At 47.5% G+C, this 70,026-nt stretch overlaps 3 protein-coding genes across 7 annotated transcripts; 2 read left to right on the top strand and 1 right to left on the bottom strand.

Moving 5' to 3' along the window:
* The first annotated feature begins 17,529 nt into the window (after window positions 1-17,529).
* KMT5A (lysine methyltransferase 5A) lies at window positions 17,530-32,974 on the top strand. Of its 2 annotated transcripts, none has more exons than XM_075898548.1 (8): window positions 17,530-17,795; window positions 18,384-18,478; window positions 21,513-21,669; window positions 25,890-26,109; window positions 28,248-28,335; window positions 29,315-29,374; window positions 30,235-30,425; window positions 31,238-31,464. In XM_075898548.1, the coding sequence occupies exons 1-8, from the start codon at window positions 17,756-17,758 to the stop codon at window positions 31,269-31,271; spliced, it is 885 nt and encodes a 294-aa protein (XP_075754663.1). In that variant the 5' UTR covers window positions 17,530-17,755; the 3' UTR covers window positions 31,272-31,464. The 2 variants fall into 2 exon arrangements, with proteins under 2 accessions (XP_075754663.1, XP_075754662.1); XM_075898547.1 differs by having other exon boundaries at window positions 17,532-17,795; window positions 31,321-32,974.
* Window positions 32,975-39,556: 6,582 nt separating this feature from the next.
* Window positions 39,557-52,855, bottom strand: RILPL2 (Rab interacting lysosomal protein like 2). Of its 2 annotated transcripts, XM_006113717.4 has the most exons (4): window positions 51,197-52,853; window positions 49,999-50,150; window positions 41,518-41,631; window positions 39,557-39,845 (listed from the first exon to the last, which is right to left on the bottom strand). In XM_006113717.4, the coding sequence occupies exons 1-4, from the start codon at window positions 51,518-51,520 to the stop codon at window positions 39,821-39,823; spliced, it is 615 nt and encodes a 204-aa protein (XP_006113779.2). In that variant the 5' UTR covers window positions 51,521-52,853; the 3' UTR covers window positions 39,557-39,820. The 2 variants fall into 2 exon arrangements, with proteins under 2 accessions (XP_006113779.2, XP_014424338.2); XM_014568852.2 differs by lacking the exon at window positions 39,557-39,845 and having other exon boundaries at window positions 41,514-41,631; window positions 51,197-52,855.
* Window positions 52,856-52,954: 99 nt separating this feature from the next.
* Window positions 52,955-65,190, top strand: SNRNP35 (small nuclear ribonucleoprotein U11/U12 subunit 35). Of its 3 annotated transcripts, none has more exons than XM_075898544.1 (2): window positions 52,955-53,084; window positions 54,018-65,190. In XM_075898544.1, the coding sequence occupies exon 2, from the start codon at window positions 54,021-54,023 to the stop codon at window positions 54,828-54,830; it is 810 nt and encodes a 269-aa protein (XP_075754659.1). In that variant the 5' UTR covers window positions 52,955-53,084; window positions 54,018-54,020; the 3' UTR covers window positions 54,831-65,190. The 3 variants fall into 3 exon arrangements, with proteins under 3 accessions (XP_075754659.1, XP_075754658.1, XP_075754660.1); XM_075898543.1 differs by having other exon boundaries at window positions 52,974-53,127; XM_075898545.1 differs by lacking the exon at window positions 52,955-53,084 and adding an exon at window positions 53,188-53,691.
* The last annotated feature ends 4,836 nt before the right edge of the window (window positions 65,191-70,026 follow it).

The raw sequence follows: 70,026 nt of genomic DNA, 5'->3' as shown, positions 1-70,026 counted from the left end.
TAAAGTAACTTCACATTTGTGAGTAATCAGTTAGAACTGACCACATGGATTAAATTACTCTAGTGTGAATTTGTAGAATTGGGACCTCACTGTTTAAATTTGGATCATGATCCTAATTCTCTTGGATCTGCACAGGAGACCCTTGCTGCCACATGAAGTTGTATTATAGTCAGTGGTCCCCACAAGGGTGCATGTGCCCTGCATGGATGCAATTGTTAAACAGGAGGGCTACGTCTAGACTGGCATGATTTTCCGCAAATGCTTTTAACAGAAAAGATTTCCGTTAAAAGCATTTGCGGAAAAGAGTGTCTAGATTGGCACGGACGCTTTTCCGCAAAAGCACTTTTTGCGAAAAAGTGTCCGTGCCAATCTAGACGCGCTTTTGCGCAAAAAAGCCCCGATCGCCATTTTCGCAATCGGGGCTTTTTTGTGCAGAACAAATCTGAGCTATCTACAGTGGCCCTTTTGCACAAAAGCTTTGCGCAAAAGGGACTTTTGCCTGAACGGGAGCAGCATAGTATTTCCGGAAGAAGCACTGATTTCAGACAGTAGGAAGTCAGTGTTCTTGCGGAAATTCAAGCGACCAGTGTAGACAGCTGGCAAGTTTTTCCGCAAAAGCATGTGCTTTTGCGGAAAAACTTGCCAGTCTAGACACAGCCGAGGTGTTTTTCTAACTTTCATTTTCATTTTTTTAGAGGTTTGGCTTGAGGAGGGGAAGTTAATTTGACAATAAAAGCAGAACTCAGAGCAGCATCAAGAGCAGTCAAGCTCAGGTACTGACCCAGCCTGTAAAATGTCTACCTTATAGATTTTTGCATTGGCATACCACATCAGTACAACCCCCTTGAATAGAAAAATCCCTGAAATAGACAAAGCCTTCAGACTCCTTACAAATGTTAAAAGCTGTTTACAATGTTTTCATGCAGATGTGTAGAACCCAATCTATTTATGGTGCTGTTCTGTTGACATTCTATTACTTTTTTGTTTCATATTTTATAGGTGAAAAATAATACTGATAATTTACTATTATATTTGAAGAGTCAGTGCTGTGTCCCAGGTTGGTTAGTGAAATTGTAGAAGGTGCTTCAAAACACAGTGTGATCTTTCTCCAGTCAACTTACTCTTGTGTCTTTGTCCCACTGATTTGTTATAATTAGGTTTTCTATTTTGTTAAGTGTAGATGAAAAATGGATGAAACAGTGCAATAAAAATTGGAGACGGGAGGTTAAAATAGTTTTAATTATAGAGTTATCCTTTGGGGTTTTTCTGTAAAAGGCTGTAATTTGATGTGAGTTTTGATATTTCTCTGATGAGCACAAAATAAAATATATTTCTAACTCATGAAATGACATACATTGTCAATCACATCTTCCATGGATGGCTGCATCATATTGCTTTGTACAAAGTCTGAGCAAAAATATATATAAACAATATTTACATCCAGTGTAAGGAATGGTCATCTCAGCTTTAATTATGGAATCTAAGAGATACAAAATAGTATCTGTAGGTGCACAAGATATTATGCTATGGTAATGGTAGTTTGAGAGCCATCATTTGAAGACGGTTTATCTTTTGTATTCTGTGTACTTTGCTACCATAGCAATCAGAACTGTATTTTAATAACATCAGATAAATATAAGATCACCTCAACTGTAAATGCTTTGAGACAAAGACTTTCTTCCTTTGTGTGTGGGGACAATGCTTAACACATGATAATAAAAATAAATTATTATTATTATTCCGATGTTACTTTTAAGACTAAAAATTGTATTATGAAAAAAATTAAAAAACAATAGTTTGGTAGCACTTTAAAGACTTTAAAGTACTATCAGACTATTTGTTATTTTTTTAAGTTTTTCCTGTTAAAGACTAACTTGGCTACCCCTCAGAACAAGGTAAGCCATAAAAACATCAGTGTAGTGAGGAACTATACAGCAGTGCTGAAATTTGAAATGGAACAACACTTCCTCAGCTCTCATCCCCAAGTGCCCATTTCTACTTGCACTACATTGATTACATCTTCATTATCTGGACCCACAAGAAGGAAGCCCTTGAAGAATTTTACTGGGATTTCAACAATTTCCACCCTACTATCAGTCTCAATCTGGACTACTCCACACAAGAGATCCACTTCCTGAACACTACAGTGCAAATAAGTGATGGTCACATAAACATACCCTATACGGGAAACCTAGCAACCACTATACTTACCTACATGTGTCTAGCTTCCATTTAGAATATATCACACAATCTATTGTCTTCAGCAGACCCTCATCCACAAGGACATTATCCCCAACCTTGATGGGGAGCACCGCCTCCAGTACATTCACAGAGACATAAAGACCTACTCTCGGACAAGGGTGCCACTTATCATAAATGGGATAACTGAGTAAATGGTAGGAGGAGTGACCCAATACTAGCCTACCCAGTCATCCTTGTCCAGGACTGGCCTGGATTTACATACCTCTGTGAAGCCAGTCTTGGGACACCTTCTACCCAGGTTGAAGCAAGGAGGATCCGGTTAATCATAGCCAGTCTGAAGCTGGGGGAAGAGGGCTCAGAAAAAAACAAAGAGATCAGGTGGGGACTGAAGGACCCGAGGGTTTGAGCCAATCTGTTTGATCCACCGGGAAGAACCTGATGACCACACGCCTGGCTGGCTTCCTCCAAGATCAGTATGAGGATTGGTCTTTGAGATTTGCCTATGAATGAGTGGCCCAGGTCAACGGGGCTGTTATTGCACAGAAAACTGAGTAGTGGCCACATTTCAGAATGCCATCAGACCACCTCTATCACGTGGACCAGAACCTTCAGACCGGAGAAGTCCGGTCCCAGCTAGTGGTTCCTTAATGCCTTTGGAAAGCTGTTCTAAGATTTGCACATAACTTCCGCGCAGTTGGCCTTCTGGGACAAGACAAGACCCTGGTACATGTCCTGTCTGCTTTTACTGGCCAGGAGTTTACCAAGAGGTAAAAGACTGTTGCTGCTTATACCCTGAATGCCACTTAGCAGCTGACCTATGGCTTCCAAAGGCCCCACTGGTGCCCATGCCAGTGGTTGGTACTCCCTTTGAGCACGTTGCTCTGGATCTGGTGGGACCGCTCCAGAAAAGCAAAGCAGAGTTCAGCTATATCCTGGTTCTGCTAGACTATGCCTCCCTCTTTCTGGAGGCCATCCCACTATGGAATACTAGCGCCCATACCGTTGCCTCCAACCTAGAGAAGGTCTTTGCTAGAGTAGGCCTTTCCTGAGAATTGCTCACCAGTCAAGGAACTAATTTCACTGTCCAGCTTGTCCAGCAGGTCTGTGTTCTTCTTCACATTCACAAACTCCAAACCTGTGTGTATAACCTCCTGACTGATGGCTTAGTCAAGTACTTTAACCAGATGCTGAAGCGGATGTTGAGGAAATTCCCTTCATCTGAACTGCAGTAGTGGGACCAACTACTACCACCCTTGTTGCTAGTCGTCCAGGAGGTGCCTTAAACTTCAACCCAGTTCTCCTTATTTGGGATCCCCTATGGTCAACAGCCTCATGGGGTTTTGGACCTAATGAGGGAGGCCTGGGAGAGCATCCCCTCAACCTCCCAAAACCTTCTACAACATGTCTTGCAGTTGTAAGAGTGGCTCACCTTGGCTGGGACTTCTGCTCAAAAAAACCTCCAAACAGCTCCAGGGATCTAGGAGCGATACTACAACCAGGGAGCCTGAGAGAGAACTTTTGAGTCCAGAGATGGGGTACTCCTACTTCTCCGTTTAGAAGAATCAAAGCTTCTCATTCAGTGGCAGGGCCTGTATGAGGGGGAGTGTACAGTTCTGTTTCGATTTCAGGAAGGTAGATGACATATCCATATTTGATGCCTATCCAATACCCCAAACTGAAGAACTCCTGGATCACCTTGGAACTGCTAGCTATGTTACAACCATTGATTTGACAGAAGGGTACTGGCAAATCCCCTTGGATCCAGATTCCCAGGAGAAGACCACATTCACCACCCCATCTGGATTGTTCCATTTTGTATGGATGCCCTTCACCCTTCATGGCACCCTTGCTACATTCCAGCATATGATGGACTACCTCCTGAGTCCTCATATGGACTATGCTGCTGCCTGCCTTGATGACGTTGTCATTTATAGCTGACATTGGGAAGAACATCTCCTCTAAGTGGCAGCAGTCCTTCAAACCTTTCGGGATTCTGGCCTCACCGCCAACCCAAAGAAATGCTGGATCAGGTGGCAAGAGACCACCTACCTCGAGTACCAGTTGGGACATGGCCTTGTACACTCCCTCGTAGGGAAAGGCCAGGCCATCCAAAGTTACTGCACGCCCACTATGAAACAAAAGGTCTGGCAGTTCCTTGGTCTAGCCGAATATTCCCATTGCTTTGTTCCACAGTTTGCCGCCATTGCAGTGCCCCTCACCACCCTCTTAACCAAGGACAGCCCACAGAGTGTATGGTGGTTGATGGAATGTGAAGCAGCATTCCAGACACTTAAAGACAGCCTGTGCCAGGAGCCTGTGCTGTTCAACCTTGACTTTAACCACCCCTTTATAGTGCCAACTGACACCTCAGAAGTTGGGCTAAGGGCTATGCTCTCCCAATATCAGTCATAAGATCTTTCCCAGGGAGCATAATTATTCCAGTATTGAAAAAGAGGCTTTGGCCCTTAAATGGGCAGTTGAGGCCTTGAGGTACTACCTGCTTGGGAGTCCTTTTGATCTAGTAACAGATCATGTGCCGCTTAAGTGGTTGCATACAATGAGAAACACGAACACCCCATTAATGAAGTGGTACCTCATTTTACAACAGTATGCATTCATGAACCATCCAACACCATACAGGGAAGGAGAATGCCAACACAGTCAGTTTGTCCTGCATGGGCAAGGTCAAAAGGCCAGCTCCGAGAACCAGGAGCTGGAGTTGAGGGGGGGATGTGTGTAGTAGGGCAGAGTGGCTGCCCACTGACCCAGAAGGAGAGGAGCCCCTCCTAGAGCTCTGATGGGCAGCACCCGGGCCCCAGCACATCACCTGATCAGAAGCCAGGAGGCTGGGCCAGAACTATAAAAAAACAGTCTGAGAAGCTAGTCACGCCCCAGCCGTCGGAGGAACCATAAGTCTCTCCTGCATTTGTCAACATTGGGAGTGCTGACCAGCACCAGGTGACTAAGGGGTTAACGTGGTACCTAGCTAGGTATCAGGTGGTCAGCCAATAACAATGCAGGTAGGAATTTCAAATTGGAAAAGAGGGGTTTTTCTCTCTCTTCTGTGTTTGAGATGCAGAGCAGTTTCTTCCAAGTACTGAGGGAGATGGGAGACACTCCTCTCTCCAAGAATGTACTTCTTACAATGCGTGAGTAGGGAAAAGTTTAGCTAGTCCATCAGGATTTGTTGTTTTCCTTGTTTTGGGGATGTGGAAATAATGTCTGAGCTGTTAATTGTGTTTTTTTTTTCTTTTGTAACTAAGGCTTTTAAACCCCAGGGACTTTCCCTGAGTATTTATATCAATTGGTGGCTCTTTCAATCTAGCCACTGTACTATGCTTGCAACTGTAGTTTTGTTTTGATAATAAATCATTGTTTCTTTGTTCTAATTAACCAGTATTGGTTGATTTTTTTTTTTTGTCCTGGAAGGTCTGTCTGTGTATCTGCATGCCTGACTGAAGGCTCAACTACCCCAGACTGCAGCTTGTTTTTCTCTTTTATTTTTCAAGCTCTTTTGGGGTACAAGAGCTTGGGGTACCCTGGGGGTTGGTTTCAAGTGTCCACCGCTGTTTGTGGGTTCAGAAGCACTTGATGGTGGCAGTGGACTCCCTAAAATCTGGGTATTAGAATTTTGGGTGGAAGTTTTTGTACCAGAGCCTGTAGAGGCAAGGTTTTGGAGTGCTCTTGTGGGCCCCCAACTCCTGTATTCGTTGTGCCAGAGTGGGGAACAGCCTTGACAGTGTTCCCCAGCTGGGAGTTGGACCTGAGCTAAGCTGAGGACTGGCCCAAACTGCTGGGCCTATAAGAGGACTATGGCCTAGAGGGACTGCTCATCTGGACAAAGTTTCTAGCCCTGCAAAGCACAGCAGACCAGCACTGGAGCCAGGTATGTAGCGAGGGGGATAATGGAACAAGCCCAGGGACAGCCGACACTAATTTGGCTGGGTAAGAGTCAGACTCAGCATGTTGAGGTCAGTATCCCCGCTGACCCAGCAGCACCCGTTCCTGGGTGACAGTTTTCCCCCTCCCCCTCGGCTGTTCCCAATCACCAGCCTGCATTTGCTGGACCCCACTTGAGCAAGAGGATCCGAGTGTGTTTGTTTGTCTGCCCCACACTGCACTAGGGCGTGGGCTTACTTCGAGATTATTGAACTGCTGTGTTTGTCTGTCTACCCCGCTCAGCACTAGGGCCTGGATTTACTCAGAGATTATTGAATTGTTGGTGTGTTGCCATGTGTGGAACCAGTATACCTATTAACTGCTGATACTGCCCTGGCCTGAGCCCTGGGCCAGATCCCAGTGACGGTGGGCCCAGCCTGATCATAGGCTGGAGCTCAGGGTTTATTGAATGTGGCTGGGGAGTGACCAGAGACAGAAACCCCAGCACCACTAATTCCCCAGAGAAAACTGAGCTAGGAAGTAGTGGGGCTGAGTGGCCACTCACTGACCCAGAGCAGGGGAAGAGCCCCTCATAGAGCCTTACCGGTTTTACTGCTTTATTTTATTTTGCAGGGTTGTAAATCTGCCCACTCCCCCTGCGACTATGTTTTTTGCCGCTGTTTAGGGTATTCTGCACCATCTCCAATAGGTGTCATATATAGTCAACTTGGAAGTTGAACCCCATACACAGTGTCTAGATTGAACCCAAAGCTATTGTCAAAGGATCTAGAACTTCTCACCCAAGCATGCAAAGTGCCTCCGTTTCACTTTATGGATTAACAAGAAACCACATTCTCTTTGAAGTAAATGGGAGCTTGGTGCCTAACCCATTGGGCCCCACAGCTGAAGTGGTCTGCATGGGGATGGGAGATTGACCAATGGGAAGGGGCACCCTGGGAAGAGGAAGTCCTGGGAGGTGAGTCCTGTCTATTAATGAATCAGGAGAATTCACTTCCTGGAGCATTTACAGCCAAGAAGGAGGAGGAGCCAGGAGTGGCCTTTGATTGTTTCCCTTTAAGGATCCTCACTCCCAACCCACAGCCCCTAGCAGCCCAGTTCTGCCAGTGCCCCTCATGCCTGAACAGCAGCCCCTGCCAGCCCAGCCCTGAGCTTCCCCCAACCCTGCCGGACCCCTCACACATGCAGCCCCTCCCAGTCAGATTCTTCCTCTTCAGCAAGTTGGCTGAGGCCCAGCAGACTCATTTGTTTCCTTACAGCTTGGAGTATTGGAGCCCATTCAGCAAGATGGAGCCCGAGGTAGGGGAGCAGGTGCTGGCCTATAATGGTTTCCTGGAAATTTCCCTCTACCTCATGGAGAATCCTCTAATGGAGTCAATTGTGTGACTCAGTGATGTGCAAAGCTCCTTTTCTCCATTTAACCTCAGAGGATGTCTTTGCTCAGCTGGGCCCTGGCTCCTACCAGGCCACTGAGCTGGGTGCCCCAGCTGGCCAGGCAAACTGGGTGGTCCCATACTGATTCTTCCCCCTGGTGCTGGTTAGCATAGTGTGGCATGCTGGCTGAGCAGGTCAGAGTGGGGGTGCTGGAAGCCAGGACTTGTGGGCTCTCTCGCAGACTTGGGGAGAGGAGTGGGGTCTAGTGGTTAGAGTGGGGGGGTTGTGTGGGAGCCAGGATTCTTGGGTTCTCCCTGACACTGTGAGGGGAGTGGGATCTAGTGGTTAGAGCAAGGTCTGGGATCCAGGACTATTGGGTTCTCCCCCTGACTCTGGGAGGGGAATGATGTCTAGTGATTAAGAGCAGGGTTGGGGAACCCATTGGTGACCCGGGTGCCTGGTTCAGAGGTCAAATGAGGAGGGTTGGGGAGATGGCTGATCAGGGGTTGAAAAGCTGGTAAAGCTGGTTGGGACAGTTTCCTGTAGCTCAGTGTCTTGGGTTGTGCTGCTTCTTTTCTCACCACACAACAGAGGCCCTGCCTTCTCTCCCAATGCTTCCCTGCATCCCCTTTCTCAGAGAATCTCTTCCCCCAATACTCTTCCTGGCCCTCTTCTACTGCACCCACTCCTGCTCCAGAGAATCACAGCCAGTGACTAACAAACTGCTGGGTCTGGTAACGACGGGGCTGTGGGGTGGGAGTGAGGGGCAATGGCAGCGGGGCTGCAGGTTGGGAGTGAGGGGCACTGGCATGGGTATCTGATTTGTAAGGGAGAGAGAGGCTCTGTCTACCAATGCAGGGGCAGTGCTAACGCCACCTTCCTCCCCTTCCTGACTTCAACTTGCACATGGGGCTCCTGTGGAATGTAGTTAGTATGGTGCCTGCATGTTCCAGGATGTCTGGGAAGGCAGAGTAGCAGGGAAGACAGAAACAGGAAGCAGTCTGCCCCTGAACATGCACAAGGCTCTGACTACAGTCATGTAGGCTCTCCCTGCTCCTGCAGCATTCTCCAGCCCACCGTCTCCAAGAGGTGTGCCAGCCCTGCTCTGCAGAGACCACCTAACCCAGCGTGCTGTGTTGCTGCTGCTTGCCGGTCTTCCCCTTTTCAGACCCCTCCCTGCTTGGACCCTCACCCCACCCAGTCCCTCTCCCTGCATCTTGTCCCAAGGTGGGCAAAATGGGCTTCCTCCTTTCTGCCTCCCTTCTCCTCCTTTGCACTCTCCCTACTCCCTCTTACTAGTGGGTGGAGTGGTGATGGATTTGGTTTCACTTTCTCAGCCCAGTTGCTACTGAGCCTGCTTCTAGGGGCTCTTCTGCCCTTTCCTCTTCCCCACACATGCTCCCCATAGTTGCCTCCCCCTTGCTAGTATATGGAGTGGTGGTGGGAGTTGCCTAGCCCAAGGAGCTCTGCAGAGATAGCTGCCCAATCCCCTCCCCTTTTTGTCCTCTCCCCACAGGCTTCCAGTTTTCTGTGCCCTACAGACTACAGTGGAGTTTGGTGAGGGGGTGGACAAAGAGAAAATGACCGAAAGGTGGGGGGAAGAGGCAGTGGGGAAGGGTTGGGGAGTGAGGGGGAGAGGTGGAGAAGAGGATGAGGAATCAGGACGGGCCCGGGAGGGGGGGCAGAAGTCCTATATGCAGTATCCCCTCAGCAGCAGCTGGGGCTCCCTGGTTAAGAGGACCATCTAACCCTCACCCTGACAAGCCCTGCTCCCCTAAACCTGGACTCATCCAACAAGCTCCCCACATCCAGACCCCCACCAAGCTGCACCTGGATCCCCTCCCGTATCATTTCCCCAGCACTTGGACCCCACACCAAGCCCCAGCTCCACTGAGCTCAACCAGAGTCCCATTGCCCCTACACCTGAACCCCCAATGAGCCCTTGTGCATCCAGATCTCCCACAGAGCTACCCACACCCAGATCCCCCCCACAATAACTTCCTTCACACTTGGCTCATGCTGAGCTGAGCCTGCCCAGCCACACCTGGTACACCTGGCACAGAGGGGGTTGGCCAGCCCTTACACCAGGGCTGTGTCTAGACTGGCCACTTAGTTGCTTTTCCGGAAAAACTTGCCAGCTGTCTACACTGGCCGCTTGAATTTCTGCAAAAGCACTGACGATCTCATGTAAGATTGTCAGTGCTTTTCTGGAAATACTATGCTGCTCCCGTTCAGGCAAAAGTCTTTTTCCGAAAAACTTTTGCGCAAAAGGGCCAGTGTAGACAGCTCAGATTTGTTTTCCGCAAAAAAGCCCCGATTGCGAAAATGGCAATTGGGGCTTTTTTTGCGGAAAAGCGTGTCTAGATTGGCCACGGACGCTTTTCCACAAAAAGTGCTTTTGCGGAAAAGCGTCCTGCCAATCTAGACATGCTTTTCTGAAAATGCTTTTAACGGAAAACTTTTCCATTAAAAGCATTTCCGGAAAATCATGCCAGTGTAGACGTAGCCCAGTGGTATCCAACTTTTTTATGCCCAAGATCACTTTTTAAATGTCAGAACAAGCCAAGATCTACCGCCCCATCCTTCCCCCAAGATCCCACCCCTTCCTTGAAGCTCCGCCCTCTCTGTTCTCCTCATCTCCATCACTTCCTATCCCCAGCCCTTACACACTCTCAGGGTACAACTACACTGCCACTTTTTTTCCCTATTCTTCTGTAGGAAGAGGTTTTCCAACATTTGGACTGTCTACACTGGGCCAAATGTCAGAAAAAACCCTTCTTTCAGAAGCCCCCTCATTCCTCGTGGAATGAGGAACACAGGGGTTGCCGAAAGAGCATGTTTGCTCTTCCGCTAAAAAAAGCAGAAGAACAAACGCGTCCCTGAATGCAGAAGAGTTATTCTGGGATACCTCTGGAATCCCAGAAAAACTGCAGTCTAGTCATACCCTCAGTGGGTTGGGACAGGAGGTGCAGGCTCTGGAGTGGGAATGAGGGCTTTGGATGTGGGAAGGGTGAGAAGTGAAAGCTCTGGGATGGAATTTGGATGCAAGAGGAGGTGGAGAAGGGGATGCTGGCTCAGGGAGGTGGCTCCAGGCTGGAGAGTGTTGGGGTCAGGTGGAGATTGGGGTACTGAGCAAGCCACAGGCTTGTGGATGTGAGGGTGCAGGAGTTTGGGTTGGGAGTGTGATGGGCTCAGGACACAGATTTGCGGTGTGTGGATGGAGTATTGTGGCAGAAGATGAAGGATGTGAGTGTTCAGGAATTTAGGGATGTGAGAGGCTCAGGACAGGCTGTTCCAGTGCATAATAGGCTCAGATCTAGGGTCTGGGGATGTATGTGCAGGAGTGTTATGACGCTGTGGCCAGATGGGTGCTTGCCCTAACTGGGGGTTTGTTGGCCAGGCTTCATTTTTAAATAAAATACTATGTTAAACACAAAGGCTGTGTCTACACTGGCCACTTATTCCGGAAAATCAGCCGCTTTTCCGAATAACTTGCCAGCTGTCTACACTAGCCCCTTGAATTTCTGGAAAAGCACTGACGATCTACTGTAAAATTGTCAGTGTTTTTCCGGAAAAACTATGCTGCTCCCATTTGGGCAAAAGTCCTTTTCTGGAAAACTGTTCCGGAAAAGGGCCAGTGTAGACAGCACAGTAGTGTTTTCTGCAAAAAAGCCCCAATCGCGAAAATTACGATTGGGGCTTTTTTGCGGAAAAGCACGTCTACATTGGCACGAAAAATTTTCCAGAAAAGCATCCTGCCAATGTAGATGCGCTTTTTCCGGAAATACTTATAACGGAAAACTGTTCCATTTTAAGCATTTCCGGAAAAGGGTGCCAGTGTAGACATAGCCAAAAAAGTTTCTGCATTGTCTTTATTTATGAGACAAGTGGGGAACCTGTTTTGAGTCAGGGGTCACTGACCCACAGAAAAATCAGTTGGGGCCACACAAGTGAGATGCAAAAAAATAACTCCTCCAAAACCCTCCCCAAACCTCACTAATGTGGCCCCAACAGTGTTGGTGGGAGATAGGGACATGGTACTGGAGAAGGGTGCTAGTGGGTGCTGAGGTAGGGGACAGAGTGCCAGTGGGGGCAGGAGGCAGGGTATTGGTAGGGGACAGGAGACAGGTAGCCTCCTCTGGGGACTCCTAACATCCCCCCCCATGAGGGAAACCCTGGTGCATGCCTCCTCTGGGGAGTCCTAACCCCCCGCAGAGAAGGGAAGCCTCGGCATGCGCCTCCTCCCGGGACTCCACCCCCCCTCCAACCATACGCCCCCCCCAGAGGAGGGAAGTCCCGGTGTGCGCCTCCTCTGGGGACTCCCTCCCGCCCATGAGGGAAACCCTGGTTCGCGATTCCTCCCGGGACTCCTCCCCCCTCTAGCACCACTGCTCCCCCCATCCCACCCCCCGCGCAGAGGGAAGTCCCGGGACGGGCCTCCTGCCTCCTCCACCACCACCCCCGCAGCAAGTCCCTGGCATGCCACAGGCCTGGGTTATGGTGCCACACTGGCTGTTTGGGGGAGGGAGAGCAGCCAGTGCACTTCCTGAAACCTCAGAAGTGATGTGCAGCTGCCGGACTTCCTTCCACCCCATGGGAAGCTGGTGCTACCTCCATTGTTGCTGGAGGTAGGTATTGGGGCTTCTTGGGGGTGGGGGAGATCCCAAATGCCTCGCAATTGACTGGTCGAGCCCTAACGATTGACCAGTCGATCACGATCGATTGGTTGGTGACCATGGCCTTACGCTGTGTCAAGGTTAGGTGCAGCAGCTCCATGGAGTTCCTATATTAGGAAGGCTGGGGTTTCAGGTGATCTCCCCACCTCAGTGCAGCCAGTGGTCTGTTCTTCCCTCTGCTAGGAATGTGAAGATCAGGGGTTTTCCAATGGCCTTCCTGTCACAGATTTCCAGTATGACATTGGACCCATAATTTAAGGCTTGGCCTCAATGGATTTTTTTTCCACTGATTAAAAAAACAACAGATAAGGAACGTAATTATCCTGTGCCTCAGTTTCTCTATCTGAAAAAGGAAGAATAATAATACTTTCCTGCCTCTCAGGAATTTGTGGTTTTAGTTCATTGGTTTTAGTTAGGTGTTTTGATGTCATCAAATGGAAAGTGCTAAGAAGAGCACTTTTGCAACGTGTTTTTTACAATTTCAAAATCTTTCTGCTTTATTTATGCAGTAGCCACAGCTCCTGGATTATAGAATTTCAATTTGGGAATGTATTGGATTATTCCTACTACCTTATGTGATGCTGGAGCAATTTATCAGAAGAGGCAGGGACAGTGAGAGCAGGGCTTCACCCAGCCTCCCCCAGCATCACTTATCAGAGGGCTAGTCAAAGATGTAGGTAGGCCAGCCACTTTATGCTGCATGTATGCTACAGCATTTGTAACAGCAGGTACCCTGTGCTCACCTGTCCTCATGTCCAGGTCCAGCTAGGTGGGACCAGGAAGAACAATAGGTGGCCAGAAGGAATGGATCTCCCTCCACCTGGGCCAGAGGAGCTCTTTGGAGCTTTCCCACAGCTAAGTGGCAACCTGTTCAAATTCTGTGCTGGTGTCAATGGGCCTCAACAGTCAGGAAACCCCAAAGTCAGGGTCAATGTCTGTTTTTCACAAGGCAAATGCAGCCCTCGAGGCCTAGTCCCAAAGTACAGTTCTCTCTACCCAGGGTAAATACAGTCCTGTAGGCCTAGTCCCAAACACACTCGTCTCTGAGTTACTGTGGCCTAGAGGCCTAGTCCACAGGTCAGTCTCCCCAGAGTGCCAGGGAATGGAATGGGGAGATAGGTCCCAGCCTCCAGAGCCCTGTTAGCAGTACAGGCTTTCACTGCCTTCTCAGTGTGGATGCCAGCCAAAGTGCACTGAGCTCCCAGAGGACAATCCTCTGCTCTTGGCCACTTCCTACCATCCTGGCACACTGCTCAGCTCTCCAGGTGTTGTTCAGCACGTCTCTCTCTCCCATGGCTGGAAAGAGAACAGGGCCTGGGCTGGGAAGCTACTGCTTCTCCAAGTAGAAGCTTCAATAACTGCCCATGGTGGAGGCTGCTGTTCCAAGGCACACAATAAGAGGGTTGTGGGGCTGATACTAGCACACGTGCAGTGAAAATCCTCCTGCAGAGTGTCTAATATGTGGCAGCCACATCACCCAGAAAGTGGCCAGGGGACACCATTTGCCACCACTCCAGGTAAGTTGTTCCCCTTGCCTCAAATCCTTTGTCCTCTCCCCCCAGGGAGGCTGCAGGAAAAGGAGTGGGGACTGCTGGAGGCTGGAGCCTGCACCTGGGGCCCTCTTTCCTATCCTGCTGACTGCCTGCAGGCCGCACTGGCCCCTGAAGGGCTGGATCAGTCCCCAGAACCTGTCCTCTTGCACAGAGAGCCTGCAGGCTGCAAGGGGAGAAGGTTCTGGAGGCTGGGACTGGCCTGCAAAGTGTTGCCTCCCAATTGGACAGGTTGCAGGGCAGGGCCACCCATGCAGCTCCGGTCTCCTACCAATCAGGAATTGCAGTCCCAGGCTGGCACCACAAAAGGAATGGCTGGCTGGAGAGTGCAGCCCTTCCCCCCCGGGTAAGTTGCCACCACAACAACACCACCCTCACAGTCCCAGTAAGCTTTCCCCCTTCCCCCTCCCCCAGCTTTCCAGCCCCCTGCTCTGAGTCCTGCAACTGTCACTCCCTGGCTTCAATCCTGCACCTCCACCCCATGCCAAAGCCCCACCCCCACATACTAGGGTTGCCAGATGGTTTCAACAAAAATACCGGACATACTTGACATGACATCACAATCGACATTCCATCTTATTTAGAAAATACCGGAAATTTCTATTTTCTCAATTTATTTCCCGGACAGAAAGCTCAAATACTGGACTGTCCGATTCAAAACTGAACACCTGGCAACCCTACCACATACCCAGCCCTCTGTCCTAGACAATCATGGAAATAACGCATGTACATCTCTCTATATAAACAAGTTTTTCCTGCTGCACAACAGAATGATATCATCAGCATATATCCCTCGTATAGCTGGATACCTGTGGTGATGTCTACCGGTTAAGGAAGTACTGTAACATGTACTACGTGATCAATAGACCAATTAACATTTTTTTCTATGTGGCTTCATTTGTTCACTTTTCTATATTATCAATGCAAGATTAACTGGCTCTCTGACCACAAAAGAGGCCAGAGAGAGGGGGCTTGGCAAGCATAGTGAGCAGAGTGTTTCCTTTTGATTTAAAAATAACCCGAACGTTACTAGAGTTAAAGACCCAAGCAACACCGGATACATCTGCCAGTTTATATTCCTGAATTAAACTTCCTAAAGCATGGAGAGGGGAATCATCACAGGTACCTTTTAGTGCCTTGTGAGGATTTGTGCATCCACTTTAGTGTCCCCATGTGGGTGCAGAAAGGGGGTGCAAGGGTTAGCAGTGAAGGGTGCAGGGATTAGGGCCCCAGGAGGGGAATGCAGGGGTTAGCGCTGCTGCTTTGCACACAGGAATGAGTGGGGACAGAAGCTGGGTCAGTGGGACTGGGAGAAGGAGTGAAGCTGTTGGCAACAAGGAGACAGAAGAACAGCCTGAATTTCTCCCTGCAAAGTGGAGACGCGAAGGAGGAATTGTGTGTGTGGAGGGGAGGAGAGTCCTGCCTACAGCTACAAGGAAACAGCAAATTAAAAGCAGAATAGGAGCAATGGATGCACTATCCCTCCTGGCTGAGTCCCACTGTTGGGCATCTGGCAAGGCAAGCTCCCCACTATAGGGGCAGGCCTCCAACCCATGTCCCTCCTTGCCAGGTGGTGCATAGCTCCAGCCTTTCCAGTCCTGGTACACAGGCAGGATGGAAGGCCCCAGACTCTGTTTGGCTCAAGTGCAGGCAGCCTTAGGATACTGGAGGAAGCTGTGCTAAGGCTCCACACAATCATTTTTTCCTCTCTCTTTACCTACTTGTCTCTCCTGCAGCTGGCAACATAAACATCAATGCCCCTTGCTTAGCAGTACAGAGCGGCAAGAAAAACATGCGCGAGACCAAGATGCCTCCACTGGAGAAGAAATGGCTCCTTCCTCTATGTCTGGATATGTGTGTGGTTGTTATGGACGGGACTAGTGCTGTCATTTTCTAAACGTCCCAGCATTCAGTAAAGGGTAAACCCACCCCACAGCCTCTTGTCATTACCAGACCCAGCAGTTTGGCAGCAATTCCCAGGGGGCAGCGGTGAATGAAGGAGAAGATGGCCAGGAAGATGGGGAGCCCCCCCGAGCCTCGCTCTGCCCCAAATCCCTCCTCACTGTGCTTCTGAACCAGGCACTCAGGTCCCCAGCCCTGCTCTAACCACTAGACCCCAGTTCCCTCCCAAACCCTGAGTGAGAACCCAGGACTCTTGGCTCCTAGCCCCCCTGCTTTAACCACTGGACCTAATTCTGGGATGGAAGTTGCATTTGCTCAACAGGACTGAGGCTGTGGACAGTGTTCCCTCTAAGATTTTCCTTCCATGAGTGGAGTGAGTTTTGTCTTGTGTGCCAACAATGAGGTCACTCATGCTTGTTCAGATGTGTGCCACTGTGGCACTCACCAGGGGTGCTGCTCCCTAAAAGATTCTCCCAGGTAGTGCCCCCCCATCTCTTGGGGAGAAGGGATGATGCGCCCACTCCAGGGAGTGCTACTCCCTGAGCAGCGTGTTTGCAGGGCAGGCACTGTCCCAGGTTGCTCCTTGCAGGGCTGGCTGTGAGTCCCCACCTGGAGCAGAAAGAAGCTGCTGCTAGCACCCAGGATTTTCGGGGATTGAGGTGCTGAGTGACATGTGGGGAACAGGGGGGATAGAGGGTTGGGGGACAGAATTCTGAGGGGCAGAAGAAAGGTGTGGGAGGGGGGAGAGAGGTGCAGGAGGCACCAGTCCCAGGAGCTAAAGCACCACTGCCTGGCTCCAGCTTTGGGCAGCCACTATATGGCCAGCCCAACAAGCAGTCAGGAAGCCACTTTGCGGCCCTGAACTCAGCTCCAGCCCTGGGGAAGGGTTAGGGCTGGAGCAGGCCCCAGCTACTGGCCTTGGCTGCCAGAGCAGCCCTGACCCTTCCCTCCCTCCACACACACAGCCCCACGCCCCCTGAGTCACCTCCTCTGAGCCACCCCCAGCCCTCGAGCAGGTCCTGGCACCCCATTTGCCCCCACCATGTGGCAGGTCTCAGTCCTGTCTGCCAAAGCAGGCCTCAACCCCGTCCCCTGTCACGCGGCAGGTCCCGGTCCCGGCCCCAGCCACTGGAGGAGGCCCTCCCTCGCCGCCACGTGGCCTCTGTCCCCCCCAAGGCTCCTCCTCACAATGCAGCCTCCGCCCCCTACCAGGGTCCTGGGTCCTCTTCCTTATATTCCTTTCTCTCCCCTGACAGAAGAGGGGCTAGAGGCTCCCTCCCTGACACCTGGTTCCCCTTTCCCAGGCTTCAGCAGAGCTACTGAGCATGCTCAGTAATCCTAAATTCTCCAAGAGGTAGCTGTGTTAGTCTGTAACTTAAAAAACTAAATGAGTGGTCCTGTAGTACCTTAGAGACTAACTCTCTCTCTCTCTCTCTCTCTCTCTCTCATCATGCGCTTTTGTGGGCACAACCCACTTCTTCAGATGAGTGGAGTCAGAGGGGCACAGAAACTTAAAATTTTAAAGCAAAAAAAGGGGGACAGAGGGAGGAGGGAAAAAACCTGTCCAGTTTCCTCCCTGCTAAATGAAGCTAATGGTGTAGGCTGTGTCTGATCCTTAGCTTTTGATGTAATTTGGGTGTTGAATATAACAGCCCATACAGAAATTATCTGAATCCCTAAATTCTCCCCAAGTAGCACAGTCCAATAGGGAGCCGCTCTGTACAAATATGGCCTGGTATATACCGCCAACTTAAAGCCCACAGCCCCACACACAGTGGCTAGGTTGAACCCAAAGTTGTCACAGGATCCAGAACGTCTCGCCCACAAGGCGAGGGAGACAAAGCTCCAATCACAGCCCCACGTCTCTTCGCGTGGACCAATCAGCGAGCAGGGGACGCACATTTAAACACCCTCACCGGGAGGCAGCCGCGCTGACTCAGATGGCTCCAATGCAATAAGGGAAGGCGGGACGTGTTCCCGTTGCGTTCCAATCAAAGCTCAGAGAATTGTGACAGGCACCTGGGGGCGCCAATCAGGCAGCGGAAGGTGAGAGCTCAGTGTATCTCTTTGGAGCAGTTCGACAGCCGTGCTGTCTCGGTGCAGCAGCCCCAGGGAGTTCTCCGACTATTGCCAAGACCGCCGGCTCCTGGAGCCATGGCTAAAGGTAGCCATCCTGACAGGTGCCAGGAGCAGGGTAAGCAAGGGGGCGGGGCTGGAGATGGGCAGGGGGCGCATGTGGGGTGGCGGCGCCGAGGGAGCCGTGCTGGCATGTGTGGGATGCGGGGCAGGGAGCGGCTGGGTGGCGGTAGCACGTGGGGGCGAGGGCGTTCTGAGGAAGGGCGCGGGCTGCGGGGTGTGAATGGAGCGGGGCTATCTGGGGCGGCTGTGACTTGGGGGGCTGGGACGCGGTGGGGGCTTGTGGGACCCGTGGGGGGGCAGGGGCTGGGACGCGGTTGGGTGACTCGGGGGGGGTCTGTCTTGCGGGGGCGCTGTGAGCGGGGCTCTAGGGAGACGCGTGTTTCCTTGGGAGGGGGGCTCAGCCCCCCAGCGGCCGGGCTGGTTTGTCTCCTCTCTCTCTGCTCGCCGCAGCGTGTCCTCGGCGGCTCCTCCCCCAAGCGGGGTGCGCGCTGGGCCGGCCCCGAAGGGGCAGGGCTGCCTGGGCTTGGCTCGCTGCACCGAGCCCTTGGAACATGGCGCAGGTGGCGGCGGCTTTGGCCGCTGCCGGCAAGTGAAGCAGGCGCCGGGCATGGCTCTGATGCCTCCTTCCCCTGCTCTCCCCTAGGCAAGACCATGCCCAAGCCCCGCGGCGGCAAAGCGGAGGAGGCGGCTCCGGAGAGCACCGAGCGGCGGGGGCCCGGCCGCCCCAGGATGAACGGGGTAAGCGCCCTGCCCGTCTCCCCCGCGCTCGGCAGAAAAGCAATTTCGTGCCCCTTCCAAGCCGGCCACCGGGCTGCGGAGGCGCCTCAGAAGCCGCCCCGGGAAAACGAGCCTAGGTCTGGGGAGCAAGGCAAAATCCCCTCCCCCTCCCAGGGCAGGGGGACGCTGCAGGAGCTGGGGGAGGCGGGAGAATATGTGTAGGAGTCCTTGTGATGCCGCCTCTTGCATCCAGCCTGGGCCTGCCGCCGCGCGCCCCAACTAAGGGGCGCCCTGAGCTGCTCCCCGCCCAAGCAGACGTGGCCATACGCAGCCCCTCCTGCTGGGACTCTGTACAGGCCTGGCTGCCGCTGCTTCCATCTGGGGAACTTGCCGCAGCGGCGGGCGCACTGAAGTCAATGAACCTGCTCACGTGAGTAAAATTACCCGTGTAGGAAGCTGCTGTTGCTGTTACTGCAGTAGCCTTCCAAGCCCTAGGCAGGATGCGAGAGTCACTCTAGCTTCAATCTTGCAAGCTGGTCCCCATTCATTGAGGCTTTGGCCAGGCTAAATGGTCTGTCTGTAGGAATCAGGGCAGCAGATGGGCCTATGGAAGCTGTATAAGCACTAACAATTAGTATCTCCCTGCCTGGAAGAAATGGCAGTCTTGGGTCCTCCAAATACTTATCCTCTGTGCCTGACTTCTAGCGTGTGATTAGTTGCATTGAAATTAAAGCATCTTTAAGTGTCCACAATCTTGGGACCTAAAGTACAGAATGAAGAAAACTATTTCTAGATAGGTAAAGGTCTTAAATGAGGGGGTATAGATATACACTACTCTGAGAGCCTTGAAATGGCCAGGAACTAATACAATGTTGCTCTTGGGTAAAGATTACAAATTACAGCTAAATCAGATTAAGGTGACAACATTTAAGCAGTTTATCAGTTTTTAAGTTACATATATGTTCCATAATAGGCTCCCTTTACATGTCATTGTTTATGCACCCTTATGTTCAGCTATGTGGTACATTTCATGCTTTACTATAAAGTTCCTTTTTAGTGAAAAATATTTTTTCATTTGAATCTGAAAATCTGTGGGGGGTTTTTTTGTGTGTGTGTAAGGAAATATAGGCAAGGCAATCTTACTTTTAGCTAAATTACATCAACATAATCATGACATGGTGGGATTGAAAATCAGAATTGCTACATAAAACTTAAGAGTCAAAGTGAGAGGGGGTAGTAGATAATGGTACTTCTCTAAGACCCCATATAAACCTTTCCCACACAAGTGCAGGGGATGATCATTCAATAAATCACCCTTTTCACTTTCTCTGAAGCATCTGGCACTGGCCATTTTGGAAACAGGATACTTGATGGGCCATTGGTTTGACCCAGTTTTGCCATGTTTACGTTCTTAGCTCACTGGAATGAGGCACCACTCATGGTGGATTGTCTTTCTAAATATGCGCATGGACTCTGTTGGACTCCTGGAGCATGTTTCACTCTCAGTGGGACTTAAATATGCCCGTGAGACACTTACCTGTGTTAAAGTGCTCTGCTGTGTTCTTGAGCTCATTATTGATTGAATAGATGGAGAAAAATTTAATAGAAGTTCTCTCCCAAACACCATCTTGTCATGATGCCAAAATGAAATGCTTTCTAACCTGCTCAGACAGTGTGCTAGAAACAATGCTGCTTAATTTTCCAATTGGTTAGACTGTTCTCTCTGATCATCTGTACCTCTGTGTACTGTATGTGTTGACATATGTTTTCCAATTGATTTTTTTTGAATGGGGGTCGTAGAAGAAACTCCAGATTATTATTATCAAAACGGAGGGTTTTTTAAACTAGCCTTTGATTTTTCTTTTTAATGCAATTTCAGGGGAAACATCAGCTTTCTAAATAATGGATTATATTGGTCTTTGGTCTGCACTAATGCAGAGAAAATCATCACATTGAATAATTATTCTGTTAAAAATAAACATTTGAGAGAGAAATGAGCACCAGATGCTGCTCTCTCACTAGCATTGCACCTTATGTTTAAGTCACTTGGGACTGGGTACACATCCCAAGAAAAGAATTTAGACCTGTACCCTAACACTTAAGTAAACTAACCTTATGCATTTATAGAATAGTGATAGAAATGTAGCCGTGTTAGTCTGGGGTAGTTGAAGCCCCCAATCATCACCTCTAATACCATTAACTCACAAACATCCCACTCTCCCTACCTCTAATATCAGTTCACAGACACTTACCTTCCTCCTCCCCCCCCCCCCCCCCCCGCATCCCTCTCCTGTTCTGCAATGTGATTTGTCCTTTTCATATTTGTTCATTTTTTTTAATTGTATCCTTTGGTATATATGGTTGTGACTACTTTCTTCCACTATTTGATCTGAGGAAGTGGGTCTGGCCCACGAAAGCTCATCATCTAATAAACCATCTTGTTAGTCTTTAAAGTGCTACATTGTCCTGCCTTATGTATTTAGTTTGTTTTTGAGGAAGTGTCTCTGAACAGACATTGCCATGCAAATTCTTAGCACAAGCTACAGGTTTAACTTCTCTAGTCTGGCACTCTCTGGTTTAGCAACCTCTGTGGTCCAGCATGAGTTCAGTTAACTGGATGTGCACTTATCATGGGTGTGGCCAAGTTTCCTTTGATCTCATAATGTTTGTTTACAGCTATCAGTCCTGGCTCTGTGTTCTTTGCTGTGATTTAGCTCTAATTTACTCCTACATCTTCAAAGAGCCAATAAGCAGTTGAAGTGTTAATAATGCTGCTAGACAATATTGACCTCCTGTGGTTCAGCAAATTCTCTGGTTAGCTCTGGACAGGTCCCAAAGCAGCCTAACTAGAGAGGTTTAACTTGTATTACTAATCACAGTCTGTGTCTGTGTCTGTGTCTGTGTCTGTGTGTGTTTAGATAAATGGATCCTCTGCTATTCAGATGCAAAATGTTACAGTTATGTGGGTGTTGGCCTATGCAGCATGATGCAGATAATTGGAGTCTTTGGGATTGAGATTTATTTGACATGAATCTTTTTTGGTTCTCTGTTTTAGGAGAACGTATTTGCTGGCCAGTCCAAAATCTACACCTACCTAAGTCCTAACAAATCTCCTGGTGCTCGTCCTCCACTTCAAGAGGAAAACTCAGTCATGCCTCATGAGGTGAAATGTCAGTGCAAAACACTAAATGAAACATGCAAAAGAGGAGATGGTAAGATTGACTTTCCACAAATTTGCTTGTGGGTTATTTGGCCCTGTGTCTGTATGTCTCAAACTTTCAAACTGGGATCTGAAATTGTACCTTTTTTTGTAGACTCTCTGCCTTCCCAGTAGGGATGAAAGCAACTAGTCGCTTCTCCACCTCCTTTGTTGCCTCTATCAGAAAGAGGCATCAAGGAAGGGAAGAGAAGGTAGTGCTGGAGGGAGCTGGCTTGAAAGCTTGTTTCCCCCCCAGCTCCATGGGAGGGGGCAGGGGTGCAGCACCGGGATTCCAACTTTGAAATGTATAGAGTCCCCCACTAGCCCCAGGCTTTTCCTCTTTGAAATGTACAAGAGCCCCAGTAGGGAGCCTAGAGATGTAAGAGTGTAGTTGATTAACGGTTAATCAAAAGCTTATAGATTAATACTATAGGCTACGTACATTTCCTTCTGTCCCCCCCCCCCCCCCCCCCGCTCCCTTTCCCTGCCCCTTCCAGCCAGTAAACTTTTTAGCAGGCTGGCCAGCAGCCTGGCTCACTCCTTGCTTATTACAGGTCTGGGACCCTACCCCACTGCAGCTCTGGATTTAAAGTGTATTAGGAGTTGGCAGGTAGCCTGGTTCATCCTGGCTTGTGCTGGATCCAGGACATACCCCTGCTTTGGCAATGCATTTGAAATGCATTGGGAGCCACATGGGCAGGCAGCCAAGCTCAGTTCCGGCTCGCACCAGGACCAGGAGCTCAGATGTCCCCTAGACATCTAGATGTCCCCTGCTGCCTCTTCATCAGAGGCACAGCACTGAGCAACAGGCAGCCAGTCTGCAAGGGAAGCTTTGCTCCTCAGGAGTGAGGCCAGAGTGCATTGGCTGCTGGCCCTGCCCCTGGGGGCTATAGAATAGTCGAGTAACCAATAAGAATTCATGAGGTTACTCAACTATTCAATTAACTGATATTTAACATCCCTAATGGAGCCTGCAGTCCCTGCTAACCTCATGCTCCACGCAGAATTTCAATCTTTAAAATGCACAAGAACTCCTGCTGGGACTCTTGTACATTTTAGAGGTGGAACATGTTGCTATTCCTTATCAACTAATTGAATAGTTGATGGAAATGCCAGTTAATTCAATTAGTTGATCTGTTAAAACCATTTAATCAAAATTTAACATTCTGACTTCCCAGCAAATCGCATGTATGGCATTTCAACACTCTTACTAATACTGGCCTCTTTACCAGTTTCACTTAAATGATGCAGTTGCTTGGTTAAAATTTCCCTCTTGTTTTATTTGTTTTATTTTCCTCATTGTAGGACTTAAATATTTAGCCCTTAATATTTCCTAAATTGGCTGCATTCTCCATTTGCATTTGATCTCTCCAGGTCACTTTGCAGTTTAGCTTATCTTCTTTTGCATGTTGTTACCTGTACAGGCAGTCCCCGGGTTACGTACAAGATAGGGACTGTAGGTTTGTTCTTAAGTTGAATTTGTATGTAAGTCGGAACTGGTACATATTGTAGGGGAAACTCTAGCCAAACATTTCTCCAGAGCTCAGTTTTATTCTCCCACACCTCACTTCCCTCAGTCCTTTATTCTCAAGCTGAGGTGTCTGCTGAGAAAAGCCGCTCCGCATCTCCCTGGTCTGCTGGGGGGAAGCAGCTAGTGCGGGGCTGCCTCACCCCGTTTGTAAGTAGGGATCCGATGTAAGTCGGATCCATGTAACCCGGGGACTGCCTGTAGTTGATATCCTCTGCAGATTTGATTATTATTGAATTAATGCCAAGGAAATGCCAACCTCAAAAAGGTACAAAACAGCCACATAGTGTGAAGGGAGGTGCCAGGGCTTAGGGGTACTTAATGTCTGTGTGCATAGAGTTACGGGTGCAGAGGGGGAGAGCATCTTTTGAAAACAGATTTTTTGTTTAACTAGACCAGGAATGCTGGAAAAATGGTAGCTGCTTTTTTACTGTGACAGTATGAGAAGGCTTCATAAATCAGTTTGAGAATCATTGATCTGTTAAACCTCTCACCAATTTTAGCACCTAATAAACATGTTTACTTAGTCGACCATAATACATATAAATTTTCAGATAAGATTTGTAAGACACTGAGTTGTTTGCAGTTAACCTCTCTTCCCTGTTCATGGAATTAATCTTACCCTAACTGGCTTTACTATTGCTTGTTAAATACTAGAATTTCGTATGCATCAATCACTGTGGTACCTGGATGCCATTTAAAAAAAATCATATTTACATTGAACAGCAAATAAATGGCTTCATCGTTTAAGCCAGATCCACCTACCAGCAAATCCAGCAACAAAGAAAGACGATAAAATAAAAGCACATCTTTTTCTTAATAGTGTCTAGGATGGACCAATAGGAAATATGTTTCAAAAATACCTCCTCCATCAAAAGTGAGGATGCTGGGGATGATGGTAAAAGGACTCAGATTATAATCTGACAGTGCTTCGGGGCCTGTTGAAATTCTTACTGAAATCAATAGAAAGACTTGCAATCACTGCTGAAGTAAAGGCATCTGGCCCCTAGAGATTTCTGATAAAGGCTCTCATTCAACAAAGTACATAAGCATGTGCTCAACTTTAAGTATGTGAGTAATCCCGTCCTTATTCAGCAAGGCTTGTGAAACTAATTTACATTTTAATATTTAGCACATGTTTAAATGCTTTGCTGAATCTGGATCATAACACAGTGGATCTTGGTTAGATGATGGTTTAGAATGTTGTATCTGACTTTTTTGTTAAAGGCATTGACCAGGAACTAGGGATGTTAATCAAGTAGTCAATGGAATTTCCATCTATTAATTAAGGGGGGGTGCTCACAACCCCCACTGTGGCTCTGCCTTTTAAATGTCGTAAGAGCCTGATGGGCCACAGTGGTCCTGGAGCTGGCGTGAATCGAGACTTCTTAATCCCTACTTGTGCTAGGGATGTAAGCAACTAGTTGAGTCACTAATCGACTAGTTGCTTCACCACCCCCACCCCCACCCCGCCCTTGCTGCCTCTGATAGAGGCATCAAGGGAAGGGAACGGAAGCCAGTGCTGGGGAGAGACGGCTTAAAAGTTGGTTTTCCCCCCCAGCACTGTCTCCACAGGGGAGCCAGAGGTGCAGCAGGGGACTGGGTGCGAGCCAGGACAACTGAGTCCTCTGTTTGTGGTGGGTTGTGGTTTTTTGTTTTTAATGTAGTAAGAGCTGTCTGGCTCTTGCTACATTTAAAAGGCAGAGCTGCAGCGGGGTTAGCTCCCGGGACCAGTGCAAGCTGGAACTAAACAGTCCCAGTTTGTGCCTCTTCTGGGACTGCTGCATCTCTGCCTCCACTGTCTCCCCCTCTTCCCCTGCATCACAGAGACTGTGCTGGGGGAGAACCATCTTTTAAGATGGTCCCCCCCCCCCCCCCCCCCCCCCCCGCATCAGCCTGTGCTTCCCACCTCGTCCTCTTGGTGCCTCTGACACAGAGGCACCAAGTGGTGGGGAAAGCAAGTAGTAGACTCAACTACCTGATAAGCGTATGTTTACTTCTAAGCATATGCTCAGATGCTTCTTCCTTACATACGACTTCTCCCTTACATCCCTATCAGGAACCCTTTGGACTGGCACCTACTTTGTGACTTGGCATTTACTGATAGTAGCCAAAGATTGAACCAGCTGTAGCAATGTATACACATTGTAACTAAGGACAGCAATTCTGATTCTTCTTCTGTTTCCATTATTCTCTTCTTGGATGGCATTGGCTTCTTACCACCAATGGCTGCAGCCACTAAATATGGGACTAGAGTACCCCAGCAGACTGCTAAAACACTTTACGTGCAGATTATTCATCTAGTTATCATATCAGTTCTAGCATTTAATATAGCAAATGTGCTTGGTCAAGAGTGCAATTGTTACAAAACTCCTTTTATAGTATCTCCTGTGTTGAACCTTGGGAAATGTTGTCTGGATAACATCTTGAACTATACAGAATACCTGGGCTCAAATCTTTTCCCCACCACGCTTTATGAGCTGTAGGAATTAGACTCGTATCTAACTGAGAACTGTGTCCAATTTGGCCCTTATGACTTCTTACTTTGCCTGGCAGCAGAAGAAATACAATGTTTCCCCTGCTCTGTCCTGTAATTTTATAACCTAAAATACAAGTTAGAAATCTTTTAAGAGTTAGGGCATTTTGTGATATAGAAGAAGGGAAAGCAAGACAACTTATGTTAGTCCTGTGTTTTCCATTCACAGGAAAAAAAAGTATTGTTAATACAACAGAAGGTGCTATTAGACCAGAAGGCCAGAATGATAAAGAAAGTGGATCTGACCCTTCAGAGTCCTTTTCTAATCAAAAACAAGAAGCTGCAGAAATTCAGAAAAATGTGTCTCTGCCTTCTGATTCTACTGATGCAGCAAATGCAAAGCAAGCTCAGAAGAAGGTGGTAAAAGCAAAACATGGACCAAGACGAAAGTAGGTGACATGTGAAAACAAAGGCATATTTTGGATGTGTTAAGCAAATTTACCAGATTTTCTGCTATAGACACTTAGGGTACATCTAGACTACATGCCTCTGTCACCAGAGGCATGTAGATTAGGCTACCAGACATAGGAAAATGAAACAGCAATTTAAATAATCGCCGCTTCATTTAAATTTACATGGCTGCCGCGCTGAGCCGACAAACAGCTGATCAGCTTGTCGGCTCAGCACGTCAGCCGTGTAAATTTAAATGAAGCGGCGATTATTTAAAACGCCGCTTCATTTTCCTATGTCTGGTAGCCTAATCTACATGCCTCTGTCGCCAGAGGCATGTAGTCTAGACGTACCCTTAGAGTAGGTATCAGAAGAAAATTCCTAAAGAAATGAGGAGTCATGTGGCACCTAAAAACTAACATTTATTTTGGCATAAGCTTTTGTGGGTAAAACTCCGCTTCGTCAGATGCAGTATGAAGCAAGGTTTAGCCATCTGAGGTGGGGTTTTACCCATGAGCATTTATGCCCAAATGAATCTGTTAGTCTTTAAAATGTCACAGGATGACTTGTTGTTTTTACAGATACAAACTAACATGGCTCCCTTTTGATACTTGCTACTCTAAAGAATAATTTCATGTAAGTTCTGTACTGTGGTATAAGCCTTGGTTTTTTCTTGAAAATATAGCTTTCTAACTTGTATTCGAGCATTTCCACTAATGGGAGCTAACAAGTGATTAAAAGATGATTGTGGGGGGCAAAACAGGAAATTCGAGACATATTCAGGATAATACATTTATAACTAGTGGTCTGAGTGAGCTGGTAAAAGATCACTTTTGCATGAGCAGTATGAACCAAGATTTTGCCGTTTGATGGATGCACCCCTCTCCAGCAGCAGCTAACCATGGGGCAGCTTTAAAGATGGAAATTCTAGAGCATTTTATGTTGAGATGCACAAATGTGCTCTAGCAGTGGTTCCCAACCTGCAGTGGGCCATGAACCACTGGTTGTCAAGTCAGCAGCTCTGGGGGCAGGGGCTGGAGAACTCCTCCTCTCCTGCCAAGGCTATTAGAGGTATGTCCTGCCTTGCCTCTCAGCCACCCAGTGCCTGCCAGGCACATGGTCTCCTCCCGGCCATGGAAAAGCATTTCCCTCCACAGTGGGAGGGCCGTGCAGGGACAGGTCTGCTTCCAGCTGCAGAAGAGCTTCCCTGTGCAGGGATCCACTCTTCTGTGGTTGGAAGGAGATGCTGGGTGGCTGACAGGTGGGGCAGGACATGCCTCTCCCAACAGCTGTGGTGGGAGGGGAGGCGCTGGGAAGAGTTGCCCAGCCCAGCCCCTGGAGGAGCCATGACCCAGACAGCTGTGCTCAGCTGGGGGCTGGGAGTCAATGCAGGGCTAGGTGAAGGGAGTGGGGAGGGTTCTGAGAGGATGGCTAGTAGTGGCGGGGGGAGGAGGGGCAGGCTCTGAGGGTGGGGCTGACACTGGGAGCTCTGGGAATTGGGCTAATATTGTGGACTGGGGGCTGGCACTGGGGGCAGGGCTTGGATGTGGTGGGGCTCTGGAAACAGGAGGCTGGAACTCGGGTATGGTGGGAGTAGCTCTAGGGCTGGGGCTGGCACAGGTGTTTAGGATGGGGGCTGACACTGGGGGCTCTTGGGTCAGTGGCTGGCACTGGGGGGGTAGTAGAGGCTTCTAGGGTTAGGACTGGCATTGGGGGCTGGGGCTTTTGGCGCACTGGCAACATTGTTTGCATATTCATTGTTTGCATAATGGACATGCAAATAAAATGTTGACGTTCCGCCAAAAGTTTGTGAATAGGTTTGCTGGTCCCGGGTATCAAAAAGATTGGGAACTACTGCTGTAGAGTAGTAATTTGAGCTAATCCTCTGCACTTCAGAAATACCTGAGTCTCATCCCAAGAGTTTGAACTGAAATACAGGTGGTGAGGCCAGTGGGGAAGAATTAGAGTAAAAAAGGAGTATCCGAATGAGAGGTGCATATAGAAAGTCCTTAGTTTTGGCCAGCCATCTCTCAGATCATTGTCTTGGCAACAAATAGCTTCTTGACAGACTCTCTTGAGTTATGGCAGTGAGGCCAGAGAAGCTGAAGTGTTTATGTATCCTTTCCTTATCCCTTAGAGCACAAGGGAAAACATTACAGAATCGAAAAGTGACAGACTATTACCCTGTTAGAAGAAGTTCCAGGAAGAGCAAAACTGAATTGCAGGTAGTGCTTTTCGTATAACCTACTGAAAACTGGCATTTTCCATGCTGTCCAGCAGCTGAACACTTATGAGGCTGGACGCAGATGCTTGTAATTTTAGAACTATCTAGGATGGTTCTTAGATAAAGTACAATACAGTATGGACCTCCCTGGTCAGGCACCCTCAGGACCTGAGCTGTCTTTATCCAGGAAGTTTGCTAGACTAGGGGAGGTCAGTGCTCCCCTGCTGGCTGTATCCCTTCCACATACTGGCATGGGCTCTCCACCCTGCTACCGCAGGGTCTGCTAAAGTTGGCTGCTGCTAGCCTCACTGCCACAGAGAACCCCAGCCAAGGCTGTCTGGCTTCCCTGACCTGCTGCTAGGGCCACCCCACTGCCACTGGGGATTCCAACTGCCTGCTTCCACCAACCCAACTTCAGTCAGGGAGTTCCCTGGCAGAGGCTGCCTGGTCATCCCAGCCCTCCTGCCATTGAGGGGTTTCTGACCAGGGCTCCCCAGCTGCCAACAGCACCACTGCAACTGTGGGTTTCGCAGCCACTTTGCTCCACTAGCACCAGGGTTCCTTGGCCAGGGTGTGGAGGGCTCCCCAGATGTCACTTGCCCCAGCCCCTGCATTGCTCCCACCTCCAGAGCAAGATCTGTGGTTCTGCTTGGACTATGGATGTTGCCAGACCAGAGAGTCCTGGATTTGGTAGATGCGACCTGTTTACTTGCAACATCTTTCTCAAACATCAAAATCTAAATTTGGAGTCCTTTAAAGATGCCTTCCAGCTGCTCATATAGAAAAATGTGCACATTCCTGGACAGCACTTTGAAATTTTCTTTTTAATGTTAAGTCCTACCTCTGACATGTCTGAAGTTTAGAAGGGCACCACAGAGTGGTGTGTAGAAATATAAGCAGATAAATACCTCCCTAAAACACTTAGCTCAATCCCCATCCCGAAATCCTAGTAGCAATATTATAGGTTTTTCTTTTTGCAGACTGAGGAAAAGAAGAGAATAGATGAATTAATTGAAAGTGGGAAAGAAGAAGGAATGAAGGTAACTGCAACACCAACTTAAATAGTATGACACTGACTGTGCATTGCTATTTGTATTTTTCAGTGAATTTGTAAATGTATTATGTCATCCTTTTTAATGTCAAGCTGTAATACTAGTGTTTCTTTCCTTTGGAACAACAGATATGGTGGTGTAAAGAACATTTTGTTTGTGCTGTAAAATAAAGGTCTCATCAGCAATCGTATACTTCCAAGGAAATGAATGAATCACTTGTGCATACTCCTTGGACTAGCTTCTAAGTGTTTGTGGGTCTCCTCCTGTGTCTGTCAACTGTATGGTAAAAAGGTTTTTTTGGCATGACACAGAACAGCAAATATAGGCTTTTTCCTTATGGCAGCAAATGATGGGAGAGCTACTACCACCGAACTAGGGACGTGAAAGGTTATCTGGTGGGGGCTAAAACAACTCCCTGCCTACCATGGCACTGGGCTGCTCCAGCCCCACAGGGGGCCTGCCACAGACAGGAGCTGCTCTCATCCGAAGCAGCCACTGTCTACAGTGAGTCTGGGCGACCCACAGGCAGGGAATGCTCCAGTGTGAGCTGGGAACCAGAAACCAGTGGCAGTCCCAGACCCTGTGTGCAGGTTGGAAGCCAGCAGACCCAGTGTGGGCTGGGAGCTGCTGCAGCCAGGCTGGAGCTGTCCACTGCCCCGGATCCTGCTTAATTGGTCAACCTAACATTTAACCAATTAACTGAGATTTTACATCCCTACATCACAGTCAGTGCATTAGCTGATATCACAGTTAACTGCCTACTGCCCAGGCCTGTGGGTTCTTATCTATTTAAAACAGTTTAAATATTTTGCGGCTTTGCTAACTTAGCTCCTTTTTTCCTTTGACAGATTGATTTCATTGATGGTAAAGGCAGAGGGGTAATTGCTACCAAACACTTCAACAAAGGAGAATTTGTGGTAGAATACCATGGGGATCTCATAGAGATCACTGATGCTAAAAAGCGAGAAGCTCTGTATGCCCAAGACCCATCCACAGGTTGCTATATGTACTACTTTCAGTATCTAAGCAAAACATACTGGTAAGCTTTGGATTCTATTCATTTTAAAGTCTATTTAAGGAATGGAATAAGTGGATGAAGATTTGAAGGTGCTCGATCATTCAGTTTTCCTGTTAAATTTTGAACTTGGAATTTTTACACTTATGTGGAGAGACTGGCTTTTCATTCCCACTGCTTAAATATTCAAAACTACTTGTTAGGCATCTTGTCTGATTATAATGTGTGAAATTGGAATTAAGACAACATGGCTTAGTAGATAGAACTGGGATTTGGTTTTTCTAGAGCAGTGAGGGGCAACCCAGGCTAATGAGTGGGCCACAAGTGGCTCTCCATCTCAATGGACAGCATGATTGTCCTAACCAAGACAATCTCCTGAGATAGGGTAGTTTGCAAACTGCATGCATGTACCTAGAATTTATGGGATGTGCCAATTAAACCGTATCCCTGCTCTGATTGGATGCAGAGAGAATACACAGGCTCTCCATGTTGTGCGCAGTCAGCACACACCTCACTTCACATGCCTTTACTTCAATAAATAAAGTGATAGTTTTTTTTTTCTACCAGTATTAAATTCTATGCAGATGACAACTATCAAAATTGGGCAACCATGTACGTGACCCACTGTAAATGTCTCATCGGCATAGAACCTCAATAGACCACATGTGGTTCTTGGGCAACAGATTACCTGTCCCTGCTAGAGCAACTTGGTTAAGCTTATTCCGCCTTTCAGGGCAGTGGTGGCATCAGGGTAGGTAGCTTTAAAACAGACAAAATATACTATTTGCTGATTGGACACAATGTTTTCATCTCTTGATTTTTTTTTTTTTTTTCAGTGTGGATTTACTTCTTCTAGCTGCGAGAACATGACTTTGTGTGCTGTGCAGAAATCTCCCAATCTGTGTTTTTGTTCTTTCAGTGTTGATGCTACAAAAGAGACTAATCGTCTGGGAAGGCTGATTAATCACAGCAAATGTGGCAATTGTCAAACAAAGCTTCACGATATTGATGGCATACCTCATCTTATTCTGATAGCCTCACGAGACATTGAAGTGGGTGAAGAACTATTGTATGACTATGGTGACAGGAGCAAAGCTTCCATTGAAGCTCATCCATGGCTGAAACACTAATCCATCCTACTTTGGGCTAAGCACCATTGAAGAGAGCTGATGGATTTTTTTTTTTAATTTAACACATCTATCTGCGTGGATTGCTTCTTATATTTTAAAATTGTTTAAAAAAACCCTTTTTGCTCTGCAGTATTTAAATATCTGTTACAGGTTTCCAGACAGACTTGAACAGATTATCATAGATTATGGAAACTTTTTATTCAATTTTGTACATTTTTGCAAATATTGATCTGTGCTTCCTGAGCATACACTCAAAGACTTATGTGTATTTTATAAGGGCGGAGGGAAAAAATTAAATCTGAAACTCTTGGGTTGTGCTCCTGCTTTGGCAATGAAATCTCATGTCCTGTTTTAGAAGGGGCAATATTGACTGTTTAGCTTGAATAGTGACAGATGTATCCTATGATTTAACTCTTAAGTCATTGATTTGATTTCCTTGTCATCCTTTTTAAACCTAGCACTGACTGGCCAAGGACTTTTTCATGAATGAAGCATTGTTTGTATTATTCTTAACTAGTCTGTACTAGGAGTCTTTTTCCCAGCACACTGCCCCTTGTTGGCAAAGGCACCAAATCCACTGCAATAATGGATTGAATAATCAATCTGCCTGCTTTCTTCAGAGACACAACTCCAATCCAAATGGAGCTGGATTTTTAAAACCTGACTTATTATCAATGTGAAGGTAAAACGTGGAAGTCATCAAAATGAGGAATTGTTTTCTAAAAAGTTTGTCCTTTTTTAGTTGGTGGCAGATTTAAGGGAGTCTTGTTAAATGGCTTTTTCAAAACACAAAAACAAAAGGCCTCTCTTAAAAACATATTACCTTCAATGTTAATTGGCCACATCAGAAACTTAATTATTTATTTACTGTGAAAGCTGGAAGTAGATCAGAGTGTTTCCAGAATTAGGAGTCTTGTCTTCATGTACAGCTTCAGTTTTTTACTTTTGGAGTTATGTATATGCATTGAAAACAGATTCCTTAGGGCCTAATCCTGTAAGCTGTCATGCACTGTCTGATCCCATTGAATTCTACAGGAGTTGAGGATGCTTAGTACCTCACTGGTGCAGGCTCATTATTAGGGAAACCATTGTATGGGAAGGCTATACAGTGGAGATCTCTACAGTGAATATGAGCTCTTATCAATTGAAGTGTTTGCCAAGATGTGCTTGGCATGTGTATAGCTGAACAATGGCCTAAGGCCACCAGTCACACTTGCTGCGGGAAAATGTCAGTAAGATCTGTGACTTTATTAATGTTCCCTGTATCTCCATGTTCTCAAAGCTGCTCATACCATCCAAGGCAGTCTTGTGCACTTGTATAACACCTAAGGTGATACAGTCCAACCTATGTGTTTTAGCAGCAAGAGAGGTGGTTTAGTGATGTTTTAAAAACAAAAACTTGAATATGTCTGTAAAATAAAAAATATATTTATTAACTATGAATTGGCTGTTGTGGTGCCTAACTCTGTCTCTGATATATTTAAGAAAGCTGTGAAAATGGTTAACCCTTAGTCTCTGTCTCCACTCCATGCAGTGAAAACTCAGGAGGGGAGGATCTGTATATGTCCAGTCTCTAAAGCTTGACAACTCTCTTATATATTTTGTACATACCGCTTTGGGGCTTTGTTAGACTTCATCACAGAGCTCCTCATCTACGTTTACCAGTGCTATAGATATCGTTCTCAGGGTTCAATTTAGCAGGCCTAGTAAAGACCATCAACTGTTAATCCTCTGAAGCAAGAATAAGAGGAGCTAATGGAAGAGTTTCTCCTGTCAGTATCCTGCACTAGAGATGCCTTGGTTGTGTACTTTAGTTTGACATAGGCCAGGTCTACACTAGGGGACAATTAGAGAAGCCAAATGTGTGCAGATTGGCTAGAACACAGACTTGGAAGTGGAACAAACCTGTACTTTATCATAGGCTGATTGCAACCTTGGACAAGTCACTCTTCACCTCTATTCCCCTGTGTCCCCTTCTTGTAAAATTCTAACAATGTCTACCCACCTTGTTGTTGAAAATACTCAGGCCTTTTTTGTAACTGACAGTTGAATGCTGCTATATTGAAAAGCAGCAATAAGGCTAGTGGGACACAGAAAATGTAGATTTCTGCTTTCTAATTGACTGTTGTACAGTTTTTCTGCAACTGGATCAGTATCATAAACAGAATTCTACCACATAGCAACATGCAGTCTGGCTTTTACATGTTATGCTGCAGGATCCCTCACTTACTCCAGCCTCACACCCCACCAGTTGATACCTAATGGCTTTGTAATTGAGTCAAGGATTACTTGAGTTGGGGCCAAACTGTTCACCACACTAATTTGTATCAATACAAGCTGTCTGAAAAGGCTAGGCCTAGTCTTGAACACGGATTAAAAACAAACCAGATTTGGCTTTTTCAGTCAAGCCTGCAGTCACAAAGCCTGCTTGCTTATACTGTGTTAGGAACTTGTTTTTAAATGGGGAATTGTTGGCAGTTAAGCTAATGAACCTGAATTGTATCCAATCTAGCCTATCCCGTGTACCTTGTAAGAAACTAGCCTGAAATTCTGCAGCAAGACTAGAACTAGCATGACAGCTGCTCTGAATAGTGGAAGTGAATGCATTGATTAGGGAATCAATGCAACATTACAGCATTCCTTATAGCAGGCCTGGACAAAATATGGCCCATAGATGCTGCAGAGAGCCCCGGGCAAGTTCCTTGCTTGCCTTGCCCCATCTGCCTGCAGCTCTGAAATGGTGTTGTGGGATGTTATTTAAAAACTCTGAATCTGGAGGAGGAGGGTGAGAAAGCTGTAGGAGCTGTGCCTGCCTTCAGCAAAATCCCATTGGCTGGCTTATGGCCAGAAACCAGCCAATGGGAGCTGCCTGAATTAATAAAAGGCGGACACAAAGTACAGTAGGCTCCAGAGCATATGGCTGCTTGCCTCTCTGGATGGGCAGCAATGTTCCCTTCATACTGCTGGCAGCACAGCTGAAGAGAACAATCAGTGGCTCCGAGTTCTGTACAGGGAGCTTACTGACTGGGCTGGGCTGATTAATCACTTGTGAAGCTGTGTCACCATCAGTTTAGAGGGAACACTGGCAGGCGGGGGGGTGGGGGGCAGATTCAGGAACAGCTGCTGGCTGGTAAGTCTCCTGGCCAGAGCCTGCTTCTGGCATCTCAGTTCCTCCCTTCCTCAACTCTGTCCCCCACTCCTGCCCCCAAGTCCACATACCCAAATCTTCTGCCCCCATCTTGTACCCATATCCCTTCTCTGACCTGGTACCCCAATTCCCTGCCCCAGATCACAACACAAATTCCTGCTTCCCTCCTGTACCCCAATTCCCTGCCCTAGGTCACAATCCACCCCCTGTAACTCAGTCCAGTGCCCCGGGTCACATCTGCCTCATTCACCCAAGCTCCCTCCCTTACCCCAAGCTCCCTTCTGCACCCAACCTCCATCCCAGACCCTCACTTCCTCTATTAATATGGAAGAGTGCAGTCCTTGACCACTTTCCAAATTCTTGGAGTGACCTCCCCATCAAAAATTATTGCCCACCCCTGACTTCTTATGGTTCTCATGAGTCACCGTATTATATGGCCCTGTGTTGACTTTCAGTAGCATTGCAGATGTTGGCCATAGTACACTGGAGGCCTTGGCTGATGAGAAGAAACTGAGTGGGAAATCTGGCAGTTGAGAAGGTTGAAAGGTGGACTGATACCACAAAAGACAGAAATCTAGATTATTTCCCCTATTACTAAAATTCAGTGCAACAGGTATTACTATTTAAGGGGAAGTGAAGAAGATTTGGTGTCAACATCTAATTGAAATTAATGGGGTAGCTAACATCTGTGAGCTGCTGTTTCAGGCTCCTGGCAGATATTCTTGCATCAGCTTTTTTTTTAATTTATTTATTATTCAAGGACTAGATGGAGGTAGTGATGAATGGTGATCAGTTCCACTGCTGCTTGTTATTTGAGGTTTTGAGACTGTCCATAGACTCCTAGGTGGACTGATTGCAAGCACGCATTCTGTTGTTCTGAATGCTGCATTGTCTCCCTATTCCTTACAGGATCCTACTCAGGTGGCCTGGTGTCCATCTTTAGTAGTCCAGACCTCTCCCAGAGGGCCTCTCCTCTTTCACTTAACTCACTCAGGACAACTTCTTTCCTCAGGATTGCTGTAGCTGTTAGTTTTCCCAGTCGTTGTACCTCTTCTACAATTCTGTAAGGAACTCAGCATGCATAGATCTTACCTCCCCTCCTCCAAATTGTTATTCTAACAGCAGCATGCCTCAGTACCAAATTAGAAATGTTAATTGACATTCCCTTGAGTAACAGGAATGAGTGGTGGAGTACTCAAACCTCTATGGCAGAGTTATGCTTTAATTTTGTTATCACCAGCTGCTGATAGAGTGGCTACAGTAAAAATAGAATAAGACTATTTTTGGATGTGTTAGCCCAATAGACTTCCATGCTTGATAGAATGACTCACAGTTTAATTAGCCCTCAGGCCCAGGAAGGCTATACAAAAAGCATACCCAATGTTTTACAGATGGCAAACTCCATGTTGCAGTCCTCTGCAACACGCGTGTTTCCCATCTCAATTTTTTTCCATGTTAAGCATCTTTGATATTGCTTTACTAAATCTATTAGTGAACATGTTTGAAAATGACACTATTTTTCTGTCTTCTCTGCAGCCATATTAACATGCTTGTTACGAAGGATAATTGTACTGTATACATCAGCTGACCTACATTCTGCTTCCAGCTAGCACATAAAAGGGACTCAAAGAAGATCTTAAAATCTACTTCCCTTTTGAAGGGACTAAGATTATATTCTTGAGTCTTTTAATTTTCCTATTTATATGTCTACTCAGCATCATCATCTAATGCTGTTAAAATAACTCTTTTTAGATGTAGATGTTAGTACAAACCTCAAATACTAATTATCTCCCCTATATCTACCTTCCATCTGTCTTACCTAAATACATTTAGTAGAGGATTGCAGCTAGATAATTAATATTCCTATCTCTTCTGTATATGCAGTGCATTTAGTTTATGCTCTGTTTAATTAGTGATTATTTCCCAAAAACTAGAATTCTCTCAATTTTTCAGTACTTACGAATATGCTATAGCTCAGAAATATATTGCTTCTAAATGGTTCCAGTACTAACTGAAGTCCTATATGTCCAGTGAGCAGGGTGAGTGCATGTAATAATAGTGTTAAGTACTATGCAACACCTTACTTTATTTTTTACCTGAAGGATCATCCATAGTCATGAAAATTATATATTAATGGGCTAGTCAATGCTTGGCTTGAGTCTACCAGGTATCTGTTGTTACTAGTTATTGTAGTCTTGGTGGTAAGCATTAGGGATGTAAGCAAGTGGTTGACTAGTTGATTACTCACATCCCCCACACTTTCTTGCTGCCTCTATCAGATGTAGAAAGGGGTGGGAGTAGAAGCAGGAGCTGGTGCTGAGGGGAGACGCTTAAAAGCCAGTTTCCTCCAGCAACACCTCCATGGTGCCAACTCCTCTCTCCCCATCCCTCCCTCCCTGCTGCTGCCTCTATCAGAGTACTCTATCAGGGTATGTCTACACTGCATCCCTAGTTCGAACTAGGGATGCAAATGGAGACAATCGAAGTAGTTAATGAAACGGGGATTTAAATATCCCGCGCTCCATTAACATGATCTCGCCGGCGCGCTAGTTCGAATCACAGCTGATTCGAACCAGGAAGTGCACGCCGGGACGCGTTAGTTCGGACTAAAGCCCTTAGTCCGAACTAATGTTACTCCTCATTTTTTGAGGAGTAACATTAGTTCGGACTAAGGGCTTTAATCCGAACTAACGCGTCCCGGCGCGCACTTCCTGGTTCGAATCAGCTGTGATTCGAACTAGCGCGCCGGCGAGATCATGTTAATGGAGCGCGGGATATTTAAATCCCCGTTTCATTAACTACTTCGATTGTCTCCATTTGCATCCCTAGTTCGAACTAGGGATGCAGTGTAGACGTACCCCCAGAGGCAGCAGCGCAAAGGGTGGGGGAGACACAGGGGGCCTCTGTGAAGCAGCCCCTGTCCACAGGCAGCCTGGGCTGGTGTGAACAGGGGCTGCTCCAGCCAAGCAGACAGCCTGGCTCAGTCCCGGCCTCCTGTGCCTCTGTAGTTTACATTGTACTAAGAGTTGGACATGCGAACAGCCCGGCTTCTACTGCATTTAAACTGCAAAGGCACAGCAGGAGTAGCTCCTGGATCTGGGGTGAGCTGTGCTTGCTCAATCCTGGGTCATGACAAGTCCCGGACTTAACCCCACTGTACCTCTACAGTTTAAATGTAACAGAAGACAGATTGCTTGTGGGCCCAGCTCCTACTACATTTAAACTGCAGAGGCGCCTCAGGGATAGCTCCTGGACCCAGCATGAGCCGGGACCGAGACGCTTCCCTTATCGACTAATTGTGTAGTCAACAGAATTTTTATTGATTACACAATTAGCCAATTACCTGCCTCTTAACATCCTTAGAAGGCATTAGGCTATTGAACAGATGATGTCAGGCTAATGTATTGCCATCATCTGAGCAATTTCCGATTTGCTTCAGTTTCTGGGTTTCTTTTAAGATCTGGACATTTCTAGTATCCAATCACTGCACAACAAAATACACTTTAGATTTAAATATAAATTTATTCAAATGTAAACATTTTTCTGTGTTGGTAATTTTTATGAACACTTTTGTAGATAGTGTAAATAGTAATAAATGTCATATCCTTCTAGTCTTTGAAAATCCCCTCTTTTCCCAGGCACAGAGGTGAGTGAAAAAACTAATACAGGCAGTCCCCGGGTTACGTACAAGATAGGGACTATAGGTTTGTTCTTAAGTTGAATCTGTATGTAAGTCGGAACTGGCATCCAGATTCAGCCGCTGCTGAAACTGACCGCAAGTTCTGACTTACATACAGATTCAACTTAAGAACCCCAAGCGTCCCCAAGTCAGCTGCTGCTGAAACTGATCAGCGGCTGATTTCAGGAAGCCTGGGGCAGAGCAACTCTGCCTCCGGCTTCCTGTAGTCAGCGCTGGTCAGTTTCAGCAGCGGCTGACTTGGGGACGCCTGGGGCAGAGCAGCTGGGGTGCTGCTGGGTTGCTCCCAACCCAGCAGCACCCCAGCTGCTCTGCGCCAGGTGTCCTGATTCAGCCGCTGCTGAAACTGACCAGCAGCGGCTGAATCAGGACGCCTGGCGCAAAGCAGCTGGGGTGCTGCTGGGTAGGTCCAGTAGTGCCCAGAGTGGCGCTGCAGGACCAACTGGCAGCGCCCCAGCTGCTCTGCCCCAGGGTCCACAACAAAAGCCTGGTCTGCTGGGACGGGGCACACTAGGTGCGCCCCCCCAGCAGACCAGGGACACGGGGAGCAAAGCCGCAGAGGCAGCGGGGTGCCGCGCCTCTGAGGCTTTGCTCTGGCAAAGCCTCAGAGGTGCCGGACCCCGCCGCGGCTGCGGCTTCACTCCCGGTGTCCCTGGTGTGCTGGAGACGGTCCCTAGCAGACCAGTGACACCGAGAGCGAAGCCGCAGCAGTGGTGGGTTCCCGTGCTTCTGAGGCTTTGCCCGCGCAAAGCCTCAGAAGCGTGGGAACCCGCCACTGCTGCGGCTTCGCTCCCGGTGTCTCCGGTCTGCTGGGGACCGTCTCCAGCAGACCAGGAGCACTGGGAGCGAAGCCGCAGCCGTGGCGGGGTCCCGCGCCTCTGAGGTTTTGCTCTGGCAAAGCCTCAGAAGTGCAGGAACCTGCCGCTGCTGTGGCTTCGCTCCCAGTGCCCTTGGTCTGCTGGAGACGGTCTCCAGCAGACCAGGGGCACCGGGAGCAGCTTTTCTCGCCCCAGAGGTCGAGGTGGCGGATCGCTGCCTGCAAGCTCCAGGGCGAGAAAGCCCCGTTCATAAGTGTGGATCCGACATAAGTCGGATCTGCGTAAGTCGGCGACTGCCTGTAATCTTTCTTCTACAGGGCGTGTCTTGCATATGGTTCAATGAAAGACTGAAAATAGCTATAGCAATATAAAAAATAGTTTATTCCGTACTATATCTGCCTGGATATGTCTAGAGGAAGTCTGCCATCCTTAACAGGAGGTAAAAAAACCCCCACTTATTCCTTAATACAAACATTGAAAGAAATGTTTTTTTAAAAGCAAAATATGCAAATACACATTCTTGTGATAAGGTATGTTCTCTACAGTGAAACTGATGCTTTGCTTTTAATGTTTCTTCTCCAGGGCTGCAACTTGCTGAGCAGATGTGGCTCAATTTTCAGTCATGTTCATTTTCCAGATTTGAAAAAGAACCTGTAGTAAGAAGGGGACAGTGGAGGAGTGGAAGCATCTTACAAAAAAGAGAGACTACTACTGCCAATTGATTCTGTCTAGCCAACATAATGGGGAGGGCTGTTTTAAGAAGTTATAAGAATAGAACTTGATCAGGCTCTGGCTGTGTATTGCCACTTGAATCCCATCACAAATAAACCTCAGGAGATAGTCAGTGCACAACACAATGTGGAAATTCTTAGTGCCTGTGGTGGGGGAGGCAATGGTGCAAAACAGTTTAATGATTAGCTCTGAAAGATTAGTAATTATTGTCTTGGATTCAGCTTCCTTGATCCAAGAAACATATATGATTTAATGTGTCCCCTGGCTCAGACCTTAACTGAAGCCTTGTTTGTGTAGCAGGGATGAAGTCTTTGGCCTTACAAGATGCTTTTCACAGGCACAGGGCAAATCACTCCTTCCTTTGCTGTTATGCTAGTATGTGAAGCACCAGCCCTGTCCAGAAGATAAGGTTAGGGAGCTGGGTAGTAAGACAATGGGCTCTCTTCCTCTGTCTACTGCTGACATGCTGTGACTTCAGCCAAATCACTTCATCTGTGCTCCAGTTTCTCCCTCAAATTCTGATGCCCGCCTTTATAAAGCACTTTTGAGTTCTACACATAAAGGGGACTATAAAACTATAAAGTTTTAATGTTATTTTACTGCACTGATATAGTTTGTAAAGCAGTCTGAGATGCAATTTCATATTCCTAGAGGAGGAAACAAGAACAGAAAGCTGAGCCATGTCATTTAAGTGTTAATTTCCCTTTCATTTTGCAAAAAGTACTCCAGGATTTGACCTGGGGCCATTCTTAAGAACCCCTCTCCTCGTACACAAGCACTGCTAATAGTTTAGACAGATTGTCTCTGATACCTTTAATTTAATGCTGTTTAAGCAAAGTGTTCATTCTGTCTGTGTCTAGTCAGCCTATCCCTACCGTGAAATTGACTCTCAAGTTAAGTGAAGCAGCAGTTACTTTTTACCAGCTTATCAAAGAGGACCTATGTGCAGCTTCAATATGAACCAAGTTAGCCTCAGCCACTAAAAGCTCATGGCTGAGCTACACAGTCGGTCACTATTTCTAATGCTCATTTAATCTTTTCATGTCTCTTGTCACTAGTGCCCATTGCAATATGTATTACAAAAAGAGCTAACTGTCCTTGTTGTCAATGGAAGGTAGTGTCTTTCAGTAGTTTGGAAACTCTACAATGTAACAATCTGAGTATTACTGTAGCCCCTTGATGCCTTGTCCTAGATATTGTACAAATGCAAATAAAAGTCAGTTCCTGCACTGAAGAACTTAGTCTAAATAGACAAGACCAATAAACAGTGTGAAGGAGGTAGAAGCATACAGGTGAAGTGATTTTCCCAAGGTACAAAAACAAGTTGAGGGACAGAGCTGAGCCTAAGAACCAGTTTATCAGACCTGCCGCCCCCCAGTGCAACAATTTCATCAGCCCATGATGCATCACAGTGGTAGGCTTCTGAGGCTACCAAATTCTGGTTGACTTAAGTGGGGGGGTTGACTGCTGGAGGACTCTAGTAACAGTCCTTACATTTTATAATGGGGAGGAGGGTGTTTGTGAGAGATCAAGTATCCCATCAAGTCAGCCCACTGTTATAAAGTGCTGCAAGAGCAGTGACAATACTTACAGACGTTTTATGATTGTTTTCTCTTCATTAGTCTTGCTTGAGCCAGAAGGATTGCAGACAGTGGATTCCTTTTGCATTGGTCCAGCCTGGTCCTCCTTCTGTGAAATGAGGCCACTAGCAAAAGAGGGAGATGGATTTTTTTTTAATCTGTGCTGCACATACATACTCAGTCTCTCCTTCATTGTGCATATTGAACCTGTTCTTCATTCTGGCAGCATGAGGCAACTGAGCAGATGATGTCACAATATCCTGCTAATGATTGCAGCGCTGTCATGCTTGTTGGGTGTGGTGTCTTTGCACCTTTCCTTTGTGGGTAAAAACAATGTTATACTAGTTTTAGTTTGCTGAAAAAAATGCTTCTAGGAATTCTCCTGTGGGGGTTTGTAAAGCTAGGGCATGCAAAATACAGCTGCTAATGTCTTTAACATAGGTACCAATTCAGAAAGCTCCTAACTTGTGCTGAATAGGAACTCTGATTTCTCAAGGAACAGGCAGCCTGGACTAATGATATTAGTGAATCACTCTTATTTTAGTTGTGCCCAGTAGAGTAATTTAGTATGTGGGCATGGAAACCTATTCCTTTAAAAATACAACTCACATCTTTAATGCACTATCCAGCCACTAAAACATTCTCCGTGGCTATGTCTACACTACAGGCTTCTTGTACAAGAACTTTTTGCGCAAGAGTTCTTGTACAAGAGTGCATCCATACTGCCATGTGTTTTTGTGCAAGATGGCCATTTTAGCAAGAAACCCCTGTTCCTGTCCACACTAGCCTTTTTGATCAAGAGCTCTTGCACAAAAAGGCTTGTGCCTCGTGGGGAGAGGAATAACTCTTGTGCAAAAAGCCCTCTCTTCTGATGATCTACTGTAAACTTTCTTGCACAAGAACGGGCTTCTAGAGACACTCCACAAGTTTTTGTGTAAGAATGGCCATTCTTGTGCAAGAAGACTGCAGTTGAGACATAGCCTGTGAGTCTTAAATTCAAAGAGTGATATTTTGTGCTACACACATATGCTATGTAACAATGCATATGGATGGATACACACAAAATTCTAAAACAGTTACTTTTTTCAAAAGTCCCATATATACTGTTATAAAAGGAGAGGGGTCCATCATGCCATCTGTCACAGAGAACATCTGCCGTACAGCTATAGCACTGTCAGTGCCAGGATATTAGAGAGACAAGGTGGGTGAGGTAGTATCTTTTATTGGACCAACTTATGTTAGAGGGGCAAGGTTTAGAGTCACACAGAGCTCTATGTGGCTTGAAAACTTGTCTCTTGCATCAACAGAAGTTGGTCCAATAACACAATAGCTCACCCACCTTGTTTCTATAATTTAGCTTAGAATATTTTATAAGACCCCCACTGATAGGTATTATAAGCTTAAATACCTTCCTATGGAGTATTACATAATGTTATAATACTTAGGGGAGAACTGATTTTAATCAAAAGTTGTGTTTGTAAAGCTCCTTTCACTCAAGTATCTCATAGCACTAAATTTTAAAGTTGGTTACGTATGTGCAGGTCCAGGGTATCTCTAGCACAGTCAGTCAGATTTACACAGGTTTAAAAGCAGATTGTGGCCCTAATCAGGGAAGATCGTCAAGACCTATGTGTCACCTTCCCCATGTCACTTTTGTTCCCTGCACTGGAAATGTTCAGCAGTTAAAGCCTTTGGGGATATAGCTGCACCAGTGCAAACCCCTACTAAAAAAAACCAAAGCCACAATTTGACCCAACGTGGCTACTTCTACTTGGGCTGGGATAAGCATCACCAGTGCCTATAGGCTTTGCTGGCCTGTACAAGGGAATTTTGTGGCTGGGTAAAGGGAACTTAGATCCACACCACTTCAGCCATCACTGCACTGACCTAGCCTGATCATGCATATCTTGAGATCTAAGGGGGTCAAAGCCCACAACGGGCAGATAAGCAATGCTGTTCAATGTGGGCATGGAAACATACTCCTTTAAAAATACAAACTCATATCTTTAATGCATTATCCAGCCATTCTCTGCGAGTCTTAAATTCAGTTTGATAGTTTGTGCTACACACATGCTATGTAACAACGCATACGGACGGATACACATAAAATTCTAAAACCATTATTTTTTTAAAAAAAATCCCATATATACTGTTATAAAAGGAGAGGAGTTCATTATACCATCTGTCACAGAGAACATTTGAGAAGTTTCTAGGGGGAGGCATGCCCCCAGCCCCACCTACAACCCTGCTGCTGAGGCCTTGCCCCTCCACTCCTACTCCCATGGGGAGGAAAGGAGGAGCAGTTGGCCAAGCATGCATGCTGCCCCACCACCACAGGTAGGGGAAGAGCACATGCACATGCCCCCCAGCATTCCTAGAGCAGGGGAAATGATGCACAGCCACAATCCCATGCCCCCAGGAGCAGTGGGAAGGGAAGTGGCCGCATGGCCCAAGCCTCCCCACTCCTGGGAACAGCCAGGAGGGAGAAGGCCACGTGTACATCTACTGTCACAACAGGACTGGTAATGCTAGTATTTATAATTCTTTGTTTTATATCTGATTCCTTCAGTTGGGTTTTTTGTGCCTTAGGCCCCTTGTTAGAGGTTACCATGAAAATCAAAACACAATTTTTCCTCTTGATTTGCTTGAACTGAAACCTATTACTAATATTATTAATTGGTAGAGTCCCACTGCTCATGATCCACTTATGAATTAATCATTCACGTGGTTAATTTGTAACTTGGATTCCAGTGAGCTGTGTTAGGCAATTGGCAAGTCCAGAGCCAAATGAGCCATTAATATGTGCCTGAGATAACTTAGTACAGCCTTCCAGCTGAGCTGGGGAGAGTTAGTCCTTAACTGCATTGTTTGGAGAGGGCAGCTCTGAAACTAGCTTCTCAGCTATAACTTGCATTATGCATGCGAGTTACAGAAGTGTACACAGGGTGGACTTATTATTAGTTGTGTTATACTATCACATGGGGACCTCAACTGATCAGAGCCCCATTGTGCCATCCACTCTACAAAGAGGCTACGTCTAGACAGGCATGATTTTCCGCAAGTATTTTTAACGGAAAAATTTTCCATTAAAAGCATTTGCGGAAAAGAGCGTCTAGATTGGCACGGACGCTTTTCCGCAAAAGCACTTTTGCGGAAAAGCGTCCGTGCCAATTTAGACACGGTTTTGTGCAAGAAAGCCCCGATCGCCATTTTCACCACCGGGGCTCTTTTGTGCAAAACAAATCTGAGCTGTCTACACTAGCCCTTTTGCGCAAAAGGACTTTTGCCTGAATGGGAGCAGCATAGTATTTCCGCAAGAAGCACTGATTTCTTAGATGAGATCGTCAGTGTTCTTGCGTAAATTCAATTGGCCAGTGTAGACAGCTGGCAATGTAGACAGCTGCCAGTCTAGACACAGCCAGAAAGTAAAAATCAGCCCTTGTTTCAAACAGCTTATGGTTTATTTAGTCCAACGAAAGTCTGGGAGCTAAAAACAGAACCAAAAAGAGGTGATGTTATTTTTCCCACAAAATCACACAGCAGATCAGTGGCAGTGCCAGGAACAGAACCCAGGTCATGAGAGTCAGGGCCAACCCTATATCAAATGGTGCTCCAAGGTGCATTTTTAATGTCTTCCTACTTGTTAACCCCTTGAACACTTACTTTATTGTATTTGTAGCCCATTTCACAACGCTGATGCCTGATTTACATGCATGATTTACCCCTGCCATATAAGACAATATATTGGCATACTAGGATCTGTAAATCTATGTTTATTCATGCCATATATAAGCAAATATGGAATATCTGAGCCATGTTACTTCCAAATTCTATTTTCCCTTTTGTCACTGTGATGGATAGGAGTAGTGCTGGCCAGTATTTGGTGACTCAAGGGTTAAACTCAGGTAGCTAAGGGTGTTGACATGGAGCCAGAAGAACCAATGGTATTGGTCCACATCCCGCAGAGCAGCAGCCTCTGTCCCAGCAACCGTGGGCCCACTGCGGGCAGAGGCTGCTCTGACCAGGCAGCCAGCCTGGCTCTTAGAGCATTCAAACCGCAGAGCCACACTGGGGGTAGATCCTGGACCCAGCATGAACCAGGCCTGAGCTAGGATGCCTTCCATTATTGAGTAATCGATAAAAACTCTATCAACTACTTACTTAGCCAATTAAGTGCATCTTAACATCCCTATTCTAAAAAGCTTTTATGCTATATATAGCATTACTGAAATGCACACATCTTTGAGGCGAAGGGGTAGTAATGAAACTAGCATGCACCATTCTGCACAACAGAAGGGAAATTTTAATTACAGTCACCCCAGAAACCTCCTTGCTCTTAGGACAAGTGGCCTAGGATACCTCAAGACTGAGTTTCATAAAAATTCTTGTGTGCAATTAGTATGACTGCATGTATGAATAAGGTACTTGCACTCACACATGACCAGTCAGGCATAGCTAACACCAATGTTTTTTTGTGGCAGTATGCACAGGTACGGCATACCGGCACCTTTTTTGGGGAGCACTTGCGCTGCACCCCTTTCCCCCGGCACAGCCTCCTGCTGGCCCTGGGAGCATTCGTGCTGTGCTGCTTTCTCTCAGCACAACCGCCAGCTGGCCCTTGGAGCACTGGCACTGCATCGCTTTCTCCCAGCACAGTCCCGAGCCTGACTGACTCTTTCTGTGGGAACAGCAAGATGAAAAATGTGCTTTTCGCTTATGCGCATACGTATGTCAACGTGATATAGGAAGAAGGTGGGGGGAGGCATTTTTCAAATGTGCTTTCCTCAAGAAATGAGTACTGGCACCTTTTGTTTGTTTGTTTGTTTGTTTGTTTACAGAAAAACACTGGCTAGCACACTGGATTTGTGTGCTCAAATTCCTATTTTACACACATGATTGAAGTAACTTCATGCAGATGTTGATGTGTGCAATTACACATTTTTAATTCACACAGAATAGGCAGGACTTCAGTTGTCAAGCTGATTTATATAGAAAATTCTGCGTGAAACCCTCACTCTGTGCCTCCTCTCTGCTTGCTTGTTTTGCCTGGCACTGTTAGGAAGGGGTGGGCAAAAAAGGGCCTCCGTGGGCCAGATCCAGCCCACCAAGCAAGTTGATCTGGCCTGTGGAGGCCCTGCCACTCCCTCAGGCCCCAGCTCAATCAGGGCCCTGGGGTCACCTCCCACCCTGTGGAGGCCCTGCCACTCCCTCGGCCCCCAGCTCAATCAGGGCCCGGGGGTCACCTCCCACCCTGTGGAGGCCCTGCCACTCCCTCGGCCCCCAGCTCAATCAGGGCCCGGGGGTCACCTCCCACCCTGTGGAGGCCCTGCCACTCCCTCGGCCCCCAGCTCAATCAGGGCCCGGGGGTCACCTCCCACCCTGTGGAGGCCCTGCCACTCCCTCGGCCCCCAGCTCAATCAGGGCCCGGGGGTCACCTCCCACCCTGTGGAGGCCCTGCCACTCCCTCGGCCCCCAGCTCAATCAGGGCCCGGGGGTCACCTCCCACCCTGTGGATGCCCTGCCACTCCCTCGGCCCCCAGCTCAATCAGGGCCTGGGGGTCACCTCCCACCCTATGGAGGCCCTGCCACTCCCTCGGCCCCCAGCTCAATTAGGGCCTGGGGGTCACCTCCCACCCTGCAAGGAGTGTGCGGTGCTTAAAAGCACTGCATACTCCTTCCTTCGGATGTGCTCCCCCTACTCCCAAGCCCTGATTGGCCGGGGGGGGGGGGCATGCAAAGTCTCCTCCTGCCCTGAGAGGGGTGCAGCACTTCTAAGCACCACACACTCCTTGCAGGACGGGCAGGGTGGAAGGAGACTTCACATGCTCTCCTAGTCCCCAGACCAATCAGGGCTTGAGGGTGGGGAGAACGCGTGAAGTCTCTTTCCACCTTGCAAGGGGCTCAGCAGTTAAAGTCAACTGCCAGCTGCTGCTCAGCTGGTGATTGACTCTAAAGCCTTCACTTCCTTGCAGGGCAGGGACAGGGAGTGAGAAACTTCACATGCTCCCTCTCCCCAGGCCCTGCTTGACCTGGGTGCAGCAGGAGGAAGCACGCGAAGTCTCTGCCCCCTGCCAGAGGGTTCTTGGGGGGAGGGGAAGGCAAAGTTTTTGAGCACTCTCCCACCCCCCAGACCAATCAGGGTCTGTGGGTGGGAAACAGGGCCAGCTCTATGGAGCGCAGAGTCCGATTCCGGGGGTGGAGCCACACAAGCGTGGGGCCCCAGGCGGTACAGCACATGCATCGCATGCCCTGGATGTCACGATGCATGCGCAGTGCGCCCAGGAGTACAAGGCATGCGTGGCCCCCCCGGGTGTACGGTGCATGCACCATGCACCCGGGACGTCACAGTACATACTCCATGTGCCCAGGGGCCCTGCACAAGCGGCGTGCTCCCGGCGCATGCGTCACTTCCCTGCGTGTGGGGCCCCACGCCGAGGAATTGGCTGAATCGGCCTAAGGCTGGCCCTGGTGGGGAAGCACGAAAGTGTTCTGGCTCTGCCCCTTCCACCTGAGGCCCCGCCCCTTTTTTTGAAGTGGCCCCCAATCAAAAATTATTGCCTACCTCTGCTGTAAGGTGTTAGGGGCAGGGACAGCCTTACATCTTCCTTTTATATATATTAACAGGGGGGGTGTGCACTCCCTGCTTCTTATGTTCGCCAACAGCTCTCTTGCTGGCCACTTTTGTGGCCAGAGAGCCTGTTAATCTTGCACTGAGCCTGGCTATGCTCTCCATGGCCCCTAGTCACTCGTACCCTTCTCCACTCCCACCCACCACATCCCCTGGAAGGGCCTCTCTGTCCGAACCCTCTTGGTCCATCCCACCTGAACACACTCTTCTAGCATCAGCCAGCTCTCCCCACCACCCACCACCACACCCTTCCTGCTTCTGCCCAACCTTTCAATGAAATAGTTTGTTCGCATGCAGAGTTCGGAGCCTCTCCTGGCAGCGAGTGCAGGGAAAGGTTATGCTCTGCAGGCTTGTGAACCTCAAGTGTAACCAAAAACAATCAGTAAAACGGGTCCCAACTCCAAACGAATTCCCTTTGTTCCGGGTGCTTCTGGGCACCCAGCTCGCTAGCAAGGGACAGGGGCTGAGTTATGTGTGAGCAGCCAGGTAGGGAGAAAATTCCCCGCTCTCCGCACCCAGTTACTGCCCATCTTTTCATGGTGGCAGCGCTCCAGATGTGTCCTTCCAGCTGGCAAGTGAATTCCCACCATGGTGCTGGGACATGCTCCATGTGGACAGGGAGCAATGGAGAGACATGGAACCATGGGGGAGCCCCAGCTTTATGCACCTGCGCCCTACTGAGAACCAGATTTGGGACACATGGGAAGAGAGACTGATGGGGTAATCTGGGCTGCTAGTCCTTATCCCAGAGCTCCATGGCCCATAGTCCACCCCGCTCCTTCCATCCCTACCCACAACTCCATTCCTATGCCTCCATCCTCCTGCCTCTATTCCCACACCCACCCATCCTTCCCTAACTCCTCTCCTTCCACACCCCACACTGCCCATCCCCCTGCCTCCATTCCTATATCCTCACCCTCACCATTCCCCCTTACTGCACCCCCCCATTCCAATATATACTATCCCCCTTCCTCTCTCCCTACACACACCTTGCCCCCTTCCACAAATTTGTCGAGCTATGCACTTGGGCTCAGCACAGCCTTTCCAAATGGGCCCATTGGGGTTTGTGAAACACCGAGTGAATGGCCTTTGGGGCAGCTTTGCTCCGTGGCAAGCCCAGGGAGCCTGGAGCACAGAGTGGCTGCTCTGGAGAGCAAGGAAAGCAGACAGGGTGCAGCATAACCACACTGTCCCCAAAGGGCCAGATGTGCAGTGTGACGAAGACCTGCCCAGCTTGTGGTAAGCCTGGGAGAGCCCGCCTGAGCCAGGGACCTGGCCCCAATGCTCAAGTAGGTGCACCCATTCTCTACAAAACTGGGGTGCAGTGCTGTGAGCCGGGTCCAGAGGTAGGAAGCAGGGAGCTGGGGCTCCAGCTGGAAGGGGACAACGCTTTGTAGACAGAGGGGCAGACAAGGTGCCTTTGAGGGCAAGGCCTTCCCGAGGGGCCCCAAGGGGCTCTGAGGCTCAGTGGGGGCAAACCCCCCAAAAGGCTGCACCTCCACAGCATTCACTGGAGCCTGGGTGTCTTGGGAGGGGAGCTGTCAGTCAGGAGCCCTGCCCACTCCCTGGGTATCTTTGGGCAGGAGACCCCACTCCATCTATGGACCCCCAACCCCTCACTGCAGGAAAAAATTAGTATGGGTTCTTTTGAAAAAGAGTTGTTGTTTTTTTTTTTTCAAAAAAACCACGTCTAGACTGCGCTTTCACTTTTGAAAAACCTTTTTTCAAAAAAGTGCTCGGACACGAATATGCAAATGAAGCATGGGATATTTAAATCTGTGCTTCATTTGCACTTTCGATTTGCCTAATTTACATTCCTCTTTCAAAAGAGGAGTGTAGTCTAGACATAGCCCTAATGACTTACCTCTTACAGCACTGTAGTTCCTCTTGTGCAATAAGAAGTTGTGCTTTCAGCTGGTTACGTTCCTGCAGCACATCTCTCAACTCCTGCAATGTGAACCGTGGACGATTTGGATCTGTGAGATCTATTATCATTTTGTCTGGTCCAAGGCTCAGCTGCAGAACAAAAGGCAACAGTTTAAAAAACAAACCTTAATGACACAACATGCCCAGTTACTCCATAGCTGAAGTCAGGCTGTACCTTCAATAAGGAATCAGTTTGACCAATCAATAGTAATTTCCATACTTTATAGACATTACAATCTTGATCTCTCATACCATTTAGGTGCGAAATAATTATTATTTGTATTTCAGGAGCACCTATGGGCCCCATTGTCCCAGGTACTATATACACATAGTAAGATGGTTCCCTCCTCAAAGAGTTTACTTATAAACTGACTAAGGAAGTGCTATTATTCCCCAATGTCACAGACAGGAACTTGAAATCCAGAGATTTGCCTGAAATCTGAGCAAAGCCAAGAACTGAACCTAGCTTTCCTGAGTTCCAGCTTTAGGCTTAAACCACAAGGCCATTCTGCCTCACACAGTTAATTTGCACAATCCCAGTGATTTCAACATGTGTACAAATGAATAAATAGGTACTTTTGTATGAGCAACTGTATGTAAAAGATAGTTGTGCAATATACATTTACAATACAAGAAAATCAGGGCCTGGATGTTTGAACTTCTCTCTTTCAGCATGACTCTATCCAGTCAATCTATACCCTGTCCTTTCAATAAAAGACAGTACAGAGCTGGTCTCTGCTTGGGCAAGGGGTTCAGAATTTTCAAGAGGGATGAAAAGTAAACTTCTCTAATAGGACCTGTTTGCACAATGACTTGAATCATGCTAGCAAAAGTGCTTTTTTAGTGTATTGTAGTAAAACAGTCTCCCATTGGTAGAAATGTTTGATGCTGAGAATTCTACTAGCCTCAAACTAAGCTATAGCCTACCATCATGAGTTTGACCTCAGTCATTTCTCACCAGAGCTGTAACTCTGTCAATGTGTTAAGTGTGGGCCAAATACATGGGGATTCTCCATCAGAATCTTTACTAGTGTAAAGTGTAGTTAATAAAGCCCATGCCTCCATATTGTTTCCCAAAGTGTATTTTGCACAATAAGCAGTTCAGTTTCTAAGGTTGCACCTGTCTTTATACCTACCTGCTCTGCCTTCCCTGCTGGGCACTCTTTTCTGAGTCCTTCCACCTCCTTTTTGAGATTGTCTCTCTCCATCTTCAGCTCCTCCACTGTCAAGTTGCTCTCATTCACCAAAGCTTCCAACATTTCCAAAATCCTCACTATCTTAAACTGCAATTGGGCAGTCCTACTAGGTTCACTTCTTATTGTCAGAAGCTCCCTGCCCACCACATAGGACATGTCATAGACATCCTCTGCTGTCAGATGGAAGGGGCTCTTCTCAAAGGCGTTTTCAGGGCCAGGCTCCTCCTTCTCTTCTCCCTCCTCTTGGTGCTGATGATCCTGCATGTGAAGCCCCCCGGGGACACCCAATACTATTGATTCCCTCCTTTAGGGGAAGGGCTGGTTTCAGACCTGCTGCTGCAATTACAGCCTGCTTTTGGTTGCTATCTCCAACGACTTCCGTCCTCCCCAGTGAAACTTCTTAGCTTGTGACCAAGTCCTTTCCTCTGCCTCCAGGGGAAGCTCCTGGGGGCCAATCAGATAACCAGGTCAGCAGGCTGGGGTGGGGCTAAAACAGTAACAATGTAGCCATGTGGGAAGTGAGGCTGGTTCAGGGGAGTGGGCTGAAACGCGGCAGCTTCCCGGCTAGCTGAGTGGCCTCTGCTCTGGTTCCTAGGCAGTGTCCAGGAGAAAGATTGGCTGCAGGGTGATTGATAGCCTGTGGGCGCGTGTGTTTTATTGCTGGTTGTTCAGGGAAATCTACCCCGGCAGACCAAATGTTTTGTTGCGAGGGGCAGGGCTGGGGCTCGCGTGGGAGTGGTCTGTGCTGAAGTAGAGGGGCAGATATACAGGGAGGGCAGCTGGACATCTCCCGCTGCATTGTGCAAGAGCTATGATAAAACAAGCATTGGCCAAGGCAGAGCGTCGGTTCGCTCTGGATAACAGGGCAGTTTCCATGGGGAAGCCTCAGGGTGGGGAAGGATGTAATGGGCCTCACAGATCCAGACACTCAGGTCAGCCTCCAAAAGCTTGAGCCGGGGTTGCCATGGGATTTAAAGGCCTCCCTTGTCGCTGCTCCGCATCGTGCATACAACCCGATTCGGATTTACAAGTAAAATCCGCTCTCCGGATTCCTAGCTCTGCGGCAGCTCCGCTAGTTCAAGCCCCCGCGTCTGGAAAAAGGTCCTGGCAACTGCCAGGCATGACGGCTCCTCTGCAGTGCAAAGCTCTTATTGTCTCAGCCATTGCACGGTGGAATGAAGCATCCGGGCTAGTTCTGCGAGGAAGGACTCTGCCCGGGAATCCCTGTGCTGATGGGACGTTACTGTAAATTGTGGGGAGATCCAACAACATGGAAGCCTCCTGACGCTGCCTCCCCCGGACAGGGGATTTAGCGGCTGCAGCCAGGATAAGACATCTGCAGCCAGACCTTTCAGCAAGGGACTAGCGAGACAAAGGCATCTGCTAGATTCTCCGAAAAGGAGTCAGCATTAAAGCAAATACATCTGCAGCCAGATCCTCCAGCAAAGCAAAAGTATCAACCGCCGGCCGCCTCCAGCAGGGGATTAGCAAATACATCTACCATCTCCTCTTTCCCCCAGCAAGGGAAATGCATCTGTAGACAGCCCCTCCTCGACTCAGCAAGGCAAACGCAGTTGCTTTTCTGGAGCGCCACGTTCGGACTGGCTTTGTGCCCGGCCGGGGCGCCGCGTAGCTTGCACAGAGCGCGCTGCCCGCGGGGGGGGGGGAGGCACAAGTAACAGCCGCTCTAACTCTGCGGGGGGAGTTGCTCCTCGGAGGCGCTCTGCGCGTGGCGCGCCAATCAGCCCTTGCTACGCGTCGCCTGCCCGCAGCCGTTGGGCGGAGAAACCGTCGCTCAGCGCGCGTGGGCCGTGCGGCAGGGGAGTCAGTGAGTGGGAGGAGGGGCGGGCTCGGCACCCCGCGGTGTTCAGGTCAGTGGGCCTGGCCTGCGGGAGGGGCGGTGGGAGTCAGACTTGTATAGGGCGCTGGCTGGGGGGGGAGGCTGGGATCGGCGGTCGGGCGATCGGCGCGGGGGGTGCAAGGCCTGAGCCGAGGGGGAGGGGCGTGCTGACTAATTTCTCCTTTAAAAAAATCCGCGTCTCTGAGGAGATTTTGGGGTGGGGGGGGCTGAGCGTCCCCCGGGCTCTTGGCAGCGCGTGCGGGCAAAGCCGGGCAGGAGGGGACCGAGCTGGCTGCCGCAGGGTGTAAAGGGGAGGCGCTGCAAAGCCCAGGGAAGGGCTGATTCGGGCTCCGACGCACGTGGCCCCCGCCGAGCGGCCCGTGGGAGGCTTTGGGCCTCTTTCTAAACCCACCCCCACGGCCAGAGCGCCTGCACGACGCGCCCCTAAAAATAATAACGCGGCAGCGCTTCCTCCCACCAGGCAGCAAACGCTGCCCGCCTCCATGGGGACTAAATTGCTGCGCACAGGGGGCTGGCGCTTGGGGGAGGCTAGCTGAAAAGAGCATTCCAGTGGAGTCAGCTTTTAATTAGTCTTGTAAGGGATTTTTTGTCATTTCTGCGGAGCTCAGTGTGGCTTATTAGGAGACAGGGTGACTAGGGTTTTCTGTGCCTCTTGGGGCCTGTGGAAGAGGAGTGCAAGCAGATCAGACTGTCCTGATTTTCCCATCTATAAGATGGGGATGAGCCTGTGGTGGAGTGTTATCAGCTCATTCATGTCTGTAAAATGCTTTAATATCCTGGCATGGAAGATGCTATAGGCAAATGCTAAGTATCACCATTAACTGCATCTTCCAATGCACCTGTAGTGGGGAACATTTGTACAGTGTTAACTAGTGTGATTGATGCTTGTGTTCCCTTCAGAAAATGAACGAGTGGGCGCCCATAGCAAAGGAGTATGACCCCCTCAAAGCAGGGAGCATTGATGGCACAGATGAAGAGCCTCATGACCGTGCCATCTGGAGAGCCATGTTGGCACGGTATGTACCCAATAAGGGGGTTACAGGAGATCCCCACCTCACTCTCTTTGTAGCAAGATTGAATCTACAAACCACTGAAGAGAAGTTGCAGGAAGCCTTTTCCAGATATGGAGACATAAGGAAGACTCGTCTGGTTAGAGACTTGGTCACAGGCTTTTCCAAGGGCTATGCATTTATAGAGTACAAAGAAGAAAGGGCACTGTTGAAAGCCCATAGGGATGCCAACAGACTGGTTATTGACCAGCATGAGATATTTGTGGACTTTGAGCTGGAAAGGACCCTCAAAGGATGGATCCCTCGGAGGCTTGGAGGTGGTTTTGGTGGCAAGAAGGAATCTGGGCAGCTGCGGTTTGGAGGGCGGGACAGGCCTTTCCGAAAGCCCATCAATTTGCCAACGATGAAAAGTGACTTCTATGGAGAGGGACCAATGGAGAAAAGAGAGAGGAGCTGGTCTCGTGAGGGAGTGAAGGACTGGAGAGTGAGGGACCGAGATCCTGAAAGGAATCGAGACAAGAGATGGCTGGAAAGAGAACAATCATGGGCTTGGGGTGAAAGTGATCGGGAGAGAGAGCGAGATTCCAAAGATGAAAGGAGCAGAGGAAGAGAAAGAAAGGACAGAGAGAGAAAAGATAAGGAAAGAGACCGAAGCAGGGAGAGAGACCCTAAGAAGCAAAGAGATGACGACAAACATCGGTAGAAGGCATAGGCCCAACACCCATGAACTGTGTGGATGTTTGGGCATAGATTCTGCAGCCACACACTTCCAAAAACTACTGATCCAAACAACCCTGAACTGTGGTCAAGTTCTAATCCAGATTTAGGCCCATCTCTGCAAGGTGAGGGGTGATAAATAATAGAGGGTGGCAACCTGATATGTAGGAAGTGGTATAATGTGTTTGTACTGATTATAAAAAGGCCTCCCAAATGGTGAACAACCAACCTTGGGAGTGGGGGGGGGGTGGATGCTACGTGCGCTTTTATGTGTTAGTACATTGCCACGGCTTACAGAATGTGCAGTGGCTTAGCATTACATCTCTATGGTAACAACTGTTAATGTATGTCATTTGGCAATAAATCTGCTCAGGTGATTTCATCTTTGCCTGATTTGTGGTTTCCGGGCACTCCTGGAAGTCTGTAGTGTTAATGCAGGTGCTCAGGGTTAATGCTTTAGTTCAGTAGTCTTTAACCTGTTTACACCCAAGATCACTTTTTAAATGTCAGGGCAAGTCAAGATCTCCCCCCATCCCTTCCCTAAGACCCCACCTCTTCCTTAAGGCCCTTTCCTCTCTGTTCCCCTCTCCCATCATTTTCTGTCCCCTCCTTTAGTCACTCTTGCTGGGTTGAGACAGGAAGTGCAGGCTCTGGGGTGGGAATGAGGGATTTGATGTGTAGGAGGGGGTGAGAGGTGCATGCTCTGGGAGGGAATTTGGGTTCAGGAGGAGGTGGAGAAGGGGCTGCTGGCTCAGGGAAGAGGCTCCAGGCTGGACAGTGTTGGGGTCAGGTGGAGGGTTAGAGTACTGAGCAAGCCGCAGACTTGTGGATGTGTGAGTGCAGAGTTTGGTCTGGGGTGTAAGAAGGACTCGGCAGGGAGGGCATGGTGTATGATGGACTCAGGGCACAGATTTGTGGGAGTGTTGTGGCACTAGACTGGGGATATGGGGTGCAGGAGTTTGCGGATGTGAGGAGCTAAGGGCAGGGGGTTCAGGAGTATGAAGAGTTCAGGGTTGGGGTCTCTGTAGGGTGCAGGAGTGTTATGATGCTGCAGCCAGATGGGGGTTTGGCCCCAATTGGGGGCTTGTTGGCCAGACTTCATTTTTAAATAAAATATTATGTCCAACAGAAAATGTTTCAGCAATGTCTTATTTATGGGAGAGTTGGGAACCTGTTTTGGGCCAGGGGCCACTGACCCATGAAAAAAATCAGTTGGGGACCATACAGGTGAGATGCAAAAAAACAACCCCTTCAAATAGTGGGGAGAGTAGGTAGGACTGAGGTTCAAGGCCTCAGGCCAAATTAATCCTTCTGGGGTTCCAGGGTTAGTGGATTTTGTGGGCCCGTCTGCACTCTTAATTAGGGGCCAAAAATGAGGGATGCAGTGTGCAGGACAGGGCTGCCAGTGAGAGGGATGGGGGTGCAGAATCTGGGTGGAAAGTAGGGTACAGGAGCAATCTGGGGGTAGGTGTCTGCCCAGGAGAGAGGTGGCAGGAACACGGTGTTGGTGGGTGTCTGGCCAAGGGGCAGAAGCAGGGTACTGGATGGTGTCTGAACAGAGGGAGGGTTCTGGTGGAGGTCTGACTAGGGAGCAGTGACAGTATCCTGGTGGGGGTCTGGCATGGGGCCAGGGTGCTGGTGGAAGTCTGGCCAGGGGAGGGGGCAGGAGCAGCTTGGCCAGTACTTGGGGGTTTACAGAGATAAGGATCTCTGGGGCAGGATCTGCAAGCAGCACTGGAAGAAGTACACATGTAGCTTCTTTAAGAAATCCAGCCACTCTGGATTCTGCGCTGCCATCTTAACAGGCACCCATTTTCTGCCCTCCGCCACCTCCCCCCCACCCTTCCCCAGAGCATGGCGAAGGAAAGGAAGACAAGAAAGCATATGTGCTATTGTGGGCAGGGGAGGAGCGCGTGCTTTCTTGTCTTCCCTTCCTCCTCTGTGCTACCTTCCTTCCTGTGGCCTAGGGTGGAAGTCCTGAGGCTCTGCGCCAGATCCAGCTTCTCAGGAAGCTGAACCCCCCACCCCTCCATGCCACAGGAAGCTGGAGCTAGCTCAATTTTTGCAAGAGACTGTAGTGCCAGCATGGGCTTCTCCTTGAGGGTGGGAGGAGCAGGTGGCTGCTGGAAACACTGCCTTGCAATTGATTGGCAGTGCCCCCATAATTGACGAGTCGATCATGATCGATTGGTTAGTGATCACAGCTTTAGATAGTGGGAGCACGCTCATGGCTGCATGCAGTCGAAAGCTTATCATTCCCGACAGAGTAGAGGACTGTCAAACCCAAAATTCTCACTGTGGCATGCATTCTATTGCTTAAATCAACCTCTGTGCCAGATGACTGGTGGATAGGTCATGTGACACTGATTTTTAAAAATAATGCAATTCTGGTAATTGTAAGCTGATAAATCTGACTTTAGTACCTGGCAAACTAGCTGAAATAATAGTAAAGAACAGGATTATCAGACATACGGTTACATGATCTGTTGGAGAAGAGTCTATGCTGTCTTTCTAAAAGGAAATCATGCTTCACCAGTCTATTAGAATTCTTTGAGTGGGTGGCCGGGCATGTAAGCAGCAGCTAAACAGGGCTGCTGCATGCTTGAAACAGGAGATAAGGAGGGAATAAGCCCCTGGAAGAAGGGGGGAGGAAGTCATTCATGAAATGGCTTGGCTGGGGGAAGCCAGAGGGGAGTGGAGTTTGGAAGTGTCTGCTGGAGGAGGGGGGGCAGACAGAACCCCAGCAACCTAATCTCCTCAAAACTCTTGGGCTGGGAAGGGAGGTAAGGAGCTAATTGCATAGGGTAAGTGGAGGAAAGGAGGAAGGGTGCTGGCAGTGGGGGGAGGTTGGGGACCACTGCCCTAGAGAAACTGTATGGCTACGTCTACACTGGCAGCTTTTTGCGCAAGATCAGCTGTTCTTGCACACAAACTTGCTGTGTGTCTACACTGCACACCCGTTCTTGCACAAGTAAATTTACAGTCTAGTGTCAGAAAACGGCTTTTTCCGGAAGAGTTATTCCTTTCCCCACGAAGAATAAGCCCTCTTGCGCAAGAGCTCTGAATTTCTTGCCCAAGAAACCCCTATGGCTAAAATGGCCATCAGAGCATTCTTGCGCAAGAGAGCATCCACACTGCCATTGATGCCTTTGTGCAAAAGCACATCTCTTGTGCAAAAGCACATGGCAGTGTTTACACACTCTTGTGGAAGACTCTTTGAGCAAGAACTCTTCCGCAAAATAGTTTTTGCGCAAGAAGCTGCCAGTGTAGATGTAACCTTTTCGTTTTAGTGAATGCCTTTTACTCTCCAGTGTCAGTAAAATTGTATTAGTCAGGCTCTCCTTGCAAATATTTCTAGTTGACTGATTTGTTTAGCATCTTGAAACTGAGCTGTGTGTGGATAATATGCATTTAGGTGTGTTTACTAGCTTGAGTTGTTAGGATGATGATCTATGTACTCCAAGGGTAGTGTTAATTTTCTTTATTTGATTTCATATTAAATATCATAAGCATTGCTCCTTGTTAACTATCCCTTGTTTTAGTATATTTCCCTGCCCAAGGATAGAAAATGTTAGAGGGAACCACTGCTGTGCTAGATGGATCATTGGTCTGAACTTGGCCAGTTTTATGTTCTTCCTGTTTGTACAGTCAGGAGTGAAATGGTTAATATGTTTCAGTAGTAATTAGATTTCCAAGGTAGCAACCCATATAGATGAATGGGGGACATTCAAACTGCTTAGTGCCATTGGTTCAGATGTGCAGTAGCTTTGGACCAAAAATAGTGCAGTGGTGTCTAGACAGTGGGGCTAGCTTGATACATATAGCTAGAAATGTCCTCTTTAATATAAGAATTTGGATATTGAGCTAAGTATTAGTTTATGTATCAGTAGCATTCTGGGGCACTACTTTTAATGAGTTCAGAAAGTGGTTTGCTGATTCAGGTTGTAAATCTACTACATTCTTGCAGTGCTTATATTGCTGTATCTGCTGTTAAAGGGCCAGACAATTCTAAATTGTGCTGTAAAGAGAATTTGCAGGAACATCGTGGCATATTTCATAGAAGGATACAGTATTAACTTAATTTATAAAGAGCAGCAATAGTCTGCTGTGTTATCAGCATAAGTATCCAAAACAACTTATGCAAGTGCTGTTTCCAACCTAGAGCAAATGAACTTCCCCTACCAAAAGAACTTCCAGTAGTCTGGAAAGCTTTTTTTCTTTTCTTCAGAAGTTGAGGAAGAGAAATATGTCAGAAAATAACATATTAAAGAGTCATTATCTATATGTACGAGGCATTTAAGATATGACAATAGCATATCTTCTTGCTTTATATTTACAACTGATCTTTGAAATGAAGGAAAGTCTTAATGTTCCCACATTTTGTGTAAGGGCCTATGCATAAACATCTCTTTGCTCAATCCACATTTTGAATAGGTAGCAGCTGTATTTTTCTGTAGGTGTAGCTTCTCTCTCAAAAAAAGAAAAATATAGATCACAAAAATATAGATTATTTTAGTGTCTCCAAGTCAGGTTGTGTTTTCATAGCACTGCCTACATAAAATGCTAATTTTGGACACTGCTATCAGCATCTCCAGTGTGGATGCATTTCAAGTATCAGATACTTCTCACTCTGCCTGTGGTAATGAGCCTGCCACCCCTGATACAGATGCATGCTAGAAGAAGCTTGTGCTAGTGTGCTAAAAATAGTAGTGTAGCTGTTGCTGTTCCATTTGAGACTCAGGGCTTGTCACTCCAACTCAGACCCACTAGCTGGTATAGATTTTGCTTGAGTGCCTGAGGTGTTGCCAAGCAGCATAAGCCACCCTACTATTTTTAGTGCAGCCAAGTGAGCCCTTCAGCAGAAGTCCATCTGCCAGCGCTGGGAGACTTGGTCCCAGCTCCTAGCTGTAGAGGATACAGCGTAGCAAATCACCTAGCTATTGGAGTTGTAGTACAGAATTAATCTGAATGGTTCTGAAATAATTTATGTATTTGAGTTTGTGAGGAGTCCACACTTAAAACACAGCAACTGTGCTATTGTGATACTTCAGTGAAAATGCTGCTATTCAGATGAGTAAGCTTCTTCCATCAATGTAAATAATCCACCTCCAGTCGCTATGTTGAAGGGAGAAACCCTGCCATCAACCTAGTACTGTCTACACTGGGTGTTAGGTCATTGTAACTGCATCACTTGGAGGTGGGACTTTCCATGCTCCCAAGTGACATAGTGATACAGCAGTAAGATTATATAGAAACAAAGGCCATAGCTCCATCCAGAACTGCTAATAGATTGATGCCTGTTACCAGTTTCAGTTATGGGCCTATGTGCACGCACAATGGAAAAAAAACAACCATGGCAGGGGACTATAATATGGAGAACATTGATGATATCCTGTTGTGTGGAAAGGGCCCAAGCTTGTAGCTTTAAGTTTTGCTGTGTTCACCATCCTAACACAGTTCACTCCCATTTAGAGTACAAAACAGAACAGCATTCTAACGAGGCTACAATCATTTTTCCAACACCACTTAATTATAGATGGATTATAGTATAGATACCTTGTCCTGTATGTACAAAGAACTTTTTCAAACCCAAGAACAGTGGTATTTTAAACCAGGCTGTTGGTTCAGAAGACGCATTTGAAACCACAGTAGGGAAGAGAGTTTGATTATATCCCTAAAGCTTATTTTTTACTTACAAGTTCCATTGATGGTTCAGATCAGGCAGTGTCAGCAACACTATGAGTTTTAATATATACAGTGTGTGGATTGCTGCTACAGTTTAGGATGGTGTCCTGTCCCAGCAAGTCTACTCCATCATGCTGTTGAAAATACCAACAGCAGTAATAGGTATTACTTTTTTTTTCTTTTTTTTTTAAAGAAAGTTACTCTATGGCAAACTGGCCAATATACAGATAAATCTCACCTGTGGCAGAACTGCAGTAGCATGACTCTCTTTATAATACAGCTGAGCCCATAAAATGGATTAAACTCCATAGCCCAGGATGAACCTCTCTGGTCTGGCAATATTGCTGGACCAGAGAGTTCCAGTAGCTGGGGGTGGGAAGTCAACTAAGAATCTGGTGACAGAGGGGCCAGTGGCTGGGAGCAGAACTGGCATCCAGGAGTTCAGTTAGGAGCCTGGCCATGTTTGAGAGCAGAGCTGAGTTGGTAGGTGGGAGCCTGGCTGGGGCTGGCAGCACAGCCAAGCCAGCAGCCCAGGGGCAGGGAACCCAGTGGACAGTCAGCGGCCAGGAGCCCGGCAGCTCCATGGGAGAGCTCAGAGCCCGGCAGCTTCATGGGAGAGCTCAGAGCCCAGCAGCAGTGGCTAAAATTGACCTCTCCTCATTCAGAACTGATCAGGTATTAAGGGTGCTGGACCAGGGAGGTCTCATCCGTAACAGAAAACCAGTTCTCTCTTTGCTTCAACAGAGCAAAAAAAGGCCCCTCTCCCATTAGGGGCATAATGTGTAGCACAATTTGGGGGAATGTGATTCTCAGGAAGCATAGCTAGCTGCATCCCTACTGGTCTGGGCACTCATTCCAACAATAGCTATGTTGTACATAAATTTGCTAGTGGGTTTTTGTGACCAATGCAGCATAACAAGGGGAATAATCTGCACAATTGAGGTTTTAGAGTAGGGATATTTGTGTGTAGTCATTCACATGATTATCCTAACGACTACATTCACCACCTCTGTTAACTGCCTGTGTATCAGAGGAAGCAAGCGGATGGGGAAGGCATGAGCCAGTGCCCATGGGGAGCCAGCTTTTAAACCCTTCCCAAGTGCATGCCAGTTCATGCGGAGCTGCTCCCACCTCCCAGTGCCTCCCATAGAGGCTGCAGTGGTAGGAGGCAGGCAGGGGGGTGGTTTAAAAGCTGGGTCCCAACGAGCACTGGCTCCCACGTAGCTCCCCTCCCCCACTGCTACCTGTCATAGAGAGGCAACAGTATGGCAGAGGGCAGGGGGAACTGGAGCTGGTACATACTCCCTGAAAACCAGCTCTCTGTGCGTATGGGCTCCTGCAGAGCTGCCTCCCACAGAGACAACAGTGTGAGGCAAGAACTGGTTCTTAGGGGAGCTGACTTAAAACAGAGATGGGGGCATCAGGCAGGTGTCTCTGTAGGAACTGGTGACATGCGGAGAACTGGCCTCCTGATTATACTGGCTCCTGTCTGCCCCCTCACCTGCCCTGCTGCTTCTCTCTATCAGAAGCAGCAGCATAGGGTAGTGAGGACAGGCAGGAGACAAAAAGCATTGGAAGCTGTCTTAAGCCATCTCTCCACATGTGCCAGCTCCTGTGCAAAGCTGCCTGCCCCATTCTTTGCTGCTTCCCACAGAGCAGCATGGTGGGGAAGGAGGTGGGGGGGAAGCAGGAGCCAGTGTTCAGGAGAAGACAGCTTAAAAAACAGCTCCTTGCAAACGTCAGCTACTGTCCCCACCCCCATGTGTAAAAGTGTAACTGCTGAAAAAGTCGTCACTTATACATTTCTGAAAAACCATGTTTGATAACATTCCTATTTTAGAATCTTATCTCCAGACTTTCAACAGAATTTTGGGGCAGTCTGGAGGCAAGATTTTAGGTTGAGACTGTCTTTAACTTGCTCTGGCACTCATTAATGGATCTCAGTCACTGTGTTGTTTCACGCCTATTCCACAAGCCAAATACACAGGGAAGTATTGGAACTTAACTTCATTTACAAGTTGGGGAGCCTTCACAAAGACATGAAAAAAGACATTATCTGGCTTGCACATTACCTTCCACATCTTAATGACTTAACCAACTAAACAGTGGGTACTTAAAAAATTGCACCTACTCTATCAGCTTCTTCTTACATGAACACTCTAACTCACTATTTCCCCCCTTCCTTTCTCCCCCAACCCCTATTTATATTGAAACTGGACTTTTAATACTCCATTTATCTGAAGAAGTGGGTTGTACCTACGAAAGTCCATGATCCCATCTACATGTTTTGTTAGTCTTTAAGGTGCTACTAGACTATTCGTTTCTTAAATTTTTCCAGAACAAAAAAGTTAGCATTGCTTTGAAAACCTCTCCTATACCTGTGTTACCTGGAGCTTTCTTCAAAGTCTTTGTAGGAAAGGGAGTTATTTTCAGTACAGTAGAGGTCTACAACTACAGATAGAGAGAGATGGAGGGGGGAAAGGCCAAGGTATGAAGAAGAAAACAAATGCAATGTGTTTAGAATTCCTCAACATGAGCACTTCATTTTCTGTTAATACTGCATAACTCCGAGCAAAATGCAAGGCACATGCACCTTGTTCATCAGTATCTACATAGCTTAGGCACTATAAACAGCAAGGGGGAATATATAATCACAGTCCCTCACAGCTGCTCCAACTTCTCTATATTTATCATTTGAAGTTTCTAATTGTTTCTCTGCAACCTCTGAATTTGACAGATTATAACTGTGGTAGGATCTGCCCTGGAAATAATGTATACACTGCACACTCACTCTTTGAAAATGTCATTAACTGAAGGAAAAAATCCCCTTCTCTCCCACAAATTTTAACATAAACATTGTGTCAGAGCCATAGCCAATAGGTATTGTACATTTTATTAACGGCACACAGTTTCTTTTCTTTTTTGTTTTGTTTGTTTAAAAAAGCTTGTGGTAAACAAAATGGGTTGGGGTTTTAGTCCCAGGTGCTGGAGAGCCTCTTGGCCTTATTGGGTGTAAGAGTTGTCTTTGTGTGAGTCCATTCATTTGCCAAAAGAATCCTAGAAGTGAACGTTTTTCTGTGTTACTTGCATATATATTTTTTATCACAAGAGAAGAAACTAAACCTTCCAGAAACGAAGAAAGATAAGTTAGGACCCAGTGGTTTAGAGACACTTGAGATAACAGACAGGGTACATGGTGAAACAAAACTTGGAGCAAAATACTGTTTGTATCTGCAAAATGAAGGCAGTGACGCCTAATGGAAAATGTGTCAAATATTATTCAAGATGAAATCACCACTGTCTTCAGCTGCTTTGTTACTGAAGCTTCAAAAGAAGCTTTAAATGTTGTAACCTATGCAGTCTTAGTTTGTGTATTAGTTTAAAAAACTACAAAAGGATTAATTTTATCCCCCAAAGAAAGGAAATTAGCATGGTGCCTTTCACATAAAAACACTACAGTCAGTGTGCCCTGTAAGCTGTGCACTTGTGCAGCCACTGAGGAGAGATTCAGATGTGGCCCAGCTCATTAGCAGAGCACCAATTGCTAGGTTTTTGTTTTTGCTAGTGGTGCATATTCATACATGTCTCAGTGCATATGGACAAATTTATTTTGCACATTGATGGAAAAGAATAGAGTGACAATTGACTACAATATGCTTTTAAGCAGAAAGAGAAAAATTAGAGGGGGGGGGAGAAATAAATATAGTAAGTCTCTAATATTTTAAATAAATGTTTAAAATGCATACTTTTAATGTCTTAGGCCCATTTCTAGCACACCTAAACATGTATGCAATTGTTTGCAGTCAGTCATATTTAACACACTAAATGTATGAATCATTTAGCCACAGACAATGCATGGGTGCTCAATTAATGATGTGTGTGAACTAATAGCAAAGCCATTTTAATAAGCCTATGAACTGTAATTAACAAATGAAAAGCTGATTCTACATAAAATCAAATCAGATTTTATTAATTTTCCTTGTTCATATGGCAGAGAAGTTACCAGCTTAAGCAAAATAACAGTATGCTTCTACTGAACCATATACAGAAAGTGTTCATGCAATGTTAAAATGTCATGCATGTATGTTGGGAAATGCAAAAGTTAAGGTACCATCTTCAACGTTAACCACCATGACTATCCTTCGCTTTTTACAACACTCTTTTTTTAAGACCTTTTGTTCTTTTTATATAGTACCTAACACAGTAGGATCTATAAGTGGAATCCTTCGCTGCTACTGTAATACAAACATCATAAGACTATTTCATTAAGCAACTTCTGAAGTACAGGGTAGAAACTAGTAGGATGTGAGTGCACTCAAAGCAAGTTAACTTTGCTGAGGGGGCCTCAATGTTTGCATTTCCTAACTTTTTTATGTTTAAGTCTGTAGCCTTAGCATTATAGCGTTCATTTAATTTTCTGTGTTTTAAGAAAGTGTATGTATCAAAACTACCTTACCACTTTCACCCTGAAGCTTGTATATTCTGTATGCTCCATCTGTTTTTGGTTGATTGGTTTGGTGTTGTTTTTAAAAGGTCTGATTCAAGTCCTGTTGCCAAAAGCCCACTGCTAATTAGAGCTTTCCTCTGTGCATATTTGTTCCTGCATTTTCAAGTGTTCATAATTATCATTTTTCAAGGTTAATAAAGTACCCACTTCAGTGCGTTTTGCTGCATTTACAAGCTGAGTTTCAAGAGTTGAAGAATAGCCGTTTGAGTTACTCTCATAAATGAGTATTTTATATATAAAACTATTCTAAATCCATCTGAAGAAATTTTGGAGGAATTTAGGGTGTGTCTACACAGCAGGACTTAACTTGAAATAAGCTACACAAACTGAGTTACATCAATGACATGGCTTATTTCAAAACATTATTTCAAAAGTGGGAGCGTCTACACAGCTCTGATTTCGAAATAGAGCACTGTTCCTCTGACTTCCCTTGCTCCTTGAACAATGAGGGTTACAGGAGTCAGAGTAAGAAGTACTCCAGCATGACAGAATACCTAAGGGCAATATGCAGAAACCTGTTGGGGAACACTTTAATCTTCCTAATCACTATTTAAAAGATCTTCAAATGGCTGTCTTGTCACAAACCAACTCCACTAGCCAAATATACAAAGAAGCATTGGAATTACAGTTCATCTGCAAGTTCAATTCTCATGCTAACAGCCTCAATCGTGATGTGGGATGGTTGGGACACTATCCACCTAATATTCAATGAAGGTGCAAACAGCTCTTTGTGTAGAGTCCTGTGTTAGGAAGGTGTAGTGAGAATCACAGGTCCGATGATACAGTAAACTTCCGATAATCCGGCACCTTTAGGACCCAGGGGGTGCCGGTTTATCAGATATGCCGGACTATCAGAAGGGGGGGCTATGAGGGGTCTGGAGTGGGGTGGGAGGGGATGCTACCCCAGACCCCTCATAGCCCCCCCTTACAATAGTCAGGCTCTGCTCCAGGAGTCCCTGATTCAGACGCTGCTGGTCAGTTTCAGCAGCAGCTGAATAGGGGATGCCAGCAATAGAGCAGCTTGGATGCTGCCGGGTTGGTCCTGCAGCGCCGAGGGGCGGCGCTACGGCACCAACCTAGCAGCACTCCAGCTGCTCTTGGGGATGCCTGGGACAGAGCAGCTGGGGTACTGCCTGGTTGGTCCCGTAGCGCTGCCCCTCGGGGCTGCGGGACCAACCCGGCAGCACCCCAGCTGCTCTTGGGGACACCTCGGGCAGAGCAGCTGGAGTGCTACCGGGTTGGTCCCGCAGCACCAGAGGACGGCGCTGCGGGACCAACCCGGCAGGACCCCAGCTGCTCTGCCCCAGGCATCCAGATTCAGCCTGCTGGTGAAACTGACGCTGCTGGTCAGTTTCAGCAGCAGCTGAATCCCGATGCCTGGGGCAAAGCAGTTGGGGTGCTGCCGGGTTGGTCTTGTAGCGCCGCCCCTCGGCGCTGCGGGACCAACCCGGCAGCACCCCAGCTGCTCTGCCCCAGAGGTCCCCAAATCAGCTGCTGCTGAAACAGATCAGCGGCTGATTCCAGGAAGCCCGGGGCAGAGCAGCTCTGCCCCGGGCTTCCTGGAATCAGCCGCTGATCTGTTTCAGCAGCGGCTGAATTGGGGACCCCTGGGGCAGAGAAGCTGGGGTCCTGCCGGGTTGGTCCCGCATCGCCGTCCTTTGCCGCTGTGGGACCAACCCAGCAGCACTCCAGCTGCTCTGCCCCAGGCGTCCCCAAGAGCAGCTGGGGTTCTGCCGGGTTGGTCCCGCAGCCCGGAGGGGCAGCGCTACCAGACCAACCCAGCAGCAGTCCAGCTGCTCTGCTCCCGGCTTCCCCGACTCAGCTGCTGGTCAGTTTCAGCAGCAGCTGAATGGGGGAAGCCTGTCCGGCTGCCCCAGCACCTCCGGGTTCCTGATGGTGCCGGACCATCAGGAGTCCCGGAGCATTAGATGCCGGACTAATGGAGTTTTACTGTAAATACCCAAGGGGGGAAGGACAGAACCAGGTGGACAGTTTTATCAAATAAAAAATATTTATTTATGACAATAGTGAATTTATAGTATTTATTCTAAGATTTTTAATAGACAGTGTTAATAATGAATTTACAGTATTTATTATATTTATTCTATGATTTCTAGTTAAACGTGTCAGAGATATAAGGATGGGAATGGCAAGGGGAATAGTCCCTAATCTTAAAATATCCAGCTACACTAATTAAATAACGGTGATAACTACAAACTCTATGTACTACCCAAAACAACTACAACACTAAGCTTATACAACAAGAAAAAATCAAATCATACATACCAACTTACACAGCACATGGAACATTTAACAGATATTGGTTTGGTTGCGAAGGCCTTGGTTACGCCTGAGAGTCGGGGGAGGTGGCTGGTCGGTTGATCAGGCCGGCAGCGCTTTGAAGTATATGAGAAGACACACGTACGTGTGTAGTGAAGACCTCCTAGAGCGAACTGTGCCATGGGTATTTATCCCCAAATCTGCACATCACTTCCCTGCACTTGCATATTACCATATATGGCCCAATGGTCACCAAGTGGGGGGGTCTGTGTCCCAGGGGTTGGGCCGAAACTGTGCAGGTTGCATGCGACCAGGTAAGCCCCGCAGTTCTCACGCCAAGGTGACGGGTGAGAGAGTCTGAGGCTATTTTCCCCTTTTCACACCTTCCCTCTTTCTAAAGGCAATGGTATGCAGGAAGGGTGCGGCCGGTTTCTCTCAAGGAGTACTACAGCCCACTATAGCAAGAGCGACCTGGCCAAACTTTTTTTCTGGGGGAGCAGTTTCTTTTCTCTTACAGAAGGGTACCATCTATTGACTTTGATTCTTATCTGCTTCGTTTTAAGTACCCAATCTTCAGGTTCTCACCAATTCCCAATTCTGCCTTCCTGTTTTTCCCTTTGATATTTCCATGCCCTCTGCTCCTTGTTTCCTGTCCCCCTCCTTTTTTTCCTCACCCCCTCCATTTTCCCCCTATTTATTTTGCGTCTGCACATCCTAAACTGAAAACTCTGGTCATCTGAAGAAGTGGACTGTGCCCTCGAAAGCTCATGATACCATCTACATGTTTTGTTAGTCTATAAAGTGCTACCAGACCATTTATTATTTAAGTTTATCATGTACAGACTAACTCAGCTATCCCCTGAAGCCTAAGATACATAGGGTTACTTTGAAAAATAGAGTTACACATGGAAGTATTGAAGAAGAGATGGAGAGAGGAAAAAATTGTGTTTGCATCATTCACAACAATTGCTCACTAGCACTTCTGGGTTAGGGAAATTGGTAATTAAAATCTTGATGTTATATCATCTTAAACATTCATAACTGAGACAGTCAGATTTCTACCATGATGTAGCACATAGCCTTGGTGTTATTTGTTAAAGGGAAGCAATGCAGAGCATGAGACTACATTGCTTTTCCAGTTACAGGTTTGAAAAAAACAGGCACACACATAATGGTGAAATGAAGGTGGATGTTAAGAAATACAAGCAGTGCTCTTCTTCCACTAGCTACAGATTTTCCATGGATGTTGGCATAGAGTAAGAAATGATTGATTTTAAAATTAAGGGTACTGCTAGTGACAAAACTGATACTGTCATGTTTTTTAAAATGCATCTGAAGACTTGAAATATACCCCATTGTATTTTACTTGGTTAAAAAGGGCCCATATGGCTGTTCTGACAGCTCCTGCATCTATATACATGCAGAAATGCTAACCACAGGTAGCTGTGACACTGATTTTAAAACCTTGTAACTGCTAGAAGAAACGTTCGTCTAGCTGACTCTCTGGAATGCAATTTTTATAAGCATCCAGCCCTTTTACTGCATGTTATTCCATTCATGCACCTTAGAGGTATATGGCTATGTCTAACTGCTGGCTTTTGTGGGCAGAGAGTATGCAAATGAAGTGCTGATTTGGACTTTGAGTCATTTTTGCGCAAAAACAAGCAGTGTGGATGTTTCCTTTTTGCTCAAAAACCCCTTTTTGTGCAAGATCCTTATGCCTCTCATCCAAACATCCTCAGAGCCTGAAGTCAAGATTGTTCCTCCTGAAAAGAGCAGGAGCTTTAGTGGCTAACTTTTATTTAATTCATATGCTGTTACACTTTATAGCAGGGCAAAAGGGCCTCCATGGGGCGGATCCAGCCTTCCAAGCAGGTTGATCTAGCTCAGGGAGATCGTGCCAATTAGGATCTAAGGCCAGGGGGGCACGCGGTGCTTATAGCCAATCCTGGCCGTTGACTCTAAGCACCATATGCCAGAAGGCAGGAAGCGAGAGACTTCACGCTTCTCTCCGCCCCCAGGCTAATCAGGGCCTGAGTGTGGGGGGAGCATGTGAAGTTTCCACTGGTCCTTTCAAGGCACTCGGCAGGGCTCCCTTGCAGGGTGGGGGCAGACTTCATGTATTCCTGCTGCCCCCAGACACTGATTGACCTAGTGTAAGGGGTTAGGGAGCATGTGAAGTCACCTCCTACTGCCAAGGGCGTGGGTGCCTAGAAGGAACCACCAGCTATTCAGAACAGCTGGTGGTTCTCTCTGGGAAGGATGGGGGCAAAGACTTTACATGCTCCCTCACCCACAGACCAATCAGGTTCTGTGAGCATGGAAGTGTCCTGGCCCTGGCTCTTCCACCTGAGGCCTCTCCCCTTTGGGGCCACTTTAAAAATTTCTCAAGTGGCCCCCAGTCAAAAATTATTGCCCACCCCTGTGCTATAGCAACATACCCATTTTACTCAATCTGAGTGTTATGAAGGGTATATTAAAAAAAGGGTATATTAAAATTAAAGTGGGCTCCCCTGGTGTGAAGCTGAATGTGATGGGCTGTAACCACCCTGCACTGAGGCTGCAGGGATTAAGCCTGGCTTCCTGGCCAAGAAGGCCTCACCCCATATCTCTGTCCAGCATGTTCCTACTGGAGGCAAGCTCTAAAGGCCAGTGGAACAGCTCCATCTGGGCTGAGCGTCAATTAGGAAGGAGGTTCTGCAGGAGCTGC

The sequence above is a fragment of the Pelodiscus sinensis genome, chromosome 15, assembly GCF_049634645.1.
Source record: "Pelodiscus sinensis isolate JC-2024 chromosome 15, ASM4963464v1, whole genome shotgun sequence".
In the NCBI taxonomy this organism is placed as follows: domain Eukaryota; kingdom Metazoa; phylum Chordata; order Testudines; family Trionychidae; genus Pelodiscus; species Pelodiscus sinensis.
This window is presented reverse-complemented; position numbering and strand designations above follow the sequence as displayed.

Excerpts from the sequence above, each read along its gene's own strand:
- RILPL2 (XM_006113717.4), bottom strand. The coding sequence starts at position 51,520 with ATGCAGGATCATCAGCACCAAGAGGAGGGAGAAGAGAAGGAGGAGCCT. Across the intron at positions 50,151-51,196 it reads CAGCAGGGAAGGCAGAGCAG|CTGAGCCTTGGACCAGACAA; the intron begins GTAGGTATAAAG and ends TTTGTTCTGCAG. Across the intron at positions 39,846-41,517 it reads AAAACAATCATAAAACGTCT|GTTCTTTTTCAAATCTGGAA; the intron begins GTAAGTATTGTC and ends TTCTTACTACAG.
- KMT5A (XM_075898547.1), top strand. The coding sequence starts at position 17,756 with ATGGCTAAAGGTAGCCATCCTGACAGGTGCCAGGAGCAGG. Across the intron at positions 17,796-18,383 it reads TGACAGGTGCCAGGAGCAGG|GCAAGACCATGCCCAAGCCC; the intron begins GTAAGCAAGGGG and ends GCTCTCCCCTAG. Across the intron at positions 21,670-25,889 it reads AACATGCAAAAGAGGAGATG|GAAAAAAAAGTATTGTTAAT; the intron begins GTAAGATTGACT and ends TTCCATTCACAG.
- SNRNP35 (XM_075898544.1), top strand. The coding sequence starts at position 54,021 with ATGAACGAGTGGGCGCCCATAGCAAAGGAGTATGACCCCCTCAAAGCA.